Source organism: Podarcis vaucheri (genome assembly GCF_965113315.1).
Source record: "Podarcis vaucheri genome assembly, chromosome: 4".
Taxonomy (NCBI): Eukaryota; Metazoa; Chordata; class Lepidosauria; order Squamata; family Lacertidae; genus Podarcis; species Podarcis vaucheri.
The window spans coordinates 10,790,189-10,857,954 of record NC_138762.1 but is presented as its reverse complement, the minus strand read 5'-3'; the positions used below and the strand labels follow the sequence as shown (position 1 = coordinate 10,857,954).

The window sequence follows — 67,766 nt, the reverse complement described above, 5'->3', positions numbered from 1 at the left end:
GCACGATTTCTGTTCTCATCCTGAAGCAAAGTTCTTAACCTGAAGCACTATTTCTGGGCTAGCGGAGTCTGTAACCCGAAGCGTATGTAACCCGAGGTACCACTGTATTTCAGCCAGGCAAAAGCACCCAAGGGGCAGGGCAGGATTAAGAGTAGAGTGGACGCTCGCGTTGCGAACGTGATCTGTGCGGGATGCATGTCCGCAAACCGCACTGTGTCTGTACACGCGCAGGTTGCGATTCAGTGCGTCTGCGCATGCGCAAAGTGCGATTTAGCACTTCTGCGCATGCGCGACCGCCGAACCCCGGAAGTAACCCGTTCCGGTACTTCCGGGTTTTGGCGGTCCACAACCCGAAAAAATGCAACCTGAAGTGTCTGTAACCCGAGGTATGACTGTACGGCCTGGGGAAAATTCAGGGAACCAGGTACAGAGGACCGGCTCCCCGAAACCCAAGGATCTCCACTCCTGGCGCAACGGGACAGATAAAACAGGCAGAGATCCCAAGGAGCAGAGTCGGAGGTGTGGAAAGGAAAGTTGAGCCGAGGAAGCGAAAACTGGCAAAAGCTCGGGAACCAGGGATTTGCTCAGCAAAATTGGGAGAGAAGGCAGTTTAGGTGAGCCTGCACTGAACCCCTTCAGCCTTCAAGCGAGGAGGTTGCATAGCTGAAATGGTTCTCTGCAGATAAATTAATTCTCCACGCAGAAGCCTGAAGTGGTGCAGAGCAGAAGGTGGTTTGCTACCTCACCTAAATATCATTTACGGAAGGTTTCTGCATTTCATGCGCGTCTGATATGTGCACCACTACCGCCTTGCTGTGAACATCCATGGCACGTTTTGAACCCAAGCTGCCTCCCTCTGCTCCTTCCAACGCCCCACTTTCAGCTTCCGCTACGAAGAGTCACTGGCAAATATTTTACCGCCGTTGCCGTAATAAATTGCAGGCCAAACCGCCCGGTTTGTGAAGACGGGCCAGCTGCATTCCTGGTTCTCCCCCAGGCAGAATGGGAAGACGGTTAGCTAAGGAGCACATACAGTTGTGCAAACTTCTCAGAAGTTAAGGAGGGCTTTTATTTAATACTGTTGGGTATTCAAGTACCAACATTGTCCCAATCTTCAATTGCTAGCTGTACATTCAGCCGCTCATCAGATCAGATGCTTAGATTCAGTATGTGGCGGTATCCCATGTTCCTTCCTCAATCCGTCAGATGATCCACATTGTCATTATGACGGAGAAAAGGCAATTTTTTTATTTTTTTTAAAAAAGAGCAGAATACAATCTGTGTGCCTCACAGGGATGCCGTCAGATATTGTGACACAACGCCTGGTCTTTGGAAACAGGGGGTCACCCAAAAAATATCCCTGCAGCAACATCTACTGTCATTGCCAAATCAAACATTACACCACAAACAAGTCTTGAGATATGGGGAATGTTCCTCTTGATTTCTTTAAAATGACTAGACTGGGCAGCTAATCCAGGTTGGCAAATAAACGGGCAACGTTCACTGTCCCACTTTCCTCCACGCAAACTATTTCAACGGTTTGTGGCACTGAAAGAAGTTCCGCAAGTTCCCGCTGTTGGGTTCACCTGGGGAGAAGATTCAGATCTTTCACAGGTGAGACTGTAACAGCTAGAGAGAGCAGAACTAGATTGTTTCAAGGCAGGCACCCCCAAACTTGGCCCTCTAGCTGTTTTGGAACTACAGTTCCCATCATCCCTGACCAATGGGATGATGGGAGTTGCAGTCCCAAAACTGCTGGAGGGCAGAGTTTGGGGATGGCCGAGTTAGGGGCAAAGACCTTGCTCCTTGTGGATGTGAGTTGTTTCCCCTCGTTATGGGTCCAGCCCCAGCCTTTGGCTCCATATTGGATATAGTCTTAAGATACATTCCAGCTGGGGTGGAGATTGCAGCTCATCACCTCCTGGCTGCAGGTCACAGGGAGTGATTTCTTTTTTAAAAAACGGGCCCTCTGGTTGGGGAGATACAATCATAGTAAATACAACCTTTAAATTCCGGGCTCCACGCTTTAGCTGGCAGCATCTCAGGGGCAAAGTGCACATGGCGTTTATAGGCTTCCTAATGTTGTGCGTCTCTTTCTTGTTGCAGCAAACAGTGTGTGGCAGGGAAGAGCATCAACAAGACTCAGAATAAGGCTTTAACTCCCCACCCCAAAAAAGCAGAGTTTCAACACACAAAGAGCAGGAGGGGCGGATTTTCTAGGGACACCACACATAATTCTGCTTTTATTTTATCCATGCCATTTATCTTCCTTCTGGGGGAAGGCAGCTTGGGTTTCCCCCTGATAAGAGACAAGCTCCCAAGCATTCACACACAACTTTCAGTATTGCACAGGTTCAGTAAAGCCAAGAAGGCACACAGTCTTTAGCAGGGGTAGCCAACGTGGAGCCCGCGTAGACACAGATCCCCGACCGTTGTGGCTGTGTTAGGAGTCAAACGTCCATGCTCCATGTTGGCTACCCCCGGTCTGAAAATATTACATTCTTTTCTTCTGGCGGCTGTTTTTAGAATACATTTGGACCAAGCATTGCTCTTTTCGACTACATAAAGTGAAGAAGATGCCGTAGCCGCGCCAGATTTCGCTACAGGAGATGCAAACAGGTGTGCTAAGACGACTCACTTTAAACAGGCCCCTTTCCTTAGCTAGCAGAGCTCTATTGCGGCCCCTGCAAATTTTACACCCCTAAAAGGCTTACTTTAAGAGGCATTTGCCCCCAGCCAGAAGTTAAAAGTTCTTTGCCAAGTCCGTACTTCTACTGAAGGGAGACGTGCCTCCAGTCTCAATTATGTGTTTGGGACACACGGCGGTACAGAAAAAAAAAACTGCCTTAGAAACTTTAACAGCTTCCAAAGTGCTAAGGTGGTTACCAGTCCAAATTGGAGCCCCGTATAGTAGCTGGGCTAGGGGTTTAACTCGGAAGACTTCTAGGGCTGATGGTATACGTTTGCCACCCTTTGTATGAAAAAATATCAGAATTAAGGCCACTGACGGCTGATTCAGGACTTTAAAATGTGCTTTTATATTAAATTTCTATATCTGTGTATACTGTAATGTTTTGCTGTTGCTATGGCCATTGGCTAATGCGAATTAAGTTTTGTTTTATTTATTTATTTGTCCCCAGCCACTCTGGTGGGTTCTGAGCACATCTCCTGAAAGAGGATTGGCCCCAATAGCGACTCCCATGAAACCAGGAATATTTCTTTGACGGGCTTTTAAAAAAATAAAATAAAATGGGGAGCAGCTGAATCCAGTCGCTCCAATCACATCCAAATGGGGAGATGGGGTAGAGCCCTCCAACGAAGGGTGGCTGGGAGGGAGGCAGGGCCACGCAATAGCTCCGGGTGTTTTTATTTCTTGATGCCAGGAGTTTGCCCACGGCACCTGCCCGCTCCAGGGCATCACCACGGAAACAGCACCTGGAGTGCCTTGCTCTGGTATAAAAAGCGTTAACAGCTACGGCACGTTGTGGTGGGCGGTAGGCAAGTTATGGAATTTCTCTGCAGAGAGCTCTGAATGGCACCTATACAACTCTCCCTCTGTGCTGGGCTTTGCCCTCCCTGCGTGGGCAAAACATTGGCCGCTCTCAAAGCAGCTGAGACAGCCCTGTTTCTCCGCACAGCAAAGAGCGAGAGACACGCTGGGATTTCTTATTGTTTACTGCGTAACCGCTTATCAAGCTGCTACAAAACAGCTCCGAATCAGGAGCCCGCAATTTCGACTCGCTCTCAGAAACATGCCAAATATGAGTAAGGTTGAGGGGGAAACCGCAGGACGAAGAAGTCTGGATGGGCAGCCGCATGGCAGAAAAATGTGACTTGGCAGACTCTTCACTTTCTTCATTCACCCACTATTTGGTGCGGAATTGGTACTCCTAAAGTAAGCTGCAAGCCTTCATGATCTTGGCTTATAATTATTATTACTATCTGTGATTCCAAGATACCTAGAACTGCGGGGAAACAGCATAGGCCAGGCATGGGCAAACTCGGCCCTCCAGATGTTTCGGGACTACAATTCCCATCATCCCTGACCGCTGGTCCTGTTAGCTAGGGATGATGGGAGTTGTAGTCCCGAAACATCTGGAGGGCCGAGTTTGCCCATGCCTGGCATAGGCAGTGTTTGCAACATGTGCTTTTCGGGGTGGGAGTAGCATGGTCAATTTGGTGGATTTGTACAGGACGTATGCAAAAGAGTTCAATCCCTAGCATCTCCAGGTAGGACTGGGAAACAAGATCTTGCCTGAATCCTGGAAAGCAGCTACCGGTCAGTGTAGGCAATACAGAACTAGATAGGGATCCCGCAATCTAGGCTGAGCACAAGGCAGGTGCCTATGCCCCTACAAGCAATGTGCTGGGACAGGGTGGGAGATGGGTTTTTGGGCTGATGGGGTTTGGGCCCGAGAGAGGCAAATGCCATTGGCTACCGACAGCCTGGAGACTTGAGACTCGCGAGGCCACATTGCACATCACTGATCTGTAACCGAATACAAGGATGAGATACCAAACATGATTCGCAGGCTGGCCAATTCACATAAGAGCCAAAAGAAAGCCAGAGGGAAGTCAACCATGAGCATCAGCTGCATAAGCCAGGAGCCAAATGGCTGCTTAAACCAGTCGCTAAAACGGAATGCCTAGCTGCCATTTTTGGGACCAGGAGGCTAAAAAAAATAAATCGTATTTTTCAATGCGGCTTTTTGTTTTCTGAAATTCGTTCTGATTCTGTGGATATAAAATAGCGGGTAGGATTCTACAGGGTGTGTTGCTAGTGTGTGAAACCAGTCCAGCTCCAAGGATCCCCAGGCATGCGCCTCCAGAAGGGGGAGACGTTAGGCGCCATCCTGGCTGTGGGCATCTGAACTTGGTCACTAGAGGCCAATAGGTAAAGGTAAAGGGACCCCTGACCATGAGGTCCAGTCGTGGCCGACTCTGGGGTTGTGGCACTCATCTTGCTTTATTGGCCGAGGGAGCCGGCGTACAGCTTCTGGGTCATGTGGCCAGCAGGACTAAGCCGCTTCTGGTGAACCAGAGCAGTGCATGGAAATGCCGTTTACCCTCCCACCAGAGTGGTACCTATTTATCTACTTGCACTTTGATGTGCTTTCGAACTGCTTGGTTGGCAGGAGCAGGAACCAAGCAACGGGAGCTCGCTCCGTCGCGGGGATTCAAACCGCTGACCTTCTGATCGGCAAGTCCTAGGCTCTGTGGTTTAACCCACAGTGCCACCCGCGTCCCTAGAGGCCGATAGCCAGGTGTAAAATGCACCTGGCAAATTTCAAACACGAATCAATGCCCTCCCTCAGACTTCAGGGAAAATGACCTTGTGAATGCAGTCCTTTGCAGCAGAGCGGGGTGGGCAACCTTTTTGGCCCCTGACCCCCATTTCCCCCACCCCCCACAGGCCAACGCTGTCAGTCAGCAGGGACCATGCACCTGTCAATCATCTGATGTCATAACAGCATCAGGTATCTGACAGGTGGTTGTAGCGTTTGCCTGTCAGCCAGCTTCCAGGGTTGAGGGGGAGATAGCAATGAACGGCTTACGCATGGGGAGTTCAATCTAAGAAGCAGTGACCCCTAATCTCAACCGCGTGGGAACTCTTATTGCATGAGCACAAGGTGTGGGTGGAAAAATGCACTTTTGTGATTCTTCCCCTTTTAAGCGGCTGGAAAACTCAGGAAGGCAGCAAATATTCCAAACGAAGAGAAGCAAAAGCAGAGCAAAAAAATAGCATGAGTGTTTGTTCTGGGCGTCCTGGTTAGGAATAGCTTGTGCCTTTTTTTCTTAAGGGGTGTGGAGGTTTCGGGTACCAGCGCCATTCAGGAGCTTCTTAAACAAACTGAGCTGCCTCATTAGCTCAAGAGAGGCTGCTGACTTTAGCCAAAGCACAAAGGAGCTCAAAGCATGAAGGGAAGAAAAGCAATGCAACAAAACCACATTTCCTTCACCATCTGGCAGAATCCGGCAGAAGCCGAACAGCCCAATTCTTAGCTCCTCACAGTGCAAGAAGCACCCAAGGCAAAAATCCTGCTCAACATTCAGGGATGTCTACCAAATTGGCAAAACACATGCACACCCCCATCAGCTTTCAGGTAGCATAACTGTAGAATTAGGTATACGTCTCTTTTTAACAACCTCTGAAGCAACAGTCAAGAAAAGCGCAGATGGCCAATTGACACTTTTCTTCGTTTTAGGAAGGCACAATCCTAGCTTTTTCACTATGTTTTTATTCTGTCCATCCTCCAAGGAGATCAGGGTGGCATACCGAATATTCTCAAAACAACACTGTGAGGTAGCTTAGGCTGAGAGATAAGAGACTCAAAAGATGTCACGTGTGCATCTGAACAGTTGTGCATGGATTTTGTACTCCGGAAGGCAGGCAGGTATGAATTCAATTTGTTTGGGAACGAGAAGCGGCGATTGGTTACCTCCAGGTAACTATTTAGGACTGCAATGAAAGTCCAGCTTCACAGTTCACATCTCCAATTGGTCGGAGGGCGAGAGCTAAGGCAGGTTTGTTCCTTTGGCCTACAATTATCCCAAGGAGAGGGAGTGGTTTTCGAAGGGGTGGTTCTCCTACTCTGGTTCAAAACATTTTGCAGCTGCACAGTGATCAGAGAAATGTGTCCCAGCATCCTCTACTGTTCCACAAGGGATCCTGGGTCACACCTCTCTAGCTAATACTGTTTCATTGGTTCCACAAGTAACCACTGGGGTGGACAACTGGACTCCTGTTTATGGGCTTCTGTTACTTCTGTTTATCACTGACCTAACAGCAAATTTCACAAACTTTTTGCATGTGGAAAGACACTCCCCCTATCAAATTAAAATCCCACTATCTGTAAAGGCAACAGGACATTTCACTCAGTTAAGAGAATAACACTCCTACCCCAGCTCCCCTTATCGTGTGCAAATTGCTAAAGAAACCAGTTTTTGGAAAACCAGAGTAAAGCCCCGGACTGTTAGGTTGTAGCAGCAGACATACAGAGTGTGCCCGAGAACACAGAGACCCCTATAAAGATCAAATAGATGGTCTGTCCGTTCCTGACTGGCTCAAATGATGCTCAGACATGTTTTCACCCACAAATGAAAATTCTGGCCAGCCAAACAAAAACCTCTGTAACCCACCATCAAGAACAGAAAACACACTTGCTTTCTGTGAGCAGCACAATCTGCCAGCCCAGCAGCTCCAAAAGTATTGTATACAGAAATCCCACGCCCTCGTTTTGATACCTCAAGCACAGAAAAACCTCTAATCGTGGCTTCTGTAGATAGGCTGGCTCTTGTTTCTACAGATTCTCTGCAGCTCCAGAGGGAAGGGAAGGGGGATATTCCTTTGCAAAAACGTTCAACACGCCAGTCCAAGTGGTTTATTGTAGACTCTCCTGATGCATCTGGGGTAAGTTGTCTCTTCAGCGTTGGTCAAATGTCCTCGTCATTGCTTCTTCGCAGATTCTTGCTTATTGGTCGATTCTACTAAGAGAACAGGCCAAATCCCAAAGAGAAACTATTGAAAGGAAGGGAGAAAAGGGGTTCTTAAGACTGCTGGGCCGAAACATAGAAACACAACACACATACCTCCCTGGAGATTGCCAACTGATCAGGCAAAATGTTCTGGTTTTTGCTCCTGTCCATTTAAAAGCAGCTTGATCTGTAGATGCCAGTGGGTTTTCATAGCACACAAGCAAGCAGATAGTCACTTGCTAATGTCGACAGACCAAGCTGCTGTTAAAAGACACAGGAGCCAGGGAATGAACATGATTAGTAAATAGTAATTCCAGTTTGCGCAGTGTTTATACACAAGAGCATCTGGGTGACTCTCTCTTCTGAAAAACTTTTATTGGTTTAATAAGCAAAAAAAGATGGAGAGCTGTCATACTGTACATGTCTGATACTCTGATACCGAGTCGAACCCTTGGTCCATTTAGCTCAGTATAGTCAACACTGACAGCAGCTTTCTAGGGTCCCAGGCAGGAAGTCTCTCCCAAGCCTACCTAGAGATGCCCGCAAGGACTGAACCTGGGACCTTCTGAATGTATACGCACAAGGCAGATACTCCCCCACTGAGCCGTGGCATCTCCTGGACTCAGGGCACAAGCAACCAGGTATTTTAGCCGGCTTGGGAAAGACGTTAACCTTCACGTTAGAAGAGGCAATTCACATGGCCTGGAGATAGGCGCAAGAGCAGCCGTTATGGACAGAGAAGCGTTCTCACTGCTGCAATCCTGGGATCCCAAACCGTAGCACTGGGAGAAAGCCATTTAGGGACCTCTTGTTGTCAGAACAAAGGCACCTTTGTTAAGGCAGGAGGGGAGACGGGCCTGGCCCCAGCCATCAGCCCAAGGAGGAGTGCAGTTGCTGAAGGAAGTTTGCCTCCCTACCAGAAACTGAATGCTCTACTCCAACTGCTTCAGGGACTGCGGAGGGCGGCACCCTGTGGCCCCATTTGCCAGCTGGGGGTGCATGGGCTCCTGGGTTTTTAATATTAGTGCAAGCACCTCCATGGCACTGCTTTTGATGCCTACAAAAAACGGTTGCATTTAGGCAACCCTACCCAGACACATAATTATAACATGTACACCTGTTTTTCACACTGTTGATTTTCTTTGCATTTTGATGATGTTATTATGTTATTCCTGCATTGCAAGAATGACCGTTGGGGTCCCTTCCAACTCTTCTTTGTCTGCTGCTTTTAAAGTCTGTTTTTAATTCCTACGTTTGCTTAGAATTTTATACCGCCTTATGCTTTCTTTAAAAGTACCTGCTATACAAACCTTGTTAAGAAAATTAATATGTACATGAAAAGTAGTGCAGTTGTTCGATCAAAAGGCACCTTCAAAAATGACATTTACTTTATTATATTTTCATTTTTATGCATTTCACAAGGCCAGAGCAGGTTACAACATCAAGGGTAATACAAGGAAACAGCAACAACAGTCATCACCCATCAAAATGCAAACCAGTTAAATCACTAAACAGAAAATTCCTTAACAGCCTAAACAAAACAGCAAAGCGAGAAAGCAAGACAATCCTTTATCTCCACCCAGTGACACGAAGCTTTAAAATGCTGTAGTGCTGCATGCTGGAGACGCTGCCCCCCTCCCCTTGACCCCTCCGTCTGTCCAAGCAAATGACTTGGCAAGGACTTCCAAATCTTAGCTCTTCCTCCCTCTGTTTGCCCTAGAAAGCACTGAGCGTTCTGCGAAAGTGAAGCAAGTTCTTAGCAGCTGGGCTGTCTCTTGGAAGCTTTTCCAACTGTGGCACTGGGCAAACCTATTTTAAAGTACCGTATTTTTCGCTCTATAAGACGCACCAGACCACAAGACGCACCTAGTTTTTGGAGGAGGAAAACAAGAAAAAAAATATTCTGAATCCCAGAAGCCAGAACAGCAAGAGGGATCGCTGCGCAGTGAAAGCAGAAATCCCTCTTGCTGTTCTGGCTTCTGGGATAGCTGCGCAGCCTGCATTCGCTCCATAAGACGCACACACATTTCCCCTTACTTTTTAGGAGGGAAAAAGTGAGTCTTATAGAGCAAAAAGTACGGTATTTGGAAAGGTTCCCGCTTGGATGCCTGCTTTGTGTGTGAGTTCAGTGCTGCATTTTCAAGCGGAAGATTTTCAAGACAATTAGGCATGTCCCACCAATAGGGACGGGAGAAAGCGACAACCACCCCATTGAGACTTAGCAATATTATCGCCCGGAGTGTGTCCTTGTTGCCTCCACACACGAAAGAAAGGGTGCAAGCTGTTTCATTACGGTTGTGGGACACATCGTTCTGGTGGTTCAGAACAATGTTCAAAACAACCATGTTCTGATGGGTTTTTTAAAGAGGCTTGTGCCTTAGGCCCCAAGAGAAACCCTCAAGGCAAGCGAGGCGTCCAATCTTGTATACAAGTTTGGATCCAAAAGCTGACAGAATATGCCGAATTAGACGGTCTATCGGAAAAAATAAAGAATAAATCAAAACAGGAATTTGTCTCAAAATGGGAGGTTTTCAAAGAATATTCGAAACATAAATATAGTAGTTTAAATTCTGTTGCAGCATTCGAGGAACTTCAGGCATAGTTGCAAGGTAGATGTAAGAAATTAGATATATTAAGAAAAAGTTTAATTATGGCAAAAGTGTTTATTGGCAATAAGTAATATGAAATCGAAATATGGAATAGACGGGAGGTTGGGTCTTTAGTGTTAAGACCAATTTATGTTTTATTGTTCGTTAAGAAAATTATGTGTCTATGGTTATTCCTGTGTGTAATTTGGTATTTGTGTTTTTTCTTTCCCCCCCCTTGCTGTATCAATAAAATAAAAAAAAGGCAAGCGAGGCGTCAAGTTAATCATATGAATGCAAGCAACATGCTTGGGTTTTGTTTTTTTATGCTAATAGGAAGAAAGAGCAGTGTAGGGGTTGGTGTTTAACATTCTCTCCCCCCCCCCCCCCATCGAGGTTCCAACAAAGTTAAATCTCTGAAACTGGAACTTTTGTTTCAAGGGAAGCCAATGTGCTGCTGCCCAGTAGAGGCACTGAAATGCAAGCAGCAGCTTCTGAGAGACCTCAGAATCACTTGCACCATGGTAAATTTGAGATGCTTTTGGAGTCCCGTCGCTAATGGCTCCGGCGAACAGAATCAAGGGAGCTGGGAGTCCCACATCTAGAGAGCCTACATCTGGTTTAGAGTTTGGGATAAATGCACACATGCAAAAACAGAGATGCTCTTCAAGGGATTGTGCATTGATTAGTTACGCTTACTAAGCAAACGAATTGTTCTGAAGTCAAAGATTGCCCCTTGTTCTATGCTGACACATGCACTTAACACCTTGGAAGAGGCAGGGCCCCTTGTGAAGGGGGAGCAGGGAGGGTACTCTCTGCAAAATAGCCAGCTGCCACGAAGGATTTGTAAGACGTTAAGGTGAATTTTAAAAGCAGTTCAAATCCACGAGGGATACATGTTTTTCAACTGATCCAAAAGTTTTGAACCTACTGTTCTTATTGATTTGTCAATGAAAACTTTGCTTCGTTTAGTCAGAGGGGAAAAAAATGAGCGCCGTATCAAAAACCCAGGGATGTAATAAATGCTGCGGGAACTAAGGAGGCAGTTGGAAAACAGATCATTTATCCATCCAGCCCAGTACTGTTTACCCTGGTGGTTTTGAAAATCCCCCTCTATGGACCACTGGAAAATTGCTGGTCTTGGCAGATCATTTAATTATTATTTTTTTGCACCTGTTGTCACACGCTGCATTTTTTATTGATTCTTTTATCTCCTATATTGTATTTTACTGTATGGCAATCTGAATTCCACAGAACTCAAACTGTATGCATTCTTCACAGACTTGCTTTGGTCTGCCTGAACGAAGCCTGTGGTTCACAGACCACAGTTTGGGAAGTCCAGTGGCTGGCAAAAGAATTCCAGGGCTATCAAAAAATTTCCAGGTTCAGAGAAAAATAGGGAGGGAGAGAGGACTCCTTGCCTGATCCTGCTAACAAGAGAGGTATGTCAGGGACTGGCAACCTTCTACATGGCAAACATGCGCCCCATCACTGAGCTATGGGTCCTTGTCTACACATGTGAAGATGGGGAAACTTAAGGGCCTTGCTGGAGCAATTCAAAAGAACATTTTTGTCCTGAATGCAGCCTCTAAGCCCGAAGGAGCATCACAATCTTACAGAATCTTACTTCAAAGAAAGCACATCGTCGTAACCTGCCAGGCTGCAAGATCAATTGTGCCTCAACACCTGCACCTGAATTCTATGCAATTTGGTTGCGTCCATTAACCCAAAATTCCTGCAGAACTGCTTCAGCTTAAAACGCCTGGCTGCTTAATGCCTTGAGACCCCGAAGTGGTTTTGCTGGCGCTACCTCTATCGCCTGGTCGATGAATCGCATTGAGAAGATGCAATAAATCTCCTTAAAGCCGCAGGTGGGCACAAGGAGCTAATTGGAAAGCGCTTATGGATCCCTTCGTTTCTCAAGAGGTCCCTTCCGGATGTGGACCATTGCGCTGGTGACAAAATTAACTCACTACAAAAGGACTCAAGCAGGTTTTAAAACTCAATAAAATTTATTGGTGGGGGCGGAATGACAGTGGTTCATTATGTTTTTTGAATAATATAGCTCAGGATGCGTGTGCCCTTTTCTCTTCTTTCTCAATGTTAAATTGACACTGCAGATTTTATATATGCCGTATCTTTTGTTTTTCCCTACAGTGAAAAGCAAATCAAAAAAGGAAAAGAAATAATAATCCATCACTACCAGTCTTATACGCTTCTGTCCTAACAAGCCCCGTCACCTGCGCAAGCCGTAAATTACTGTAGAGTTCCTTACCTTGACCTTTGGCCTGTACTTCAGGTAAAGTGTCCTTGAATATAAGCTAAAGAGGAGAGGAGAGTGGAGAGAAGGAAATGAAGATTAAAACAAGCGATTGGGTACATCCGCTTAGGCGAGACGACAGAACACGGCCCCAACTCAAATGAACACCGGAGCTGCTGGGTAGCTCAGTCGGCAGAGCACAAGACTCTTAAGTCTCAGGGTTGGGAGTTCGAGCCCCACGCTGGGCAAAAGATTCCTGCATTGCGGAGGGTTGGACTAGATGACCCTCGGGGTAACCTTCCAACTCTACAAAGGCAAAAGCAGCCAGCTTCCTGTTTTGAGTACCTGGGACTGTGAGAGAACCTGGCAGGGAACCATGGAGGTCAACTGGGCCAGCATCTGATGGGACAGGGAAGCCCACCGCTGAGCGGAGCTTCTGATTTAAGGTGCTGGTTTTGATCTTTAAAGCCCTTCACGGCCTAGGACCCTCGTACCTACGGGATCGCCTCTCCTGATATGCCCCACGGAGGACCTTAATGTCCATATATAGCAACACCTTAGAGGTCCTGGGCCCTAAGGAAGTCAGATTAGCCTCAACCAGAGCCAGGGCCTTTTCAACACTGGCCCCGGCCTGGTGGAACGCTCTGCCTCATGAGACCAGGGCCCTGCGGGATCTGATTTCTTTCCGCAGGGCCTGTAAGACAGAGTTGTTCCGCCTGGCCTTTGGCTTGGAATCAATTTGATTCCCTCCCCCTCTTTCTTTCTTTTGTCCTTTCTCCTTCTGTGTTGGAACTCCTGTTTGGGGACTTCCCTGGCTTTTTTCTGGCCCACGTAGGACCAGTCTAGATAGTTGGCCTTGGTGAAGGCTTGATGTTTTTATCCCCCAAAAAGTTTTTGATGAGTTTCCACTGAAATGAGAGCATTTTAATGTTTTCATGTTGTATTTTAATCTTAAGCTGTATTTCAATCAGTTGTTTTAATATTTGGTGTTAGCTGCCCTGAGCCTGGTCTTGTCTGGGAAGGGCGGGGTATATATATATATTTAAATTTTTTATTATTATTATTACTGAAGCTGGGACTCTTGTGCAGCGATACTGAGGTGAGGGATCATAAGAGGAGCTTGGCTCTGCTAGATCAGGCCAAAGCCCCCTGTCTAGCACGCTGCTCTTCCAGCTGGCCAACCACATGTCTATGAGAAGCCAATATGCAGGGTGCAAATACCTTCTCCCAGCTCGCGATTCCCAGCAGCTGGTATTCAGAGCTCAGGTGGAAAGGGCAGGTGGGCAAAGCTATAGCCAGAGCCAGTACAGGCATTTTGCCTCCCAAGGCAATTGTCTCCTCTGCCCCCACAAGTCCAGCTGTATAGTCAAATTATTGTGGCACCTGGATGAGTTAACCCCACAAGTAGGGCTGGACGATATATCGTCCAAAACCAGTTTGAAGTCCATAGCGCGTCATCGGTTTCATTTTTTGACCTGGCAACGTATCACAAATCATGATGTGCGTGCATGTGTGCTAAGCAAAAATCACAATGCAGGGAAAACCATGAAGCCAGCGAATGCCTCTACAGTCATACCTCATGTTACGTCCGCTTCATGTTACGTTCTTTCAGGTAACGTCCCGTGGCGACCCGGAAGTAGCAGAAAGGGTTACTTCCGGGTTTCGCCGCTCGCGCATGAGCGCAAAATGACGTGCACAGATGCGCCGCTGCGGGTTGCGCTCTTTTCATGTCGTGAATGGGCCTCCAGAACGGATCCCGTTTGCAACCAGAGGTACCACTATACATAGCTCCACCCTTATTGCGGACATTGTGATATATCATTACATCGCGATGTTTAGCTAATGATTTATCAAGAAGTTGAAAACCAGATATTGCCCAGCCCTGCCCTACCCACAAGTGCCTTCTCTTCCCCTTCCTGGCAGTGAAAAATAAAATAAGAATAAATTGCTATTTATTCTGTTGCGCTTTCAGAAGAGTCCCATGTCAGCTGCCTGAGGCGGCTGCCCCACTCTGCCTAATGACAGGGCCGGCGCTGCACCAGTAGCCGCCATTCCTCCCTGCCAGCCCCCTTGCCACCTGTCACCCACTGCCGCTCCTCTTCAGTGCATACAGCCCCGGACGCAGCTCCGAATCTTATTAACAGAACTTTTTTCCAAGAAAGCATTCATGCTTCTTAATCTTCGGGAAGGAAGGGGAATGGTTTACAGCTATGAAGTTGGCAGCACATGGGGCGGGAGTTTTCCCCCCCCCCCAGAGCCCACGAGAAGGGGAGGCTGTCACACCTGAACAAGATATGAAGGTAGGAGCCGAGGCCTGTAAGAATGTGCCACCAGGCATGAAACTGCGTCATGACGCTCACAAGGGGAGGTAGCCTCTCCCGCAAACCCCTGTGGAGAGAGAAAAAAACAGGACAGAGTCACAACCTGGGACTCTAAGCCGCTCCATTTATATACCTGTCAGACCAGAAATGTCTGGTTTCCTGGGTGTCTGCTTCCTAGGAAGATCTGGCAATACTAACTGAACATTTTCTTTGTCTGGCAGCTTGCTGAAAGAGTGCTTTCTGTTCTCTTGCAGAATATATATTGGAGGCCAAGTTTAAAAGGCGACCTTCGTCAAAGCTGCACACTCGAAGAAAACATGGGCTTGCCTGGCACAGGAACCAGCGTCAAAGGTGTCGGTAGTTTTTTTGGTGCACCCGGTTTACCTTTCTGTGTGCAATGAGGCTTCCTTGCGTCAGCGGAGACAAGCACGGCTTTTTGTAACCGCATGTTCAATTTGACATTTGTGTGGGTTACAGGGCAGTTTATTCCACCCCCGGTGGCTGTGAAAGAGACCGTGGAAAAAGACTTGTCTGACAAAAGCACGTCTCACAGCCCATTTGCAGCCCAATGAGGTGGACATAACGTCACTAAAGCAATCTCTCTGGCTGAAGCTCACTCAGATTAGATCTTCCATGTAGCTCAGGACTGTCTGATAAACAGCTGCTCACGTTCAGTCCAACACAGTCTCTAGAGTGCACGCAATCGCTGGAGCAGCGGGATCAAAGACATGCAGTTGTTGCACCAGTTGTTTAGGTAACTTTCAAGTCTCTGTAATTCTCTACCATGGAAGCTAAATGCCACACACCTTGGCCACACACAGTTGCCCTCCTAAACCCAGCTCCCCCCCCCCAAACTTAGAACTGGGGGTGGGGGGAAAACCATGTTCTCACCACAACCTCCTAACCCAGAATCTTCCAATAGTGTTTGTCAATGCTCACTACGGTCTGACAGATGGCACCCTATCGGTCTCCCAACTGTGTGGTCTACCTTCAAACGCTACGGTTGCAAGAGTACAGTTCTGGACACGATTGGCGCTGTGGTCTAAACCACTGAGCCTCTTGGGCTTGCTGATCAGAAGGTTGGTGGTCCAACGGGGTGAGCTCCCGTTACTCTGTCCCAGCTCCTGCCAACCTAGCAGTTCAAAAGCACACCAGTGCAAGTAGATAAATAGGTACTGCTGTGGCGGGAGGGTAAACGGCATTTCTGTGTGCTCTGGTTTCCATTACGGTGTCCCGTCGTGCCAGAAGCAGTTTAGTCCTGCTGGCCACATGACCCAGAAAGCTGTCTGCGGACAAACGCCAGCTCCCTCGGCCTGAAAGTGAGATGAGAGCCGCAACCCCATAGTCACCTTTGACTGGACTTAACCGTCCTTTGCCTTTTACAGTTCTGGACAGACTGAGACAGTGAAGCTATGATTTAGGAGCTACAATTTAGAACAGAGTGTACAAGGGTAACGCAATGCCAAGGGGCCCATGGGTAGTTTAGTACCGAATGTTGTATAGGCAACTTTCCACTTACGCGGGGGTTACGTTCCCGGGGAATGAGAGGGAAGTCTCATCTGGACAGCCCAGGACCTCCAGACACACTGTCCAGGCTTGCGCTCCAGGGAGGTCACTTTGGTGCTGCTAACACAGCGCTTTGACTTCACCCCCGGAGGCACACTCCATTGTATACCTGAAGGAGCGTCTCCACCCCCATCGTTCTGCCCGGATGCTGAGGTCCAGTGCCGAGGGCTTCTGGCGGTTCCTTCATTGCGAGAAGCAAAGCTACAGGGAACCAGGCAGAGGGCCTTCTCGGTAGTGGCGCCCGCCCTGTAGAACGCCCTCCCATCAGATGTCAAAACGATAAACAACTACCTGACATTCAGAAGACATCTGGCGGCAGCCCTGTTCAGGGAAGTTTTTAATGTGTGACATTTTAGTGGATTTTTGGTCTTTGTTGGAAGCCGCCCGGAGTGGCTGGGGAAACCCAGCCAGATGGGCGGGGTACAAATAATAAAAATTTATTATTATTATTATTATTATTATTATTATTATTATTATTATATCTCGAGACAGACGGTTGCCAACTACAACCATTATTACCGTCGATGATTTGTTACCAGCCCTTCACCCCAAGGTCTCAGGGCAGGTTAAAGGTAAAGGGACCCCTGACCATTAGGTCCAGTCGTGGCCGACTCTGGGGTTGTGGCGCTCATTTCGCTTTACTGGCTGAGGGAGCCGGCGTACATCTGGCCAGCATGACTAAGCCGCTTCTGGCGAACCAGAGCAGTGCACAGAAAAGCTGTTTACCTTCCCACTGGAGTGGTACCTATTTATCTACTTGCACTGGTGTGCTTTCGAACTGTTAGGTTGGCAGGAGCAGGGACTGAATAACGGGAGCTCACCCCGTCACGGGGATTCGAACCGCCGACCTTCTGATCAGCAAGCCCTAGGCTCTGTAGTTTAACCCACTGCGCCAGCCGCATCAGTATTTCAAAAACAGTATTAAAAACGATGGGGTTTTGGAGTTAACCCCCCCCCAACCGCAAACTCAGTGAACGAGAAGAATCGCACGCTGCGGTTCACTTACCTCAGTTTATCGCAGAAAATATTGTCTACGTTCCAAAGGAAAAACCCCAGCAAAAATACTGTCAGGGACGTATAGCCTAGGCCCCTCAGCCACGGGTATACCCTAGAGAGAAGCAAATGAGATTTTTTTCTCAATACGTTAAAGCAGATTTAACAACAGGAGAAGAGCCCTGCTGGATCAAGACCAAAGGCTCATCTAATTCCCATTTTCAATTCCCGGACTCTCCAGGCATGGCAGAAATCTTGGAGAGCCACTGCCAGTCGTGTTGGCAATGCTGAAAAGGAAGACCAGTGGTCTGACTCAGGCGAAGGGAGCTTCCTGTGCTCTCGGAAGACCACGAGCAGGACCTGGGAGCAACAGCCCTCTCCCCAATTGCCGCTCTCACCAACTGGTACAGTGGTGCCTTGCAAGACAAAAATAACCCGTTCCGCGAGTCTCTTCGTCTAGCGGTTTTTTTGTCTTGCGAAGCAACCCTATTAGTGGCTTAGCGCTATTAGCGGTTTAGCAGCTATTAAAGGCTTAGCGGCTATTAAAGGCTTAGTGGCTTAGAAAAAGGGGGAAAGCGGGGGAAAATCGGAACACTCGCAAGACGTTTTCGTCTTGCGAAGCAAGCCCATAGGGAAATTCGTCTTGCGAAGCAGCTCAAAAACGGAAAACCCTTTCGTCTAGCGGGTTTTCCATCTTGCGAGGCATTCGTCTTGCGGGGCACCACTGTATTTAGAAAATGCACCACCTCCAGCAGTGGAGGTGAAGCACAGCTATTGCGGCTAGAAGACACTGATGCTCTGATCCTCCATGGACTGGCCTAATTTTCTTTTAAATCGTTCCAAATTGGTAGCCATCACAGCCTCTTGTGGGATCAAACTCCGCAGCTCAACTATGTGAAGAAGCCCTTCCTTTTCGTCTGTCCTGAAAATACCAACGTTTGGCTTGGTTGGATGTCGCTGGGTTCGAGGTACTAGGACAGAGGGTTTTTTTTTTTTTGGGGGGGGGGGAAATATCTCGCTACCCACCTTCTCCAAACTCTGGGTAATTCTGCACACCTCCATCATGTCCCCTCATCCACTCGCTTTGTCTTGAAACTAAAAACCCGCGAATGATGAACCCTTTCCTCATAGAGCTGCTCCACCCCACCCCCGTTTATTCTGACTGTGCATTTCAGTTTTAGTTAACAATAATAAAAATAATAATAAATTTTATTTATACCCCACCCTCCCCGGCCAGAGCCGGGCTCAGGGCGACTAACAACCAGTAAAATTACAGTAAAAACATAATGGGGGGGGGGGATTTAAAATACAAGTTAAAATGCAATTTAAAATGCAGCCTCATTTTAAAAGTAGTCCATAGATCAAAACCATAAGGGGAGGGAAACATGAGGGTCAGACTGAGTCCAAACCAAAGGCCGGGCGGAACAGCTCCGTCTTGCAGGCCCTGCGGAAAGATGTCAAGTCCCGCAGGGCCCTGGTCTCTTGTGACAGAGTGTTCCACCACATCGGGGCCAGTACTGAAAAGGCCCTGGCCCTAGTTGAGAGCAATCTAACCACCTTGTGACCTGGGACCTCCAAAGTTTTGTCATTTGTGGACCTTAAGGTCCTCCGCGGGGCATACCAGGAGAGGTGGTCCCGTAGGTACGTGGGTACTAGGCCGTTAGAGGTCAATATGTAGCCAGGTGGACGCCAGCCAGAGTGGGGGCCCTCTCTGCATTGCAGAGGGACTAGATGACCCCTGGGATCCCTTTCCAACTTCACAATTCTATGATTCTATGAATTAGCCTGCAGTTCTGGACCCCTCCGCAACTCTCCCATGTCCTCGCTGAACAAGCCTAGCCTGAAGGCTGCATACTATTTTTGACTCAGGCTTGTTTGTTGGCTAAAAATGAAAGAAAATGAGAACACTCAAACATAATAAACAAAAAAGAAAAACTCCCCTCCCACAAATGATCAAGTGCAAGCGTTTTAAAGTTAACCCGTTCCTTACCATAAGACTATATATACAGATCGCAGTACTAGAACAGCCACCAGCGTTCCATACATAACCTGTACGACAAAGCAGAAGGAAAGAAGGTTTAATTTTCTCTGGGTCTCTCCCCTCTGCAGGTAAATTAATAGAATGCTATGCTTCCCTGCATGAAAGGTGTTGCGCTTTGGCAAACATATGGAAGGCTAGCTAAAATTTAGTCTTCCATTGCTTTAAGAAAACGCATGCCCAAGAGGGAGGGACCAGTCAGATTTACAAGGGGGGAAAAGAAAAACTGAAATAAACTGACTTTGATTCCCCCCCCCCGCCTCCCAAGACCATGTTATTCCAGTTCACGCACCTGACAATTTTTGCTTTTAAATGCTCATGTAATATGTTAGTTGGTAGTGCGACCCAACGATTCCTGCGAAATCAATCGCGATTTCCCCCTTAACAACCTATTTGCCGCTAAAGCCGACGCTCGGACTGTCATTCCGCATCTTTGCTTTTGTTAAAATTGGTTTCTGTGCCTCCCACTCTGCGCTGAAAAAAAGGGGAACTGTTCCAGGAGGCCTGCAAGCACCGTCTTGGTAGCCAAGATAACCCCGCAATTAATTGGTAGTTGTTGCAATGATGAGCTTATATATATTTGCACTGACTTGCTCTGATCTATGCTAACTGGCTTGCTTTGATGTTGTGTTTATCTGTGCTGGGCTCTTGGCCCAGAGAGGTGAGCTGTCTAGAAACCTTGGATAGTTGCCACCTACGCCTTCGTGGGTCAGGTGGGCTGATGGGAGGTTCTGGCCAGACTGCCGTACGCTGTCTTGCCTATAAGTATAGTATACAAATTTGCCTGGGGGCGGACAAGCCATCATAACATCCACCGTGTTCTCCCTCCGTTTGCAAAGGCATCAGGGCCTCTTCACCTTTCTTTACTAAAGATCTAGAAGGCAGCCCTGTTTAGGGAAGCTTTCAATATCTGATGAATGATTGTATTTTAATATTTTGCTGGAAGCTGCCCAGAGTGGCTGGGGAAACCCAGCCAGACGGGTGGGGTATAAAATTGTTGTTGTCGTTGTTGTTTAGTCGTTTAGTCGTGTCCGACTCTTCGTGACCCCATGGACCAGAGCATGCCAGGCACTCCTGTCTTCCACTGCCTCCCGCAGTTTGGTCAGACTCATGCTGGTAGCTTCGAGAACACTGTCCAACCATCTCGTCCTCTGTCGTCCCCTTCTCCTTGTGCCCTCCATCTTTCCCAACATCAGGGTCTTTTCCAGGGAGTCTTCTCTTCTCCTGAGGTGGCCAAAGTCTTGGAGCCTCAGCTTCAGGATCTGTCCTTCCAGTGAGCACTCAGGGCTGATTTCCTTCAGAATGGAGAGGTTTGATCTTCTTGCAGTCCATGGGACTCTCAAGAGTCTCCTCCAGCACCAGAATTCAAAAGCATCCATTCTTCGGCGATCAGCCTTCTTTATGGTCCAGCTCTCACTTCCATACATCACTACTGGGAAAACCATAGCTTTAACTATACGGACCTTTGTTGGCAAGGTGATGTCTCTGCTTTTTAAGATGCTGTCTAGGTTTGTCATTGCTTTTCTCCCAAGAAGCAGGCGTCTTTTAATTTCGTGACTGCTGTCACCATAATAAATTACTATTACTATTATTATTGGATATTATTGACATTTATTATTGGATAGCTCAGTCGGTAGAGCATGAGACACTTAATCTCAGGGTTGTGGGTTTGAACCCCATGTTGGGCAAAAGATTCCTGCATAGCAGGGGGTTGGACTAGATGACCGTCAAGCTCCCCTTCTAACTCTACAATTCTGTGATTCTGGCATTTTTGACACCCTTCTTTGGTATTCCTGTATCAAACCACTTGCCCAGGCCCTCCTTTGGACCTGTGGTTCTGAACATCATCACAAATATGCCCAGGATTTCTTCCCCAAGCTTCTATCCTCTCCCTCCACGTCACTTGGTCTCCAGCCGGAAGAAAGTAGGCTTGCAATGGTCATCTGACTTTAAATGCCCTCTCTCCCATGTATTGATCCAAGTAGCATTGTGAGTGGCATGTCAAGAGACCCTGACCCTCAACAATTCACAGGTATACTGCCAATATCTGTAGCTCCCCTCTACAGCTGTCCCTTCAACGTTTGCGGTGTCACCCTCACTCTTTGCTAGATTTCTTTGCTTCCACTGTCTTCCACAGCTGAAAAAACTCTTCCCCTAAAAAATACACTACGTTCCAGAACGTTAAACCAACGTGCAAATTAGCCTGTGCATATCAATTACAAAAAGGGAAGTATCTTGCTGGTTAGTTCTCTAATATAGTCAGAACGTATAATCTGCCAGTGTGCTCGCTGTGACATTTATCACAGAAACAGGGATTGTCAAACTAGGAAGAGGAGGGAGAAGAACCGGCAGGAGCTGGTGAGGCAGCAGCAAGAGAGCAGATTCTTTCAAAAGACAGGTAACAGATTATATTGGATACTGATCCATTTGGAAGACATGCTGTGGCGACGTACGTTCATGCATCTAGTTGCTGCAATTCTAAAATGCAGAAATTATGCATCTAAATACGGGAAATCAAAAATAGCACAGCATAATGAGAGACTCCAGACACACTTGGAATGCAGTCATGTCTGCATGTGTTCTGACAATTAATTGCAGTAAACGAGGAGTGCTTTCTGCTCTCTTGCCAAGGTACGTTATTTATATCATGCTTATAAAGCTTCTGCTATTAAAAACACATCGCCAGAGGGCAGGGTTGAACATTGCTCACAATTAAGCAAATTTCTCAGCCCGACCTGCAATCTCTAATTTGGCACATCTGAATTATCAGCAGCTTGTCTACACAGGTGTGATTTTACCCAACACAAATATATTAACTCCAAAAAGTAGCCCTTAAACCCCCCCAAATAAAAACACCCCATATCCATTCAGAAATGTTAGACATTTTCTGGGGAAGAGGAGAATAGATGGCTGAGTTCTTTGTCTCTTGCAGCAGAGATAGTAAAGTGTCCCACCCAACTGGCTGCCTGGGCATTTAGAAATTTGATGCAGCCACCTAGGAAATCTAAATATTTTTCTCTATGCATGTTTACCCAGAAGTAAACTGCACTGTATTCAGTGCAGCCCTCTCCCTAGTCAGGATTGCACCTTCAATCTGGTACCAAAACCATTCTTCATAGACATCTGATTACAGGCCTTAAAATGTTGGGAGCTATGTATCTTTCTTGGACCATAAAGAAGGCTGATGCCGAAGAATGGATGCTTTTGAATTATGGTGCTGGAGGAGACTCTTGAGAGTCCCATGGACTGCAAGAAGATCAAACCAATCCATTCTGAAGGAAATCAGCCCTGAGTGCTCACTGGAAGGACAGATCATGAAGCTGAGGCTCCAGTACTTTGGCCACCTCATGAGAAGAAAAGCCTCCCTGGAAAAGACCCTGATGTTGGGAAAGATGGAGGGCACAAGGAGAAGGGGACGACAGAGGACGAGGTGGTTGGACAGTGTTCTCGAAGCTAACAGCATGAGTCTGACCAAACTGCGGGAGGCAGTGGAAGACAGGAGTGCCTGGCGTGCTCTGGTCCAGGGGGTCACAAAAAGTCGGACACAACTAAACAACAACAATGTATCTTTCTCCTTCCTCTCTGCAGAACTACCCAAACCAGGCTGCAACACCAGGTGCAACAAAGTTGGCATGAACACATGCCTGTGGTGGTACTACACATCAGTGGAAGCTGGCGGGGAGTGGAAGGGAGAGGCTCCAAGCGGTTTGGAGGATGTAAAAGGAAGAGAAGCAACAGAGTGGGGTATTTTCTTGATGGGGGTGACTTTCTCCCATAGATTTAGCCACATAATAGGTCTGCTTGCTGTATGCCAATCATCAAATGTTAGCCACCCACAGATACGACTAAGTTGGCAGTTGCGCACCACAGAACTTGATTTCTTTGCAAAGGGATGATCAATTAGCGGTCCCTGGGCTGTGAAGGATCTGGGAAATCATGGCAGCCCTCTTACGTTCTACTCAGGATGCGGTAAGATGCCTGACTACAGTATTGAGTGGAAGGAAAAGAAAATGATGCTCCAAGCTTGAGTATTGCGTCTCTAGTTCTGATCTTGCGCCCAACAGGCTTTGGTTTGCAATGCAGGGCCCAAGCATCACTTTAGCATGGCACCTGAGAGAACGGGTTGTGTGGCAAATGATTCGGTGCCAAGAAACACTGATTTCCCACCAGTCGTGCCCGAGAAACGATGACCGATTGCATCCCCCCTGTTTAAACCGACAAATGAGCAACTGTTTACCTGATGAAACACCGGCTGTTTCCAATTTAGGTAGACCTGCAGAAAGGAAACACAAAGAAATATATGCATAAGGCAGCTGTTGCTGGTGTGTACCGCAGGTGACCAATCTGTGGCATGGGAACAGAAGGATGCCCAGGTGTGATGCCCAGGTGTGGTGTGGTGGCACTCCTGGGTCAGACTGTGGCTTTGGCTGGCATTTTAGCCCTATGCTCTCATTCTAAGTGACTACAGTGGTACCTCGGGTTACATACACTTCAGGTTACATACGCTTCAGGTTACAGACTCCGCTAACCCAGAAATAGTGCTTCAGGTTAAGAACTTTGCTTCAGAATGAGAACAGAAATTGTGCTCCAGCGGAACAGCGGCAGCAGCAGGAGGCCCCATTAGCTAAAGTGTTGCTTCAGGTTAAGAACAGTTTCAGGTTAAGTACGGACCTCCAGAAAGAATTAAGTACTTAACCCAAGGTACCACAAGGTAACACAAGGTATTGGGGAAGGGCAAGGAGATCCCAGGCTACAAATGACCGCAGGCCATACCTGAGACAGCTTGCGGCATACAAAGGGAGGGTTGCAGGGCACAGCAAATGCTTTGTATACGGTCCCTGGCACCTCCAGTTAGAAAGCTCTCAGGGACAAGGAAAGGCTTCTGTTTGAGCTGCTGCCCTTCAGCACTGGCCAGATAGGCTAGCAGCCTGACTCAGAATAAAGTAGCTCTGTAGGTTCTACAGCTCTGAATGCATCTATAGCAGCTCTGTGGGAATTCTCTGTTTGCCATGTATACAGTGGTACCTTGGTTCTCAAACGCCTTGGTTCCCAACCCCCGAAAACGGGAAGTAAGTGTTCTGGTTTTCGAATGATTTTCGGAAGCTGAATGGCCCATGCGGCTGTTGGCTATTGTTTCCAGGGCACCTGCACCAATCAGAAGCTGCGCCTTGGTTTTCGAACATTTGGGAAGTCAAATGGACTTCCGGAATGGATTAAGTTCGAGACCACGGTATTTGGCGCTTTTGTTTTTGGTCTTTATTTTGCGTTTTTGTTTTTGAGGCTTTTTGGGTTAATTTATTTTTGTTTGACTATGTGGAACCCAGTTCAGCTACTGACTCATTGATTGTGTGACTGTGGAAATGGATAAAAGCCCCCCCATCCATACAATGACGATCATCAATGCAGATTAATAAAAAACTTTAATTTTTATCATCTACAATATGGTCTTATTTATTTTATAGTACAGTGCATTGATTATTGCTTTCATTTTATGGATCAATAGTCTCGTTAGATAGTAAAAATTCACGTTAAATTGCTGTTTTAGGGGTTTTTAAAAGTCTGGAATGGATTAATCCATTTTGCATTGCTTTCTATGGGAAAGTGTGCCTTGGTTTTGGAACAGACTTCTGGAATGGATTAAGTTTGAGAACCAAGCTACCACTGTATTCACCATTGCCCTGTATACCTGAAGGAGCGTCTCCACTACCATTGTTCAGTCCGGACACTGTGGTCCAGCTCCGAGGGCCTTCTGGCGGTTCCTTCACTGCGAGAATTGAAGGTACAGGTAACCAGGCAGAGGGCCTTCTCGGTAGTGGCACCCATCCTGTGGGACGCCCTTCCACCAGATGTCAATGAGATGAGTAACTATATAACCTTTAGAAACATGTGAATGAGGCCTTTTTAGGGAGGCTTTTTAATGTTTCGTTATGTTTTTATAGGTGTTGAAATGAATGGCTGGGGCAACCAGTCAGATGGGCAGGTTACAAACAATAAAATTATTATTATTAATGCAAGCGCTGACACTGAACTACAAAAGGGTGCAGCAAATCACTCAAAAATCAGATTGGCAGCACCTTGTCCTGCCTTTCCCCCCACTGCTATTTTTCCCAGTGCCAGGAGGAGTGTCCTGTGCTACTCATGGCTGCAGAGTCATCTGCAACTGGGCACAGGAGAGGGTCATTGTAGGATATTCACAGATGCAATTTGCAAAGGGCAGGGGCAGAGGAGCAGGAGGAGAAGTCTTCTAAAAAAGAAACCACCAAACTGTGCTGCTTACTATGCTGACGCCAATGCTGTAGCCTATTAGTATAAACAGGAGGGGATAATTGATTGTTTTCTTGTACTTGAAACATTCATACCTGAAACAGACACAAAGATGAACAGTGATGAGAGGCAGCAGTGACAAAGGCATTTATTACAAGGTCTTTTAAGGCTGGCGAACAGGTCGAGTTTCTTTTGTTGGTGACTGGAAAGGGGGAGAAGCTCACAACACCTGCTTGGTGGGAACCTGCAAGAACTGGCCAACACCCCAATTCGGGAGTATGTCTCTCCCTCCCTCCCTCACCACTAATTTTTAAATACTAACGCAAGGCAGGAGGAAAAATATAGTCCTTTAAAGAAAATGTTTTTCCACGCTGAAGATGATTTGAAAGATTGTGCAATATGCACTCAGTGCATAATCTGTTTTGGGAAGCAGGGATGGTTTTCAAAAACCTCCCAGACCTGTTTCACCGAACAGTGGGACGAAATAAATGCATGGACAACCACAGGAACCAAAGCCTTGTAGGGCAACTGTAAAAAAAGGATTTGTGGCTCTTCCAGACAGCCTGTTTCTTGAGCATTCATTACGATTTCTTTGCACTGAAGTTAGACGTCAGTGCCTTTATTCCACACTTTCCAGGGCATTTCCCTGCCAAATCTGGTCATCACAAAAGTTCTGTTTGTTCGTTCTGTAAGCAGGTTTGTTGCAAAAGAGCGCCAAGTCCACTTTCACGGTGCAACCTTCATCTGCCAGTGCACAACTAAACCCTGCTCGCCAAACAGTGGCAGTCTGGAAGTGGACTGCCCGCCCTCATTCTAAGTTAACTATTTCACGGTGTCATTTTCCTCTCTAAAAAACAATACATCACCATAAACATAATTCATCATGGGGTGAAGGAAAAACGTTATCGTTTGGAGGAAGGCACTGAGGCAGGTACAGGTGTTCTGAACTTACCTGTGAGAGGAGGCGGGGGAAAAGAACAGCGAGTACAAAATGACGTGAAGAAAGACATGGCTATTAAGCTGGGCAGGAGCGTTCAGCTGCCTACTGCCGTGAAAATTACGTAGCACGGCCAGGTTATAATTGCTCTTTGTGCAAGGTGTGCAGCCGAGCAGAAACTTTGCATAGGTTCTGCAGGCAGCAGGTTTTGCTCCAAGATGGAGATTTTGTTATTCTGTTCTAAGTGATGCTCAGACTCTGCAGGTCTACAGGGCTACCATGAAAGCACAAACTATGGTGCTTTGCAAGATTCAGCACCTGAGAGTCCCAAGGAAAGTGACCAAGATGATCAAGAGTCTGTAAGACAAGGAACTGTAACGGAAATTGATGCTATTTTTGTGTTATGTATGGATATTTTTTCTCCTTTTTTTCTTTACTTTTCTTTTTTCTGTAACTGTTGTTTTGTTTTTTCTTTTGGTTATTTAAGTGAAATTTAATAAAAAGAATTTTTTTAAAAAAAGAGTCTGTAAACCACCGAGGTCCAGCTCCGAGGGCCTTCTGGCAGTTCCCTCATTGTGAGAAGCAAAGCTACAGGGAACCAGGCAGAGGGCCTTCTTGGTAGTGGCACCTGCCCTGTGGAACGCCCTCCCATCAGATGTCAAAGAGATAAACAACTACCTGACATTCAGAAGACATCTTAAGGTAGCCCTATTCAGGGAAGTTTTTAATGTGTGTCATTTTAGTGTATTTTTGTTCTCTGTGGAAGCCGCCCACAGAGGTGGGTTGGGTACAAATAATTTTATTTTATTTATTTATTTATTTATTTATTTATTATTAACCAAGCCTTATGAGGAATGGGATGTTTTCCTGGATAAAGAAATGACCGGAGATTTGATAGCCATCCTCAGATACCTAAAGGAACCTGCGATCTTGGCATTCTCAGCACCACGCTCTAAACAGCTGTTCAACCATTATGGCTTCCAGGATTTCATCAGCCGGTGCCTAGTCACTTTCAAGTGAACCGCTGTGAACACAAGGGTTAGAAATTTGTTGCTTTACGAAAAGGGGAAGCAGAGATTTTTGGGGGAAATTGAACTCTGAACCAATGGCGCAGTCTGTAAAACTGCACAACACACACACAGTTCTGACTATAATCAGGCTGCATTTCATCCATAATTGGGCCTCTTGCCAAACTCCTGGAAAATGGCTGCTTTCTTTTCCTTCATACAACTTCCTAGGTCCTGCTGAAAACAAGACTGAAATATCCTAAGTAAAGGTACAGGGAGCGCTGACCATTAGGTCCAGTCATGGCCGACTCTGGAGCTCATCTCGCTTTATTGGCCGTGGGAGCTGGCGTACAGCTTCCGGGTCATGTGGCCAGCATGACTGAGCCGCTTCTGGCAAACCAGAGCAGCACACAGAAACACCGTTTACCTTCCCGCCGGAGTGGTACCTATTTATCTACTTGCACTTTGACGTGCTTTCAAACTGCTAGGTTGGCAGGAGCAGGGACTGAGCAATGGGAGTTCACCCCGTCGTGGGGATTCGAACCACCAACCTTAAATATCCTAGCTGAGATTATATCCAACTGCTGTGCATTTTCAAGCCTGCATTTACCTCCGCAATGCAGACGGCAAGAGTGCAGTGGAATCAGATCAAAGGCCCATCTAGCCAAGCGAGCTGTTTAGCACAGTGGCCTCTTGGAACCACTGCCTCTTGGAAGCCCACAACCAGCTGATGAAAGAAACATCCCTCCCATGTCAATGGTTCCCTGGCAGTAGGGACTCAAGAGACAGACAACCACATAACCAAGAGGTTTTATGTAACCGTTAGGACTAGTAGACACTATCCTGCACGGGAAGGAGAATCAGCAAAGGAGGGATGCTTGGAACTCGTGCATCCCCAAATATTCTCCCCCTTTCACCTCTGCCAGGTGTGCTTCCAGAAAGGTTTTAAAAGGAAGAGGGACACACACACACACACACACACACTGCAGGGGAGAACCAGTGAATAGGAAAAGGGCTGCATGCTCCCTGCCCCGTGGCCATCAGTTTTCCTGCAAATGTTGCGGGGGGGGGGGGATCCTAAAATTTCCCAACAACTGTAAAAATGGGTGGTAAGAGGAAATGGCTTGCAGTCTGGCGTGAGCACTGCAGGTTCAGCGCTCTGTGGCCCAGTGGTCATTTTAACACCCCCCCCCATGTTAGCAAGATAAAGAATACAGTGGTGCCCCGCAAGACGAATGCCTCGCAAGACGGAAAACCCACTAGACGAAAGGGTTTTCCGTTTTTGAGCTGCTTCGCAAGACAAATTTCCCTATGGGCTTGCTTTGCAAGACGAAAACGTCTTGCGAGTGTTCCGATTTTTTTGCGCTCCCCCCCCCTTTTCTAAGCCGCTAAGCCTTTAATAGCCGCTAAGCCGCTAAACTGCTAATAGCGCTAAGCCGCTAATAGGGTTGCTTCGCAAGACGAAAAAACCGCTAGACGAAGAGACTCGCGAAACGGATTATTTTCATCTTGCGAGGCACCACTGTACACCTACAAAGTAGAGGCAATTGGCATTAGGTTTTAGCGAGACAAATACTTACAGGCAGTAGACAAACATGCAACAACTGTAGATCATGGGCAGCTCATCCAACAGCTACAAAAAAAAATGCAGAAAAGCATTTACAATTTAATCCACAGAAGATTCAAAGGAGGAGGAGGTGATCTAGGGTTGCATTTTTTAATGGCAGCGCTGAGTCAAGAGCAACACACAATGTTTTGTGAAGTGATCAAGGAGGTCAGAGACAGTCTGGAACGGGATTCTCTCCCTGCGTGGGATTGTAAAGGCACCACCAGGTCCAGTAAGAGGCCATGCTCCACGATGGCAGACAATAGCGGTCAATTAACCAGCAGTTAAGAGGACAGCAAGCGCCAACAGGAGGAAACTGCTATATTCCAAGAGATAAATTAATGTACATGCTACAGCCAAGCTGGCTGGCTGGATAAACTCTGACCATCACATAATAACAATAAAAAATACAAGAGCCATTATCAGAGGAGATACTAAGCTGTGCAATGATAGAGACTCCCCAGTATAGCAGCTGGGCATCCTGTTATCAACGGCATTTGGACAACGCTTACTGGCTTACCTAAGAGCACCTAGGGATATTTCTCCTAGTCACTATGCTACACAGGACCTGAAACATATTCGCAACCAAGCTAGTCTCAATTTCTACAGACCACTCCTCTTCCCCAAGTGACATGTTCGTTCACAGAATGGCTCTTATTTATTTATTCAAGATCAGTCAGGTTCGGTTTTTAAAAAGGCTTCTGTCTTGTTTCCAAGATTTCTGAATGTACTTTGTAGAAAGTACATTTTAACCATTTGGTACCGTTATTATTTTGCAGACAGGGTATTTGCTTACTTAGATTTGTCTGTAGTAAAAACTTACAACTGCTCCAACCACCCCATAGAGTTCTAGGAAGAAAAAACACACATCCATAAAAGGCGTGTGGACATTTTAAAGCAGTACTAACCTGCATTTCATACTTTAGGGTCATGTGAAAGCACCACGAGCCCAAACCTACGGCTGAAATCCAAGGAAGAAAGTGTTAGGGAAGGCAGGCATGCTGTAGGCAAAATACTTGGCCACTGTAACATTGACCTTCAACAAGAATTGATCACAGTTGGAACCTATGCTAAGAAATCTACCAGAGTTCATTTCAGGGCCTTTCCACGGAAGTCAAATGAATTCCTGAATGGAATACACACAATTCCAAACACTCCCTTTTTCCTGCAACCAAATGTGGACCTACAAGCTCCTGAAGTGAAAGGAGGAAACTGGGCAGCAAGATTGGAGCCAATCAAAATAGAAAATATTGGGCTAGACCAAGGTTTTCCAAACTTTGGTCTCCAGCTGTTTCTGGACTACAAATCCCATCACCCTTAGCTAGAAGGACCAGTGGTCAGGGATGATGGGAACTGTGGTCCAAAAACAGCTGGAGACCCAACTTTGGGAAACACTGGGCTAGATAAACCAAGGTCTTCCTTGTACCCAAACCAACTTTGTATTGATGAGTGAGAAAAGGCAGCAAACCTAAAATGGCTGTTCAGGAGGCGGGGCTGTTTCACCCGACAAGTTAATTGAGACGTCATTATTAAACACTTGCGGAAACTTTTCCCTTGGTTTCTTTGCTCTCCCAGCAGGTCCTATGAAATTATTCGCCCAAGGAGTTTTCAGAAACTAAACGGCCAACCGAAAAATGGGCTGAAGAAGTCCACCAGGTGGGGAGCACACTGGCTCTCTGTGTAGTCTAGGATGTTAGGTTCTTGTCGAGAGCAGGGAGAGTAACAGGAGGAGGATGATACACGCGCAGCTCTGCTACTGAAGCAAAGCCTGCCTGGTCTTGCAAGCTGCCTGGCAAGAAAACCTATTTCTAGCCACGAGATCCCCCAAGCTCTTTGGACGAAGAAGGTATAAAGACACAAAAAGGGTGGGGAATGAAGAAAAAGAGACTCCAACAATTACGCTTGTCAAAGCGGTCGGACCAAGCCTAAAGTTTTCAATACTAACTTAAGCAAGTTGGGACTTGGCGAGCCGAGGGAGCGCCTTCTCCCATATGGACCGACCTAGTCAGCAAGATCAACTAATGAGGCTCTCTGGCTTATTAAGCAAGCTGCAGAGGCCCAGTTCAAGGTGATCCGGGCACGGGCATTTTTTGCTGCGGCACCTACTCTGTGAAACACCCCCCCCCAAAAAAAAAAATTAAGTCTAGGGCCAACGCAGGTGTCCTCCCAGCACTTGGAAAAAAAAGTGTTAATTTCCCCAGGTCTTTGCTGGCAGCTACCGTATTTTCTTGCTCCATAAGACGCACTTTCCCCCTCCTAAAAAGTAAGGGGAAATGTGTGTGCGTCTTATGGCGCGAATGCAGGCGGGAGGCTCTGCTCAGCGCTCCCTTTAAACAGCCGCACACACACTCCGTGCGCTCTTTAAAGGGAGCGTGGTTCTTCGGGGAGCCTTAGCCGTGCGCGCCTCTCCCGGGCAGGGGATGAAGGCTCCCCTTCCCCGGGAGAGGCTGCACACGGCCAAGCAAGAAGCCAGGACAGCCAGCGGGATCACAGCGCAGCGATCCCGCTGGCTGTCCTGGCTTCTGGGATTCAGAATCCCCCCCCCCTTGTTTTCCTCTTCCAAAAACTAGGTGCATCTTATGGTCTGGTGCGTCTTATACAGCAAAAAATACGTTAATAATACCAGTTGGTTTTAAATGGAATTCTCAATTTGCCCTGGCTAGTGTGCTGCTGCTTCCAACTTTATTTGTTGCATGTGAGGTTTTAGGAAAGGCGGTACCAAAAAATATTATAGGTAGGTAACAGCAAATGAAGTGCTGCTGCCCTCTGTTGCGTGACCATCCTTCCTTCCAGCTCTGAAGCTGCAAAGGTGGTCGGGGATCACCCCAGAAATTGCATCGTGGTCCCATCCTCATCTCAAGGCACAAAGCTGGGAGGAAGACCCTAAGGCAGGCATGGGCAAACTCGGCCCGCCAGACGTTCTGGGACTACAATTCCCATCATCCCTGACCACTGGTCCTGTTAGCTAGGGATGATGGGAGTTGTAGTCCCAAAACATCTGGAGGGACAGAGTTTGCCCATGCCTGCCCTAGGGTGTACCCAATGGTGCCGTTCCACTGGTGTAACAGAACTTCCATCTTTTCTCCTACGCAGTCCACACCCCGCCGTGCATCTTCTAAATCTGCGGTGGGGGGGCCCTCTGGAGCCGATTTCGGGGGGCAAGCAGGGACAGGAAAGGGAAATCCCATTGTGCAAGTGGGACAATGCTCGCATAGCATTAGATACAATGCTGTGCAGACAAGGCAGTCCTCACAACATCTCCTGCTCCAGGGCAGGAAAGGTTGGCAACTGTAATTTTTCGCTTGGTTACAAAGTCCAGCCAAAAACTGTTGACTCCTTCGTGTGATGGCTGTACTTTAAGCATACTTCCCCCATGGGCAGGGTATGCTCATTTTAATCCTCCTTTTTGGGAAAATGTTGGCACACACTAGCTACCTTTGCAACTCCCCCACCTCTTGCGCTCTAAAAAATAAAGTCACATTTGTGTGGAAGAATAATTAGACCTGACCTGGAGAATACTTATAGCCATCTCTTATGGATTTTTTTTAAAAAAGCTCTGTTCCTTGAAACAAGTCCTGGCTTGTTTGAAAGCCACTAATCGTAGTTCCGGTTCCTCTAGAATGGGAAGCTACGGTTAATTGCAGTTTTCTAGTTTGTTTCTCTACTCAAGCAAAGAGAGGAGTGAATGTACAACACTTAGGCATCTCCTTACTAGGACTTAATTGTGCGAACGCTCTCAGGGACTCTCCTTCGGGAGCAACAACTATTCAAGGTGTGCTTTTCTTAACAAGTGGTGCAATGCCAAAGACTCTTTTTAAGCTGTTCCCAGCAGAAGAGTACTTAACAATGCCTCACAGTTACAGGGATTCTTGCTTGAGGAAAGTCAGGGACATGGTCACACCAGGCCGTTTTAAAAACAGCCAACAGGCTCCAAGGAAAGCATCTTGGTTTCCCTTTGCCATAGGGAAATAATCTGGGGAAAGCAAGGATAAAACTTGTCACCGCTTGTCACTCGAAAAGTCACCTGACTCCCCACACCATCAGGATATAAAGTACAAGTTGCCCCACTTACCTGCGACACACAAATAAGCTATTATATATCGTGTTTCGAGGCCATCTCTGTAACTCTGAATTGCACCATAGATTGGAGGTAGAATGAAAATCAAATTACTAACGGTGTTCCCTGCATGAGAAAAACAAAAAGCAAAGCGAAAAGGGATTAGCAGTGACTAATGAGCAAACTTTAGATGATTTAAAATCTATTTAGCAAAAAGAAAAGAAGAGAAGACTTCCAACAATACTGGGAATAAAACAACTGAGGTTATCCCAAGCTTCTCTGCTCTTTTTAAGAAGAAAAATGTTTATTTTTCATACAAGCTGGTATTGATGAAACATTCAAAATGGCTATTAAGAGCTTTCTTGAGTTTCTACGGTCTAGCACAGGAGATGATATGCAAGAATAACTCTTCTTTTTAGTGTAACATTTTCCCTTTAAAATAAGCGAAGGGATTGCTGCTCCTCACAATCATGCCAGTGGCATTTGAAAAAAGATAACACAGTTTTATTGATAAAGATCTCTCAGTAGCTTCAAGGAATGATTTCTAAAAACCATGTTCAGTGGCAGCAGACAGGTTACCTGACGTCAGGGTCGGGTAACAGAAGTCCAGCATCGCCACCTTGCTATGCTCGAAATTAACGAGGATCTCTAAAGAGATTTTGCAATCTCTTTCCGCAGGGCCTGAAAGACAGAGCTGTTCCGCCTGGCCTTTGGTTTGGACTCAGTATGATCCTTATATTTCCCTCCCCTTACGGTTTTGATCCACTTTTAAAATGAGGCTGCATTTTAAATTGCATTTTAACCTGTATTTTAAATTGGTCCCCCCCCCCATTATGTTTTTATTGTAATTTTACTGGTGTTAGCCGCCCTGAGCCCAGCTCTGGCCAGGGAGGGTGGGGTATAAATAAAATTTATCATTATTATGCTAGACTGGTGACTGGGGGTGGCCGCCGAGACCACATTGGCTCCCAGTACGTTTCCGAGCACAATTCAAAGTGTTGGTGTTGACCTTTAAAGCCCTAAACAGCCTGGGCCCAGTATACCTGAAGGAGCGTCTCCACCCCCATCGTTCTGCCCGGACGCTGAGGTCCAGCAGCGAGGGCCTTCTGGCGGTTCCCTCATTGCAAGAAGCAAAGCTACAGGGAACCAGGAAGAGGGCCTTCTCGGTAGTGGCCCCCGCCCTGTGGAACGCCCTCCCATCAGATATCAAAGAGATAAACAACTACCTGACATTCAGAAGACATCTTAAGGCAGCCCTGTTCAGGGAAGTTTTTCATGTGTGACATTTTTGGTCTCTGTGGAAGCTGCCCAGAGTGGCTGGGGAAACCCAGCCAGATGGGCGGGGTACAAATAAATTATTATTATTGTTGTTGTTGTTGTTTTATTATTATTATTATTATTATTATTATTATTATTATTAAGCCACATCCAACCAGCAACTCACATCTTTTAAAGTGTTCTTAACCACAGTATCATAGAACTGTAGAGTTGAAAGGGACTTCAAGGGTCCTATAGTCCAACCCCTTGAAATGCAGGAATTGCAGCTAAAGAATCCCTGATAGATGGAGACCCGAGGAGAATTATCACCAAGGCTAAAGTGCCGGAAAAAATGTCCAATTCCAAGGCACACTTTCAGGTGGCTTACTAAGTGTTTGCTTGCCCACTCCCAGTAGTAATAAACATTTTTCATGTATAATCTGGGCAGTAAACATTTCCTCACCAATTCTTTCAAGGTGGAGGGGAGAAAGGCACTATGAAACTGTTTGGAGGTAGTAGAATCAAGGTAAAGGTATTTTAGTAGCTTAGAAGACATTCTTCAAGTAAGCCCCGAAGCGTGAGGGTGGCTGGCTGGGTGAAAGAAACTCTCTCTCTCCATGTGCTACTAAATGCCATCAACACAGGCATGTATCAAAGGAAAATTCCATGGTGGCGTGGCGTGCTTCTTTGGCTTGCCTTGCTCCATCGTCTTGGGTACTTTTGCACCACACAACTAACCGCCCCAAAGAAAAGAAGTTCAAAAGGAAGGTATAGTTCACCTTGCAAGCAGGGTAAATAAGGGGCAGCAGGGTAACTTGCCCATGACAAAGGGCGGGGAGAACACTTGCATTTCAAGCCATATACAATTATTCCCACACCATAGCTTTCGAATTGTTTTGTAGAAATAAGCTCGCTCTCTCCGATGAAAGCTCGGAGGTGTTATTCAGGGAGGGTATCTCAAATAAAAATCTCAGCGCCATCACAAACTACAATTTCCTGGCTCCTTTGGGGGAAGCCAATACACTTATCCCAATAGAAAATACACCTAGGTTTTCTGCAGGTATATGCCCCATGGTGACTGCCATTAAGTTGGGCCTTTGTAATTAATTAATTAATTAAATTATATTTATATGCCACCCATCTGACTGGGCTACCCCAGCCACTCTGGGCAGCTTCCAACAGAATATTAAAACTATGATAAAACATTAAAAACTTTACTATACAGCACTGCTTTCAGATGTCTTCAAAACTTTCTTGGTTTCTTGGAAGTAAGAAAGTCAAAAGCACAAATTTGTAATTCCTTTTTTTAAAGGTGACTTACTTGAGGTACACTGCTATATAACAGACAGTCATACCTCAGGATGAATACGCTTCAGGTTGAGCGTTTTCGGGTTACGCTCTGCGGCGACCCGGGAGTAACGGAACTCATTACTTCCAGGTTTCGCCGCTCGCGCATGCGCAGACGCTCAAAATGATGTCACACGCATGTGCAGAAGTGGCAAAACGCGTAGATGTGTTTTATGTTCATTTCAGGATGCGAACAGGGCTCCGGAACGGATCCTGTTCGCATCCAGAGGTACCACTCTATTTAAAAATGTTCTTAAAGATGCACTACTTTCTTGTGAGGTGGGGAGGCCATTTAACTAGACTATATCCAAGAGCAGGATTTACAGAGAAGTTCCACCCTCCGTGCAAGGGAATCTGCAAAGGGCACCAGTCCTGGGCACCAGTCAGACTTTCCTGCTCAAAAGGAGATGGAGATTGGTTTCAAAGGGTTACCTAAATGTCCAACAGAACTGAACTAGACACTTTCAGAGGCATTCTAAGGCTTTACCTTTTTTTCCCCTTCCTAAGCAGAGAACTATCCCTACATGGTCTGCATCATTTCAAGCGACGCACCCTAAAGCTTTCCACACCTGGGAACCACCTTTACATAATGGAACACCTTTCTCACGTTTTCTCCCCGAGTCCAAATTGCAGTGCTGCGGTTGGTGCAAACCCCCAATCGGTCCTGACACATGAGTTGAAGGCCAATGGTTTAAAGCAGATCAGAAAACGCACAGAAAAACGCAAGAAAACTTGGATTCAATTATCTAAGACGCATGTCGAAAAAGGAAACATAAAAGAATTAAATGATACAGACTTCCAACAGATTTATAGTCCTCAAAAAAAAAACCGAGCTGAAGAAGGCGCTTACTCCGAAACAGGGCCCTGTCTGTGCACTGGTAATTCATGTACCTTTGTACCATATCACTGCATATTTGAAACTACATTATTTCTGTACTTAAACGTTGTATCCAAACTTACTATTGCTTTAAAACCATCGTACTTACATGGTATATTTAAATTTACTACTAGCTTCAACTGTGATTCTTAGCAGAATACACACGTTTTTCATCTCAACTCTTGAGTAGGAATTATTCCTTAACATGCAACCCATGGCTGGTTTAAAGCATGGCTTGAGAACATTTTCTGCCAGAATGGGAAATACCTGTATGTTGGGGTCCCTTCCAACTCTACAATTCTATGACTTTTGGTGAAAAGGACCCTGCCACACACATAGAAATCTGCAAATGACACATTTCCTACGTGGAAACTGACCTCCGTGCAGGAAATCGAATCATCTGAAGTTGCCTTTGACTGCTTTCGTGAGATACATTAACTCCCCACTCCCCCATTTCCTGCACCTGTAAGATGCTGTTACGCAGACACACACTGTATATGGTCAAATGTTAACGCTTTTGAGGGTACCAGTTTTTCACTGCCAGCCTAGCTGCATCCATTAGTCGTTGCATGGCTCACGCTGCCCTAAAAACTCTGAACGCTCAACAGGAACCTTTCAGACCCAAGAACACAACCTGACAATAGCCCACAGGTGGCTTCTCGTCATAAAAATGCCATTCCCCCATAACCCCCGGGGGGAAAGAGTCAAGGCATGGCCACATTGTTCCTGGAAGAAAGCTCATTCTTGAAAACAATGTTATCAGGCGTGTGCTATTAAGGGCAGAGAAGTATAGCAAACCAATTCCTCACAGCTTGATGGAAGCCGGCAGATTAGGCAGGGAGAGTTTCAGCAACTAAACCAGAGACTGAAGAAATCCTGGCCACAAACAAATGAACTTTTACCTTTGCTTGTCTAGCTTCGCTTTAAGGCAGCATACCTCTGCTTCAGCTAATACAGTGGTACCTCAGGTTACATACGCTTCAGGTTACATACGCCGCTAACCCAGAAATAGTACCTCGGGTTAAGAACTTTGCTTCAGGATGAGAACAGAAATTGTGCTCTGGCAGCGCGGCGGCAGCGGGCGGCCCCATTAGCTAAAGTGGTCTTCAGGTTAAGAACAGTTTCAGGTTAAGAACGGACCTCCAGAACGAATTAAGTACTTAACCCGAGGTACCACTGTAATGATAACTGATATTTAAAATATGATGCTGATATTTTTATATTTTTTAATGTGGATAAAAATACTGGTTGAGATCCAACACTTCACAAGCCGCGGTCTAGTCATGCAAAGGGGTCATCTCCTTGCTAAAGTGCCATGGATATCCACAAAAGCTGCACCAGAGGGTTCAGGGAATCGGTTGCATGGGGGTCTAGAAGGAATTCAGAAATACAATCACCAGGTTGCTCACTGGAGCAAGACAGTTTGAGCATACAGTCAAACCTCAGCTGCCGAACGTCTCCGTTTCAGAACATTTCAGCTCCCAAACGCTGAAAATCCCAGAAGGAAATGCTCCGGTTTTCAAACATTTTTCGGAAGCCAAATGTCCGACACGGCTTCCGCTGAGTGCAGGAAGCTCCTGCAACCAATCGGAAGCTGTGATTCGGTTGTCGGACGTTTTGGAAGCCGAACGGGCTTCCGGAACAGATCGCTGTATTTTTCGCTCTATAAGACGCACCAGACCACAAGACGCACCTAGTTTTTAGAGATGGAAAACAAGAAAAAAAATATTCTGAATCTCAGAAGCCGGAACAGCAAGAGGGATCGAGGCGCAGTGAAAGCAGAAATCCCTCTTGCTGTTCTGGCTTCTGGGATAGCTGCGCAGCCTGCATTCACTCCATACGACGCACACACATTTCCCCTCACTTTTTAGGAGTGAAAAAGTGAGTCTTATAGAGCAAAAAATACAGTACGTTCGACAACCAAGGTTTGACTGCATTACACCGAACCTGGCCTGACTGCCCTGACTGTCCGTTTCCAGGCCCAATTCAAAGTACAGTGATACTTCGGGTTAAGAACTTAATTCGTTCTGGAGGTCCGTTCTTAACCTGAAGCACCACTTTAGCTAATGGGGCCTCCCGCTGCCGCCGCCTCGCGATTTCTGTTCTCATCCTGAAGCAAAGTTCTTAACCTGAAGCACTATTTCTGGGTTAGCGGAGTCTGTAACCTGAGGTACCACTGTACTGGTTTTCTCCTATAAAGCCTTAACAGCCCAGAACAGCAAGGACCGCCTCTCTTGGACTCTACGCTAATCATCTCTCTTGGACTCTACGATAATCCCCTCCATGAGAATACAGAGCGTGGAAAAACAAGAACAGGCCTTTCCTGCAGTGGCTCTGAGTCTCCGTAGCCTGTTTGACAAGAGGTGATGACAGCGGCAAGGAGGTCTTGCTGGAGACCTTCCTTCATGGTGCCTGCCGACTGCTCCAACAGCTACATGTGTATCTGAAGAAGTGTGCATGCACACGAAAGCTCACACCAAGAACTAACTTAGTTGGTCTTTAAGGTGCTACTGGAAGGAATTTTTTTATTTTGACTATGGCAGACCAACACGGCTACCTATCTGTAACCAGCTACAACTCAGGAGAGCTTTCTAGGCACCTGGAATCTCTACAAAGGACTCCAGAATAGCAACTTCTGGAGGTGAATTGCTCAGCCACCACTATGGTTCAACGATCCAGGCATCACACCAAACCACCGTTAAGCTTCCTTAACCGTGATTTTTAAATGGTGCATGGGAAGAACAACTGGTTGTGGCGCTGTATCATTTGTCGCGTATTTGCACAAGATGCACCAAGTTCTAAATAAAGCACCCGTCATGCAAACATTCTATTACAAGAAAAATAATAATCAGGATTTCCATAGCCATTTGAATAACTAGCTTTCTTCCTAAGCTGCTCACTTGTCCTGTACATAATAAAAACACATTCTAAAACTGCCTGCCCGAAGTGGATGCTGTTACGCAAGAGGGGATAAGCACCGTCACACGTCACGTGATATGTTGCAGCAACACAACATCTATGCGTCAGGGAAATCGGCAGTCGGGCAAAGAGTCATCCAAATATTTTGGCGGAGCAACCAGAGAAGTTCAGAAGGAAGCTTTCGCTAGGTTCGAAAGCATGCCAGCTTTTATACAGCTTTATGCAATTTCATTTTGCTCACTAAGTGGCAGTTGCTACTTCCAAGTCTCTGAACTTTTCCCATCCAAACAGCTGTGGGCAGGAATCTCACACTGCAGGTGCTGCCAATTCGCCACCCAGGATTTCTAAGGTGGATAGAGAGAGAAGGCAAGCAGTTCTTTACTCCAAGCCACCCACGTGCCACTATTCCTTGGGTTAGCACACGCTTTCGAACATGCGGTCTCCCTTCAGTTCCCTTCACTAGCGCCCAGAAGCCAGCCAAAGTGTACCATATCCATAGCAGCCGTCTTCCCTTCCCTTCTCCTTTTCCTCCACCCCTTTCCTTATTCTAATTTTAAGATTTCCACTCTCTGACCTTAGAGAAATAGTGCAGAGAACCATTTTAAAAACTGGTACATCCACATGAATTTATGCATGGTGATGGTGGTTCCTGGATTCTTTAAATGGCACTGAGAAAAAATGCTCACTGCCTTAGGAAATTGGCGCTACATTTTGTGAATGAGGAATGGGGGTGCACGTACAGTGGTACCTCGGGCTACATACGCTTCAGGTTACATACGCTTCAGGTTACAGACTCCACTAACCCAGAAATATTACCTCAGGTTAAGAACTTTGCTTCAGGATGAGAACAGAAATCGTGCTCTGGTGGCGCAGTGGCAGCAGGAGGCCCCATTAGCTAAAGTGGTGCTTCAGGTTAAGAACAGTTTCAGGTTAAGTACAGACCTCCGGAATGAGGTGCCACTGTATTCCTGTACGGTAACTGGTAGTGGTGACACTGAGAGGAGGAGCTCATTCTGGAATATTAACAATACCACTTTGGTGACTGACATCTCCATCTGGCTGACCCCTCCAGCTTTCTTTAGCAGGTCAGCAGAAGAGCTTATTTTCTCTATTCATATCTTTCTCCAAGGAGTACATGGTTCAACCCCCCCCCCCAGTAAATTCCTACGACGACCCTGTGATGGAGGTTAAGAGGCTGCGACTGACTCCAAGGTGAGCTTCATGACCCAGTGGGGACTTGAACCCAGACCTCCCAGGTCCTAGTCTGACACTCTAACCACTACACCACACGGGCTTCCCAGAGTCCTTCTACCATGAGGCAGCTCTATAAAGTGAGTCGCTAAATAAATATGGGAAAAGCAAAAGGTCACGTAGAGAAGGATCTGAAATATTTTCCTAGAAGCTTGAATTTGTGTTACTCTGAATCACCTGCTTTGCTGTTTTAATGTGCTGTAAACCGCTTTGAGATTTTAAAATATAAAATATAAAGTGGTATAAAGATGAAATTAACAGCAACTCATCCTCACACTGGGGGGAGGGGGGTGGTGCCTAGACATATCATGGCGGTACTGGGTTTAAGGTGCCATTTGGCAATTAGCATACAGTGCTGCCTCGGGTTACAGACGCTTCAGGTTACATACGCTTCAGGTTACGGACTCCGCTAACTCAGAAATAGTACCTCAGGTTAAGAAGTTTGCTTCAGGATGAGAACAGGAATTGTGCTTCAGTGGCGCAACGGCAGCGGGAGGCCCCATTAGCTAAAGTGGTGCTTCAGGTTAAGAACGGACCTCCAGAACAAATTAAGTTCTCAACCTGAGGTACCACTGTATATCTGAGAATGGCTGGCAGAGCTGAGGTGGCCTGATCACAACCAACACAAGCAGCAGGAGAAACAGAAAGTGCTGCTTCATCTTAATTTAAAAAAGACAACATTGCAATAATGCCCCCAGAATAAGCCAACAGCTGATTTCCCTTCTTGTGGTTTGGGTGGGGTGGAGAGGAGCCGGCAATCTCCCTCATATTCTTGCCGTCGTTCTCTTTCCCCTACATGTGCGTTACTGAGAATGCAGAAGAACGCAGCTGTTTCCCAAATCCAAGATCCTTCTGGAGATGCCAGCTATTGAACTCGGGACCTTCAGGATACCACTCCGCTAAAGGCTCCCTGTCTCAGAAGACAAGAGGCAAAAGGATCCCAAGGCACGGACGCTTGCAAGCGTGAGCGGCAGACACTCATACGTTGCCTGTGTGACCTGCAGGGCAACTGCAAAAAGGTTGGCCATAGCTGTGTCATATCGCCTTCAGAATCAGGATATGGCAACCACGCTTTTAGTTGCAGACAGAATATTCAAAAGCAGGTTGGTTGAAACTAACGTCATGCCCTACTGAAGTGTTTAATCTACTAAAATATGAATGGAAATGGCATTGGACACCAAATAAGTCGATATTTTAGCAGGAAATGCTATGGAATGCCTAGATTCCACACATGTGCACATGATATGTACAGTGGTACCTCGGGTTAAGTACTTAATTCGTTCTGGAGGTCCGTTCTTAACCGGAAACTGTTCTTAACCTGAAGCACCACGTTAGCTAATGGGGCCTCCTGCTGCCGCTGGAGCACGGTTCCTGTTCTCATCCTTAAGCAAAGTTTTTAACCCGAGGTACTATTTCTGGGTTAGCGGAGTCTGTAAGCTGAAGTGCCTGTAACCTGAAGCGTATGCAACCCGAGGTACTACTGTATTTAATTTACTGGATTTGCTGCCAGAAGATGATCTCTACTCTGCATCAGATGCTGCTGTGTTATCCATTTCACTGTTGTTTAGTTTAACTTGTTTGTTTTTATCCTGTAAGCCTCCCTCAGAACTGCTGGTTATAAAGATCTGAAATAAATATAAAAGCACACCAAAGTTCAGAGGGTATATACCACCAAATGCCAGCTGCTGGGAGGCAAACAGGAGGAGAGTGTGTTTGCCCTCATGGCATGTCAAAGGTCTTCGAAGCTGACCAGCCGGACCTTTGATATGATACAAGGGCTTTCTTGCCTTTTTAAACAGGGAATGGAAGAAAAATCAAAGCTAAATAGTAATTAATAAAGCAGCAGGTGAATGAGTGTATGAAACAAAAATAATAGATTCAGCAAAATTTAAAACCACCTTGCCGACAAAGGTCTGTATAGTTAAAGTTATGGTTTTCCCAGTAGTGATGTATGGAAGTGAGAGCTGGACCATAAAGAAGGCTGATCACCGAAGAATTGATGCTTTTGAATTCTGGTGCTGGAGGAGACTCTTGAGAGTCCCATGGACTGCAAGAAGATCAAACCTCTCCATTCCTAAGGAAATCAGCCCTGAGTGCTCGCTGGAAGGACAGATCATGAAGCTGAGGCTCCAAGACTTTGGCCACCTCATGAGAAGAGAAGAATCCCTGGAAAAGACCCTGATGTTGGGAAAGATGGAGGGCACAAGGAGAAGGGGACGACGGAGGACGAGATGGTGGGACAGTGTTCTTGAAGCTACCAGCAGGAGTTTGACCAAACTGCGGGAGGCAATGGAAGACAGGAGTGCCTGGTGTGCTCTGGTCCAGGGGGTCACGAAGAGGCGGACACGACTAAATGACTAAACAACAACAATTTAATTTAATGAAGCTGGAAAGGAAAAAAGGAGGGGGAGGAAAGCAAAAAGACAGCTGAAACTTTGAAGTTAGTACTCTGGTGTCAGGGAACTGCCATCGGAGCTAGAGGCGGAGGGAAGGCTCCAGAGGGATGCCGGAGAGGGTCCCAGTAGGGAGAGGGGCAGCCCATTTGCTGGGGAAGGAAATCAGCGTAACACCAGTGGAGAAGGGGGGCAGATGGGGGAATCGGAGAGGAGGCTCCAAGACTCCTCGCCGGAGACCAGCGGAGAGAAAAGTTCAAGCCCACTGACGGATTCTGCCAGCGACTGAGACAGTCACGATGCTGGAGGCTGTTCAGTCAGAAAGGGTTCAACCAGGTAACCTGGCCAGGAGTGGCGGCAACTTACGCACGAGCAACTCCTAAACCCATTACATCTGGAATCTGAAGTAGTGATAGCTAAACACATGATGTTACTTCTCAAGAATTAGGAACATTCTCGCAATGCTAGAGTTTTTAACACTGGACCGTAAACTATGTTTACATGGCGCTGAAGATCCCACAAGCTAGAACTATTTTTAGGAATTATTCTGAATGATATTCATGCACCTCCCCAGATACTAAACAACAACTAACTGGACAGTACGTCTTCCTTCTGACAGTACCCAGAGTTCTAACCTTGGGTTTAGAAAATGCCGCAGGCTGAAAACCACAAGGGCACGATCTTAACCGTGGATGACTCCCGCGTTGTACCTTGGACAGATTCCAGCACGGGTGACGGAGTTTTTGCCCATTCAAGGTTCTCCCACTATATCAGTCGGACACAGAACATAATGCTTCCTGACTAACCCTTCGTAGGGTGGATTGCTGAAAGCACGAGGAATTAAAACAAAGAACTGCAGTCCAGCTGATAATATTGTGGGGGAAGAAATGCCTTCCAGGATGAAGAGGAACCAAAGGAACAGTGGCCAGAGAGAGAGGGGGGACGACTGCTGAATGGCCAAGGGAGAATCTAGTCCAGAATCCTGCTTCCAGCAGTGCCTAGCCAGCTGTTTCCGGGAAGCCCCAACGCAGGGCATGAATGCAAAATTCTCCACCCTCCCACAACAATAGCCAGAGGTTAATTAAATGCCGTGGCGGATGGCAAATGATGGATCAATTCTCTATGAATCCCCTTTTCTAAAGCTGTCGAACGTAACACCAAGCACAACATCCCACAGCATCAATTCCGTAAGTTAATTATGCACTGTGTGAAGAATCTTCTTTTGTTCAACGAGCAATTTCACTGGATGATCCCAAGAGACTTTTTCCTACACCATGCAGTCTGTCACGTCCCCATATCTGTCATTTCCCCCCTCTAAACTAAAAGCCCCAAATGCTAAGTTTAGCCTTTCCTCTTGAAGACACAGTTCAAAATCCTTTGGTTATCCCTTTTCTACATCTTTTCCAGCTCTGATACACCCTAAGTGAGACGAGGCAACCGTAACTACATAAAACATTCCAAATGCAGCTAATTCACAGAGGCAGAATTATACCGGCAGTTCATTTTCAGTCCCTTTCTTGGCAATTCCTTTTGCTGAAGTTGCTGTTGGTGGAGCAGTGAGCTATCAATGAGAAGCCCAAAAAAATATTTCCTGGGTAATCACAACCAGTTCACACCATATATATATATGTGTGTGTGTGTGTGTGTGTAATTAGCTTTTTTTTGCTGCTATGCACATCACTTATGAACTCTCTTACATTGAACCCTGTTTGTTATCATGTTGCCCATTCACCCAGTTTGGAGAGATGCTTTTGGAGATGTCCAGTCAGCTTGAGTTTCCCCATCCTGAAACCAAACCTTGCTACCCTGCCACTCATTCCCAACTTGATACCAAATAAATGGTCTCAATGTAATCCTTGGGAGACCTTGCTCTCTACTTCCTCCCATTGTAAAAACTGCCTGTTTATCCATACCCTCTGCTTCCTGTTGGTTAACCCATTACTTACAAGAAAAGACCCGTCCTTTTATCCCATGATTTACAAGCTTACTCAGAAGGCTTCGGTGACAGACTCTGTCAGAATCCTCTGAAATGCCATGTCTAATGAATTGCTCCAACTACACTCAGGGGTAGGCAACTAAGGCCCAGGGGCAGGATGCGGCCCAATCGCCTTCTCAATCCAGCCCACGGACGGTCCGGGAATCAGCGTGTTTCTAGAATGTGTGCTTTTATTTAAAATGCATCTCTGGGTTATTTGTGGGGCATAGGAATTCATTCTTTTTTTTCTTTTTCCAAAATATAGTCCAGCCCCCCACATAGTCTGAGGGACGGTGGACTGGCCCAAGGCTGAAAAAGGCTGATGACCCCTGACTACACACTTGCTGACATGCAGAATTAATTCTAAAAGCTTGGAAAGGCAAGGCTTCCCTCTGCAGAAGCCATGCTCATCCTTCCTCAGCAACGCTTCTTCTTCTCTACCAGGGGCTGGGAATATTTTCCAGGGTCACGTATACCAGCGGTGCATGGGGCCAGCCAAAGAGGGGGGGGGGGAAATGGGTAGAGAAATGGGCTTTGTACTGTGGGCTACATTCCAGCCACACAAAAGTCAAAAATTTCAACACACACCTCCCTCCACTCAGGAAAGCAAGAGACATTATCACAGGATTTACTGTTGTATTTAAACCCACTTTTCCTCTAAGGAATTCAAAGTAACATACGTGGCTCTCCTCCACCCCATTTTATCTTCTGTGAGGTGGGCTAGGCTGGGAGACTGTGGCTGGTCCAGGGTCACCCACTGGGTTTACCGGTGGATGAGTGGGGGATTTGAACCCTGGTCTCACAGGTCCTAGTCTGACCCTCTAACCACTCCACAAACCGCTTAAGAAAGCGTTTCAGTCAGACAAAACACTTGAGGAAAATGTGAAGCAGGGCGAGTGAAGGATGTGGCTCAGAAACCCTGTTTTATATGTTGAATATCTCAAGTTTAAATAATGCCTTCCCAAGACAGATGTTAACATATGTGTCATTTTCATCAATCCCTCCCCCCCCCCCGAGTATCTTTTTAGGGACTGCTGTTACACTGGCCAATTTCAAGGCCTCTAACAAAGAGGCTGATTTTAACGACAGGTTTGAGTCCTTATAAGAATTATTGGGTGTAATTGTTCTTCTTGCACCTGATAGCATCTCTAACACACCTAACTCTTCGGACTTGGAATGCTTGAATTGCTCAACGTTTATTCTCCATGTACCTGCTCAGATCTCTGTAAATGCCAAGTGACATCAGCCCAGATTACTCTAGGACAGACTTGTGCGGCTGAGTCACAAAGACCCAACGCTGTCATTTTACCAGCAGAATGGCATGTCGGCTTAGAATCACCAGAACAATAACACTCTGTTGAGTGGAGCAGCCTTCAGACAATAGGGCAGGGGTCAAAATTTCCCCAGCCTCAAAGGGTCTGAATTCAGGCACGTGCCAGCATGCAACAGCTGCGGTTACAGCAACCATATTCCTACTCTTTTTACTAGCAAACCATATCAAATGCCGCCTCTGCAGTATGTCGTGTGGGGTTCTAGCTAAAGCTATGATGATGTGGCCTCACTAAAGGTTTCTTGGATTTTCCAAGCATCTGTTCTGCAAATCTCCTCCTCCAGCCTTGCCCGCTCTCTCCCACATACCCAGTGGTTTCATTGCTTCACGGTGTGGGTTCGTAGTTGAAGATGGCACATTCATATGGATTTTTTAAACTGTATTTTACTAATTTTATTACATTGCATTCTAGTGTATTGCAATTTGAATTCGATGAATTCAACAATAAAATACAGTATTTAAGAAACAAAAAAAGCAACAAAAACGATCTAGCACTGCGAATTGCAATTGCCACAAGAGGCAAGTGGTCTGCCAGGACCCTCACCAATTTTCAAGCGGTCCATGGGGAAAAGAAGTCTGGGAACCACTGACCTAGTCTGAGGGAATGCAAGAATCCTTACTGTTTATGAAGAGCGACTGCTTGTTCAGGCTACGCTTTCCCTTGGCTGTTGGCCATAGTTGGGTAAAAAGGGGAATGGTAAAAATAATGATCTGACAATTCGGACCAAAACTTGTGATGTGGTTTCCAGGACTGTGGGAGAAGCCGCTAACCTGCAAGAGTCTAGCAGCACAGATCCTGTACAGCTACTGTACTTTCCACAATGGCAAAACTGCACAAAAGCTTCCCTAGGGATTTGCACCAATATTCAGCTGTTCTAAACTTTAATCAACGCCACCTGGTATTCATTTACATGTCTCAATTCTGTATTAGAACTGCAAGTAAAATCTGGATACAGGAAATCATAAAATAATTCAATCTGGACAGGGTAGCATTCAATCTGAACTTTAAGTCCCTTTTCAGGAACGGGCTTGAAAATTGTGCATGGACACAGCTTGAACTGCTAAACGAATTAAGGTGAGCCCCTAAGAAGTCCAAAATGGCAATTTAGGTCCTCTGGGCATTCCCTGACCCTAATTGTTTTCAAAAGATGGTGCAAATACAACTTATTAAATAGTCCAAGTATTTCTTATATAAAGGATGGCATCTAAAATCATTGCTACATTATACTAATTTACCTATTAGACTACAACCAATCAGAAAAGGCAGGAATTTTTTTTACATAATTTATAGTTATATATTGCACACATTGGATTTCAGTCTTTGTGTCTGGTAACGGAGGTGGCTGTTTTTTATGGGGTAGCTGTGACTTCCACTTTAACAATTAAAGGGTTTGATAGTTTAACGGCATTAACTAGGCTACAGGTCTTGATGAGACTACAGCTAGTAACTTATTATAAGAAGAGTACATAATTCTTATAAATGTTGACTGCTTGTTTGACCAGAACAAAGTGTGCTTTTGTCCATAGACCCCTTTGGGGTCAAAGTGGTGCAGCACAGAGTGCATGGCAGCAATCCTGTACAAATGTAACCGGGAATAAGTCTTATTGAACCCAACGGGGCTTGCTTCCGAGTAGACAAACAGGATTGTACAGTAAGGGTGTGAGGCCTCAGCCATGCCACAAACTCAGATGATGCCACCCTCCACACTATGGGAATTATAATACTGCCCTACATTGGAGGGTTTCTGTAAGGATTACTGAGACTGTGTTATGTGTTTTAAACAATTCCATCTGTGTCGTAAATTGCAATAAGCAAAACACTTATTGCATTATGACTTGTTGGACATGTGTGAAGGTAGGGCCTGTATGGTGAAACGGCTCTAACGTAGGAGAGGCAGTGAATCTCTACTCCCGATGCTCACCAAACCAGTATTATGGTATAGTATGCCACCCTGCAAACTGAAAGGGCAGGTTATATAGTTTAAAATAAACCAGTGATGAAGAGGCAGAGGGCAAACAGTACTTTGCTGGTCACCTACCACCAAGACACACACAGCAGTAAATGGCAACCATGAGAGAAAGGGGGGGAAGGTTTACTGTGTGACCCCAAACTTGTATTGCCCCAGGTAACTATGGGTGAAGGTTGTGCTTATAAGGTAGGGATCGGGAACAGGAACTCGACCCCAATCTGGCCAATGTTCCAGATTCTTATCTCCCCCATGGGGCAAGTTTAATTAAGAGGGCCACCTACTCCTCAATCATCTGATGTCACAGTGTCAGCTAATCCAATTTTACGCTGAGCACAGCAGTTTCGGGCTCCCACAATCAGCTGCCATACATCCGATCCTATCTTCCACAGTAAAGAAATTTCCACATGTGGCCCTGAATACAATTCTTAAAACGCAAGTCGCTAGGAGTTACAGACTGTACAGTACTTAAATATGAAATCAGAGTTGCGTCATATTTTCAACAAAGCCCTTTCTCCTTGAAAAAGCTGTGGTTATCTAAGCAGGGTGTGATTCAGTACGCCAGTGGCTTTCAACCATCGCACCCTGGAGTGCCGTGAATGATGGTCGGGGTGCCGCGGGCAACTCTGGCCTACGTCCCTCTTTCCTTCCCTCCCTCCTCTGATGCCCTCTCGCCTCTCAAAGGCTTGTGCGGTCGTTTCTTGCAGAAGCTGGCCAGGCGGTGCTGGTTGCCAGGAGCTGAAGCGGCTTCAGGGTGAGCAAGCAAGTGGGTGAGGGAGCCGAGCTCTTGCTGTTGGGTATGGATGGGCAAGGGGGACGCCAGGCAGCCGTCACACTGGGCTTTCTTGTGCTTGCTGTGTGCAATGCCTGCCTGGGAGTTGAGTGTCTGGCACCAAAGGGGAGCCTTTCCACCATGCAAGCGCATGGCACCTGTTGCCGCCACTGCTGCCTCATGTTCATCTTTGGCCAGTCTCTGTCGGGTCCCTGAGGCTGGGGGCATCTTCTCAGGCCCCTGTGGGGCGGCGTGAAGAGGCACCTCTCTTTGGGGTTGGGGGCCCCCCTCAGAGACCAGGGGCAGTGGCTGCCCAGAGGACTCCCAAGGAAGGAGATAGAAGAGGCTGAGGGAACACTCCACAGGGGAGGTTGCTTGAAAAGGGGTGAGGGGCTGCCAGCTCTGCAGGCAAGGGGTGGCATAGATGGGTTTTTGAGGCTCGGAGGACATTTCTCCACAGGGGAGCTGCAGAAGGAATGTAGTTGGTCAAGGGAGCCTTGGACTCAAGAAGGTTGAAAACCTCCAATAGTGTTAAGGGAATCTGCGCAGAGGCCCCTGAATGACTCCTAATAGTTGCGACTGTTGGCTGCCCTGGCCTCTGGATGGATCCATTTACTGTATTTTTCGCCCTATAGGACGCACTTTTTCCCCTCCAAAAATGAAGGGGAAATGTGGGTGCGTCCTATGGGGCGAATGCAGGCTTTCACTGAAGCCTGGAGAGCGAGAGGGGTTGGTGCGCACCGACCCCTCTCGCTCTCCAGGCTTCAGGAGAGCCCCAGCGGCAGCCCCACAAGGTCGGGGGACAGAGGGAGGCGGAACGCCGCCATCCCGCTGTCTCCCGAAGTGGTTTGGAGGCTGACGGCGGGGAGAAGAGCGCTTCTCCCTGCTGCCTGCCCCACCACTCCGGGGACAGCAGGGAGATGCAGCGTGTCTCCCTGCTGTCCCCGGACCTGATCTCAAGGCGGGCAGCGGCGAGAAGAGCACTTCTCCCCGCTGCCTGCCTCACAAGCGCCTGGGGGGGGAAATAAATTTTTTTTTCTTTATTTCCCCCCCAAAAAACTTGATGCGTCCTATGGGCCGGTGCGTCCTATGGGGCGAAAAATACGGTAGTTTTTGAAGGGAATTTATGCAAAGAGTGGGATGGGGAAAAGCAAAATTAAGAAGGGAACCATACAGGCAGGACATGTTCATCAGGTTAAGGACTTGCACCCTGGGATTAAGTAGGATTAAGGAAATGCACTAACAAAGGCAGGGCTCTGGTATCGTGTACTTCATTGCTTGCTCAAATTATAAACTGTCCTATCGCCCAAATCAGGTGAACTGCAATCAGCATATTGGGAATTGCCTCTGCGGCAGAAACTGTGTTTCACATCACAGTTTGGATTAAATTCCTGGTTAGTGTGGACCAAAGCTTCCCCAATTGGAGCAGAACAGCAAACTTTGACTAGGACAAACCAGGCATGAGATGAGGGAATCCGTACACATGGGGAGAGGAGGGAGTGTGTGATCCTGAAGGGAATTCCAGACCATTATTTGACAACTAACTGCCATGACATCCTTTCCTTAGGGAATGCGAAGGGATGCATATGAAGTTGACAAACATTTAAAAGGGAGATGCTAATTTCCATCTGCTCCAGCACTCTGTTCGAAAGAGTACAGTGGTGCCCCGCAAGACGAATGCCTCGCTAGACGGAAAACCCGCTAGACGAAAGGGTTTTCCGTTTTTGAGCTGCTTCGCAAGACGATTTTCCCTATGGGCTTGCTTTGCAAGACGAAAACGTCTTGCGAGTGTTCCGATTTTTTCCGCTCCCCCCCTTTTTCTAAGCCGCTAATAGCCTTTTAGCCGCTAATCCGCTAAGCCTTTAATAGCCGCTAAGCCTTTAATAGCTGCTAAACCGCTAATAGCGCTAATCCGCTAATAGGGTTGCTTCGCAAGATGAAAAAACCGCTAGACGAAGAGACTCGCGGAACGGATTAATTTCGTCTTGCGAGGCACCACTGTAAAGTTATAGGCTCTAGAGCATCTCTGTATGTAGGGACTGCAATGCTTTGCCCTTTGGAAAATACCCCCGAGACATCCTTCCGAAAAATGAAACTGAAATGAATTTACCTCCACTGCAGAATATCATCTGGGATTTATGAAAGGCTGACTCATCTATCACACAACAGCACTAGAGAGTATCACAAAGTGTTGTGCCCCATGGAGATCCTTGGGGTCTCTAACAGTTAGATCACAACTAAGTGGCAACAAGTGACCTCGAGCACACAGCCTTATTTAAGAACTAAGGTGCCTGGCAGGAGCAGACCAATGTCCCCAAAATTCAGCATTCTTGCGATTCAAGAATCTCAAATCTCAAGTTATGCAAATGCATAAACTAAGATATGAAACCAGCGTTGAGTCACAAGGAAACTAAGAAAGCTGAACAAGTCCTGTACCAGGGGTCATTAATGTGGTGCCCTCCACATATTGGACTACACCTCCCAACAGCTCCAGCCAGCATGGCCAATGGCCAAGGATGATGGGACTTGTAATCCAACATTATGAGGACACCGTGCTGACGACCCTTGCCATTCACTTTCAAGTTTGTAATAAACCATTATGCATTTGGTGGTCCAGCAGTGGTCCACCTCAGACTGTGCTCCCCTTTCTAACCTATCCTGATCTCTGCTGGAGGCAGCATCCTATTCTCTGGGTGTTGCCAGCGCATCAGATTCTTCTGCGCGTTGTTCAGAATGGTTTTGGGAATCTGTTTTTTGTTGTTGTTCCTGTGGTTCTGGGTGGTTTTAAGCAGGTATTAGTTTTGATTAGGCGTCTAGAAGCTGTCAGCAGGCGAAAGCAGTCACACCCTGGGAATGGCTTCCAATGGCAGGTTAAACCAGGTGATGATATTGGATGGGTCTCAAACCCTCAGTGCATCGAGGGCTTCCTTTGCATGCAAAAACAGGCTCTGGCAGATTGAGCAGACAAGACTAACAGTGGGTCCAACCGTCAAGAGGGCAGTTTCTGCATGTGCTGTAGAGGGAATTGAGGGGCAGATGGGGCTCGTCCACCTGGGAAGTTGGCCACCTAGGAGAAATAAAACTCTGATCCTAAACCTCTGCTGCCTTGCGGGATATCCTAGGGGGGAAGAAAAGGCTAAGGAATAAAAGCCCTACACAAATCCAGAGTCCCTAAGACAGTTGGATGGCGCCTTGTACACCTTCCGGCAACTCATGCAGCCAAGCTGGTGCCAAATCATAGAATTGGAAGAGACCACAAGGGCCATCGAGTCCAACCCCCTTCCAAGCAGGAAACACCATTAGAGCACTCCTGACATATGGTTGTCAAGCCTCTGCTTAAAGACCTCCAAAGTAGGAGACTCCACCACACTCCTTGGCAGCAAATTCCACTGTCGAACAGCTCTTACTATCAGGAAGTTCTTCCTAATGTTTGGGTGGAATCTTCTTTCTTGTAGTTTGGATCCATTGCTCCGTGTCCGCTTCTCTAGAGCAGCAGAAAACAACCTTTCTCCCTCCTTTTATATATATGAACATGGCTATCATATCACCCCCTAACCTCCTCTTTCCAGGCTAAACATGCCCAGCTCCCTTAACCGTTCCTCATAAGGCATCGTTTCCAGGCCTTTGACCTTGCTCTGCTTTCCTTTGGACCACATCAGTGAGGCTGAGGGGGGTGGTCTTGTTGTTTGGGCAGCCCAGGACCTCTAGACACACTGCCCAGACTTGTGCCCCCGGGAGATCATTTTGGTGCTGTTAACACAGCGGTTTGACTTCACCCCTGGATATGCACTCCACTGTCTCTTGAGACAGGGAGATGCCAAAAGCAACAAGTCTGATCGTGTTTTAGCTTATGGTGACTTGTCACCCAGAGTATTATTATTAATTATTATATTATTATTATTATTATTATTATTATTAAAAAAGGCAAGCTACTGATACCTAAAACAGATAAACAAGATGTGCCACCCTTTAAAACATTTCCTTCCTGAAATATTATCTGTGAAGCGGCACTAGACAACAATCAGGGTATTAAAACAAAAGCAACCAGCGGAGAATATACACTGCAAAATGTTTCTCTTACCACTATCTGGCAGGACACCCCAGCCAAATTCTATAGGGTGGGGTGGCTGATTTAGAACGCTTCCAAAACGTCCCCTTGGCCATCTGCATAGGATACCACTAAGTCTGAGGTGGGGAACTTGTGGTGTTCAGGCGCTGCTGGACTCCCCAAACCCCACCAGTCCCAGTGGCCAACCATAGTTCAGCAACTCCTGGAGAGCCACAGGTTCCTCACACCTGCAAAAAGGCATCCCTATTCCACCCCCTACAAGCTAAGTGGTGAGCTAAGTGGAAGGTTAAAACCGCGTTTATGGAAGACAATCTTACTCGGCTACAAGTGATCGCCAAAGAAGACGACCTTCTTATTCCAACAGGCTTTTGGGAACTGACTGCTTTTAATGAAAGTGCTGTGCTGTTTTTATCGTAATGATCTGTTGGTTTTTAATATATTTCCTATCCATCAATGTTTAATTGTTTCTTAAAGTCTCCTCCTATTAGCTGTTCTTATTTTATCTGTAAGCCACCTTGAGCCCTGGGGGAGGCAATTCCTGTGATCCTTCAACCAAGGATCACAGGACAGTTTGCAATTTTTCAATTAGGAATAATTGCGTCTCGGATTAACCTCCCTGGGATAAGTATATAATTATGATACCCACAGTGGGGTAGCCATCAGGCACCAAGGTGTTTGGTGCGGTCTCTCTCCAACCTAATAATGTAACATAACCCTAATCCGAAGGGGAAGAATAATTTGCAAAGGGGCCTTTTTGCTACTTCCCCATGCAAAATGCATGCATGACACAACTATCTGACACAGCGTGACTCTATTAAATCAATCAGATCCAATGGGGTGCGGAAGTCAGAGGGTCAGACTAGGACCTGGGAAAGATGGGGCTTCAAACCAGCCGCCTTCTCTCAGCCTAACCTACCTTGCAGGGATGTTGTGGGGATTCATTTATTTATAATTGCCTTGCCCAAGGCAAATTTGCAATGAAGGGAAGGAAAAACACTTTTGAGATCCCTGGAGGGTGGCAGGAAGGGCAGGCTGCAAATGCAGCAAATACATACAAATTATTATAATAGGCTGGTGCCCGTGCCGGTTTATTGCAATTATTGGTACGGTTTAAACGGATTTTTATATATGCGCATATATAATATACATGCACATGGTTTGAATTCTACTTCCCTCTTTTCCCCCGTTACCTATTGCATGTTTGCATTCTTACATTGCAAACCGCCCTGCGTGACCTTCGGATGAGGGGCGGCGTGCGAATTTAATAAAATAAAACAAAATCCCCGCGTATGGTGGTTTTTGCAGCCATAGTTTTCCCAGTCCCACCCCATCTACGCATTTAGAGGTTCTTTTCTGGAAGCCGCCTCTAATCCCTAAGGACCCGGGGGCCAAAATTACGGTTAAGGGAATGATAATAATCCTAATTCTTTTACACGGGGGCGGAGGCGGTGCTCACGATCTTCCCAAATCACGCCTCCCAACCATCCGACCCCCAACCCTTGAGGGGGATGATGTCGGGGAAGAAGCGGATCCGTCAATCCCCCTTCCCCCCCCCGCCGCCGCCGCGCGTTAAGGAGGCCGCGCTGGCGCGTCTCCGCCGCCGCGCACGTCTGAACGCGCCGACCCGCGTCGACTCACAGAACTCGGCGATGTAGTGGGAGACGACGTAGTTCTCCTCGCACCAGTCCAGGGTGGAGGTGGGCTTCCCCCAGTAGCCCTCGCGGTCGCCGGCGGGAGCCATGGCGCTGCGTGACGCCGGGCGAGGCGGGATGAGGGGGAGAGAGAGAGAGAGAGAGGCGGCCGGCGGGCTCGAGGGAAGGAGGGCGGCGGGGTTAAAAAGGAAAAGGAGGGCGGCCGCCGCTCCCCGGATGGGCCGTCCGCCGAGCTGGCCCCGCCCTCGGCGGCGGCGGCGGCGTGAGAGGCCCGCCTCGCAAGGAGGAGAAGGAGGCCCGCTCCTCCTCCTCCTCCTCCCCTAAAGCGGGGCCCGGCCTCCGCGTCGCCATGGAGACGGGCTGAGGCCTACGCGCTCCGCCGCGCCTTCCGCGCCTACGCGGCCGCCGACCTCACTGCTAATGGCCACGGAGGCCTCACTACGTCGACCTCCTGACTGGGAAGGAGGAGGCACTGAAAGAACTAAAAATGATACTAGTGAGGGTGATAATAATAATAATAATAATAATAATAATAATAATAATAATAATAATAAATAGGCCGAGCAGGGGGAAGGGGGGCTGGGAGAGGGTCTGCTAACTGACAGGGGGCTCTGGAGGCAGAGAAAGAACTAATAATGACAATAATAATAGTGGTGGTGATAATAATATTAATTAATAATAGGCCAAGCAGGGGGAAGGGGGCCTGAGAGAGGGTCTGCTAACTGACAGGGGGCTCTGGAGGCAGAGAAAGAACTAATAATGATAATAATAATAATAGTGGCGGTGATAATAATATTAATTAATAATAGGCCAAGCAGGGGGAAGGGGGCCTGAGAGAGGGTCTGCTAACTGACAGGGGGCTCTGGAGGCAGAGAAAGAACTAATAATGATAATAATAATAATAGTGGCGGTGATAATAATATTAATTAATAATAGGCCAAGCAGGGGGAAGGGGGCCTGAGAGAGGGTCTGCTAACTGACAGGGGGCTCTGGAGGCAGAGAAAGAACTAATAATGATAATAATAATAGTGGTGGTGATAATAATATTAATTAATAATAGGCCAAGCGGGGGGGGGGGGCTGGGCGAGGGCCTGCTAACTGACAGGGGGCTCTGGAGGCAGAGAAAGAACTAATAATGATAATAATAGTGAGGGTGATGATAATAATAATATTAATTAATAATAGGCCAAGCGGGGGGGGGGCTGGGCGAGGGCCTGCTAACTGACAGGGGGCTCTGGAGGCAGAGAAAGAACTAATAATGATAATAATAGTGAGGGTGATGATAATAATAATATTAATTAATAATAAACCGAGCACGGGGAAGTGGGGGCTGGGCTAGGACCTGCTAGCTGACTGGGGGCTCTGGAGGCAGAGAAAGAACTAATAATGATAATAATAATAGTGGCGGTGATAATAATATTAATTAATAATAGGCCGAGCAGGGGGAAGGGGGCCTGGGAGAGGGCCTGCTTATTGACAGGAGGGCTCTGGAGACAGAGAAAGAACTAATAATGATAATAATACTGGTGGTGATAATATTAATTAATAATAGGCCAGGCAGGGGGGGAGGGGGGCTGGTAGAGGGCCTGCTTATTGACAGGGTGCTCTGGAGGCACAGAAAGAAATAATAATAATGATAATAGTGGTGATGATGATGATTAATAATAGGCCAAGCAGGGCCGAACTGCTCTGGAGGCAGAGAAAGAACTAATAATGATGATAATAATAGTGATGATAATAATATTAATAGTTAATAATAGGCCAAGCAGAGGGAGGGGGCGCTGGGCAGGGCCCTAGTCTCTTGTGACAGAGCGTTCCACCAGATCGGAGCCGGAGCCGAGAAAGCCCTGGCTCTAGTTGAGGCCAGCCTAACCTCTCTGAGGCCTGGGACCTTGAGGATGTTTTTATTTGCAGACCGTAGGTTTCTCTGTGGGGCATACCAGGAGAGGCGGTCCCGTAGGTACGAGGGTCCTAGGCTGTATAGGGCTTTAAAGGTTAAAACCAGCACCTTAAACCTGATCCTGTACTCCACCGGAAGCCAGCGCAGCTGGTATAGTACCGGATGAATGTGATCTCGCAGCGAAGACTCCATAAGGAGTCTTGCCGCGGCATTCTGCACCCACTGGAGTTTCTGGGTCAGTCTCAAGGGCAGCCCCACGTACAGCGAGTTACAATAATCCAGTCTGGAGGTGACCGTCGCGTGGATCACAGTGGCTAGGTCAGGGCAGGAGAGATAAGGAGCCAACTGCTTAGCTTGGCGGAGATGAAAAAATGCCGCCTTTGTTTTAGCTGTAATCTGCGCCTCCATGGAGAGGGAGGTATCGAAGATTACACCCAAACTCTTAACGGACGGTGCTGGCACTAATTGCACCCCCGCAAGAGATGGGAGTTGCCCCCTCAATCCCATATCGTCCCGTCCCAGCCAGAGGACCTCTGTCTTCGAAGGATTTACAGTGGTGCCTCGCAAGACAAAAAGAATCCGTTCTGTGATTCTCTTCGTCTAGCGGTTTTTTTGTCTTGCGAAGCAAGCCCATTGGCGGATTACCGCTATTAGTGGCTTTTAGTGCCTTATCGGCTTATCGGATCAGCTGATAAGCGTCTTAGCGGCTTAGGAAAAGGGGGGGAAGGGAAAAAAAACCCGCAGGAACTCGCAAGACATTTTCATCTTGCGAAGCAAGCCCATAGGAGATTCGTTTTGCGAAGCACCTCCAAAACGGAAAACTCTTTCGTCTAGCGAGTTTTCTGTCTTGCGAGGCATTCGTCTTGCGGGGCACCACTGTAACTTCAACAGGCTCCCACATAACCATCCAGCCACTTCCAGACATCTGGTCAGTGTGTCTGGGGCCGAGACAGGATGGCCATCCATCAACAGATAGAGTTGGGTGTCATCGGCATACTGATGGCAACCCAACCCAAAACTCCGGGCAAGCTGGGCGAGGGGGCACATAAAGATGTTAAAAAGCATCGGGGAGAGTATCGCACCCTGAGGCACTCCACACACCAAGGAGTGGCGCGATGACAATTCCCCCCCAAGCGGCACCCTCTGTCCCTGACCAGAGAGAAACGAGCGCAGCCATTGAAGGACTGTGCCCTGGATCCCCACGTCGGCAAGGCGGTGGTCCAGGAGTTCGTGATCGACCATGTCAAAGGCTGCTGACAGGTCTAGAAGAATCAGCAGCCCCGACCCGCCTCGATCCAGCTGCCTGCGGAGATCATCTTAATTAATAATAGGCCGAACAGGGGGAAGGGGGGCTGGGAGAGGGCCTGCTTATTGACAGGGGGCTCTAGAGGCAGAGAAAGAAATAATAACAATAACAATAATAATGCGCTGGACCAGGCTAAAACCATCCATTATTGCAGCCTGTGAACAAACTATAGGATACCAAACCAAGAAACACCAGGACTGGTTTGATGAGAGTGACAGTGAGATTGAACGCATGATTGACAAGAAAAGGAAGGCCTTTCAGATCTGGCAAAGAGATAGAAACTGTGCCACTAAGAAAAAAACCTATTCCAATGCTAAGGCTGCGGTTCAAAGAAGAACCAGAGAACTAAAAAACACCTGGTGGATAAAAAGAAGCTCAAGAGAGCCAGCACTTAGCCGAAACTCGTGATGCACAGAGTTTCTTTAAAGCCACAAAGACCGTCTATGGGCCAATAAATCATGGCGTACGCTCAGCAGATGGTATCACGCTTCTATAAGATAAAGAAGTTATTGCATTGCGCTGGAAAGTACATTACCAACATCTCCTTAATCACAACTACCCCATAGCTGCTTAAGTCCTCTCACAAATCCCGCAAAAACAAATGAGCTTGCAGTATGTCCAAATCTGGGAGAGTTGTTTACAGCTACTAACCAAATGAAAAACATGGCGCTGCGTGACGCCGGGCGAGGCGGGATGAGGGGGAGAGAGAGAGAGAGAGAGGCGGCCGGCGGGCTCGAGGGAAGGAGGGCGGCGGGGTTAAAAAGAAAAAGGAGGGCGGCCGCCGCTCCCCGGATGGGCCGTCCGCCGAGCTGGCCCCGCCCGCGGCGGCGGCGTGAGAGGCCCGCCTCGCAAGGAGGAGAAGGAGGCCCGCTCCTCCTCCTCCTCCTCTAAAGCGGGGCCCGGCCTCCGCGTCGCCATGGAGACGGGCTGAGGCCTACGCGCTCCGCCGCGCCTTCCGCGCCTACGCGGCCGCCGACCTCACTGCTAATGGCCACGGAGGCCTCACTACGTCGACCTCCTGACTGGGAAGGAGGAGGCACTGAAAGAACTAAAAATGATACTAGTGAGGGTGATAATAATAATAATATTAATTAATAATAGGCCAAGCAGGGGGAAGGGGGCCTGAGAGGGGGCCTGCTTACTGACAGGGGGCTCTGGAGGCAGAGAAAGAACTAATAATGATAATAATAATAGTGGTGGTGATAATAATATTAATTAATAATAGGCCAAGCGGGGGGGGGGGTAGGGGGCTGGGAGAGGGCCTGCTTATTGACAGGGTGCTCTGGAGGCACAGAAAGAAATAATAATAATGATAATAGTGGTGGTGGTGATAATAGGCCGAGCAGGGCCGAACTGCTCTGGAGGCAGAGAAAGAACTAATAATGGTGATAATAATAGTGATGATAATAATATTAATAGTTAAGAATAGGCCAAGCAGAGGGAGGGGGCGCTGGGCAGGGCCCTAGTCTCTTGTGACAGAGCGTTCCACCAGATCGGAGCCGGAGCCGAGAAAGCCCTGGCTCTAGTTGAGGCCAGCCTAACCTCTCTGAGGCCTGGGACCTTGAGGATGTTTTTATTTGCAGACCGTAGGTTTCTCTGTGGGGCATACCAGGAGAGGCGGTCCCGTAGGTACGAGGGTCCTAGGCTGTATAGGGCTTTAAAGGTTAAAACCAGCACCTTAAACCTGATCCTGTACTCCACCGGAAGCCAGCGCAGCTGGTATAGTACCGGATGAATGTGATCTCGCAGTGAAGACTCCATAAGGAGTCTCGCCGCGGCATTCTGCACCCACTGGAGTTTCTGGGTCAGTCTCAAGGGCAGCCCCACGTACAGCGAGTTACAATAATCCAGTCTGGAGGTGACCGTCGCGTGGATCACAGTGGCTAGGTCAGGGCAGGAGAGATAAGGAGCCAACTGCTTAGCTTGGCGGAGATGAAAAAATGCCGCCTTTGTTATAGCTGTAATCTGCGCCTCCATGGAGAGGGAGGTATCGAAGATTACACCCAAACTCTTAACGGACGGTGCTCGCACTAATTGCACCCCCGCAAGAGATGGGAGTTGCCCCCTCAATCCCATATCATCCCGTCCCAGCCAGAGGACCTCTGTCTTCGAAGGATTTAACTTCAACCGGCTCCCACGTAACCATCCAGCCACTTCCAGACATCTGGTCAGTGTGTCTGGGGCCGAGACAGGATGGCCATCCATCAACAGATAGAGTTGGGTGTCATCGGCATACTGATGGCAACCCAACCCAAAACTCCGGACAAGCTGGGCGAGGGGGCGCATAAAGATGTTAAAAAGCATCGGGGAGAGTATCGCACCCTGAGGCACTCCACACACCAAGGAGTGGCGCGATGACAATTCGCCCCCAAGCGCCACCCTCTGTCCCCGACCAGAGAGAAATGAGTGCAGCCATTGAAGGACTGTGCCCTGGATCCCCACGTTGGCAAGGCGGTGGTCCAGGGGTTCGTGATCGACCATGTCAAAGGCTGCTGACAGGTCTAGAAGAATCAGCAGCCCCGACCCGCCTCGATCCAGCTGCCTGCGGAGATCATCTTAATTAATAATAGGCCGAGCAGGGGGAAGGGGGGCTGGGAGAGGGCCTGCTTATTGACAGGGGGCTCTGGAGGCAGAGAAAGAAATAATAACAATAATAATGCGCTGGACCAGGCTAAAAACATCCATTATTGCAGCCTGTGAACAAACTATAGGATACCAAACCAAGAAACACCAGGACTGGTTTGATGAGAATGACAGTGAGATTGAACGCATGATTGACAAGAAAAGGATCTGGCAAAGAGATAGAAACTGTGCCACTAAGAAAAAAACCTATTCCAATGCTAAGGCTGCGGTTCAAAGAAGAACCAGAGAACTAAAAAACACCTGGTGGATAAAAAGAAGCTCAAGAGAGCCAGCACTTAGCCGAAACTCGTGATGCACAGAGTTTCTTTAAAGCCACAAAGACCGTCTATGGGCCAATAAATCATGGCGTACACTCAGCAGATGGTATCACACTTCTAAAAGATAAAGAAGTTATTGCATTGCGCTGGAAAGTACATTACCAACATCTCCTTAATCACAACTACCCCATAGTTGCTTAAGTCCTCTCACAAATCCTGCAAAAAGAAATTAGAGATGAGCTTGCAGTATGTCCAAATCTGGGAGAGTTGTTTACAGCTACTAACCAAATGAAAAACAACAAAGCCAGTGGATCCGATGGGATACCTGCCCAATCTTCAAAGCAGGCGGAATTGAAATTACACAACAACTTCACATAGAAACAGAAATCGTGAGGCGGCGGCGCAGCAACAATGGGAGGCCCCATTAGCTAAAGTGGTGCTTCAGGTTAAGTACAGTTTCAGGTTAAGAACGGACCTCCAGAAAGAATTAAGTTCTTAACCCGAGGTGCCACTGTATAAGCACTGACAACTTGGAAACACTGGTCTGCGAGTGCTCCAGTCGGAGAACAGCCTTTACAAAAAGTGTCATGGTCTTTGAAGACACTCGAACTCTGGACACAAGGGAGAAATGTGCTAGGAGAAAGGCACGCTTGGCAAATCCACACCGTGATCAGCTCCTGCCCGGAAACCAATGTCCCCACTGTGGAAGGACATGTGGATCCAGAATTGGCTTCTACAGTCACTTACGGACTCATTGTTAAAACCGTGTTTATGGAAGATAATCTTACTCGGCTACGAGGGATCGCCGAAGAAGAAGAAGAAGGGGGTGGGGCTAGGCCTGCTTATTGACAGGGGGCTTTGGAGGCAGAGAAATAAATAATAATGATGATAGTAATAATAATAAAAGGTTGGGAAGGGGGGCTGGGCGAGGGCCTGTGTGGCCACCTACCGGCTTATGGTGAGGTGGAGACTGCAGCCTTTAGGGGATCATGAGGAGAACTTTTGAAAGCGGTGCTGCTGGAACTTGTAGTGCCTTTTTTTCTATAAGCATACGGTAGTTTTATTGTTTTCCAATACGTAGCAACAATTACAATCTACAGAATAGATTTCTTTTATGGCATGTTAGTACTTGAACTACCCTGAGATCTGTGGGTATAGGGCAAAATACCCATTGTAGTAATAATAATAATAATAAATAATGCAATAACTACACGGAAAAGAAAAACGAAAGGACAACATCCCAATGTTCCCTGCTCCAGGCTAGATCAGTCTATTTAAATGTGCCAAAGCTCAGCCTGTGACTTCAGTAGCAGCTGTCCTTAAGGTTTATCAGTAAAGTCCTTTGTAAAAGGACGCTGTGTTTCAACAAAATTGTCTACATCATTTGCATTATTCAATATATGTAATCTCTTAGTTAATATTTCAGATACAGCGATGGAACATACATTCCATTTCCAAGGAGAAATGCACAGATGTTGCAATCTGTGCCACTAGTAGGCGTCCTGTTACTAAAATAAAAGTAATTAGTTATTTGCAGCAAAGGTCAGATTGCCCTTCTTTGAAAATAGTTACCTATCCCAAACGTGGGGTAGGTTATTTCTTGTCATGCCTTTATCGTCAAATCTGTTTCCATTTTATTTACTTCCTTTCATATCCATTCATTTGTTCCTTCCCTCTGCACCACTTGTTGTAAAACAGCAACAACAAGTGGCCTGCAAAAGAGATGTAGGCATTGGAAAAAGTGGAGCAGGCACCACCTGCTTAATAATAATAATAATAATTTGATTATTTATACCCTGCCCATCTGACTGGATTGCCTCAGTCACTCTGGAGGGCTTCATCTCAATAGGCAGGTAGTTCCCACACTAAATGGTTGAGTTCTTACAAATGCAGAAAAGGTGTATAGAATTGTAGAATAGTAAATTTGGAAGGGACCACAAGGGTCATCTAGCCCAACCTCCAGCAATGTAAGAATCTTTTGTCCAACGTGGGGTTGGTGGGAGCTAAAGTTCAGCGACACCGAGAGAGCCACACGTTCACCTGCTCTAAAACAATATGTAGAACAATCAATAAATATAAAGCAGATTAGCTGAGCAGAACGAGTTTGTGGGTTGAAGTTAAGAAGCCAGTACTACCGTTCCCACAAACAGATGTTAAGTGGCTTCTCAATTCAGCTGAGAATGGCCTCTTCCCACACATGGATTCTGGGCACCAAAGAGCATCTGCCGCTTTTAGAGCAGCACAGTTTTGGATTCCATGCCTCAAACACACATCCAAACAAACTTGAGCATTTCCCAGAAATGTTGAGTGATACTTTTAGGCTGGCTATTTGCACCCTTCACCGAAAGTGAAACTTTCGGAAATGTTTGCGTAGGGTGCTACTTGAGAGAAACATCTGAGGAATTTGAGGGAAAGCCAAGGACAGTTCCGATAAGGCTAACAAATATTTCTATGGGAGTTTCCCACTCCCCTCCCCTCCGGCTTTTGCCTACCCCAGCATTTGAAGTAATGCAGATGGTGACGCTTGAATGTCATTTCTCTGTGGAGTTTTTGCACATTTCTGCTTGTGGGACGCTAGCTTGTATGATTTTGGATGGGTTTTAATGGAAATGTTTACATCTCTTAAGCCCTAGGGATGAAGCTGCTGGTTATAAACTTTAAGATGGTGCCACCTAGAGGAACCAAAAGAGCTTTGCTGGGTATTTACTGTATTGCAAAGATTGAGGGCACAAGGAGAAGGAGACGACAGAGGATGAGATGGTTGGACAGTGTTTTCAAAGCTACCAGCATGAGTTTGACCAAACTGCGGGAGGCAGTGAAAGACAGGAGTGCCTGGCGTGCTCTGGTCCATGGGGTCACGAAGAGTTGGACACGACTAAATGACTAAACAAGAATTCTTCAGGACTTTCCCTCCCAGACAGGAGATGGCAGAAGAAGAGAGAAAGAATCCATACCATAGAAAACTGCCATATTTCTGGTCACACTATGTTTTCTGGTCAAACAGCGATGTTGCTATTCCTGGACCTGTGTTCTTTTTTTAAAAAAAATGATGTTTATTGAGAATTTTAAAATTACAAAAAAAAGAAAAAAGGAGGGAAAAATATTCCAATATTCCCAAATCCTTAACTGTCATTACCTTATTTCATCGACCTCCTCATACCTCCCTTTTTTGTATTCGAGTTATTGATTGTCACAGCAAATCCTTTCCATTTTTCATAATATTCTGTGTTTAAATTGCCTTAATCTATTTTAACCTTATCTTAACATAAAAAACCCTAAAACTAGAAACTTAAATCTTATTTATACCAATTTCTCATAACCATAGCATATTCTTACATAGTTCTTTTAAACATTTCTGCTAAAGCCAAATAATTTCGTTCCAACATTTTTTCTAATAGTCATTAATTTTATAAAACATTCCTAAATAAATTTTTTTTAAAACTTTCTTCCAATCTTCATCCAACGTCTCTTCCTCCTGGTCTTGGGTTTTGTCAGTCCTTTCTATCCCATCCATCTAGTTCATTAACCTGGTAACCTTATGTCCGAGGCCCTTAAGTCTCTTCCATGTCCCTTCCGCAGATCTTCTTCATATTTATACCTGTACTTTACTTTGTCTTCTGGTCCTTTCGCTTGTGGAGACTCCAGCTTAACAATATTTTTGTCCCTTCTCGACAGATCAGCCCCTTTTCCATAGTCCACACTGAACTCCATGTGGTATTTAAAAGCATGTTTCAAGGTCCCTCCAAAGTTCAGGACCCCCACAACTCCAAACTCCTCCCGGCCCGACGCCAGACTTGAAAAGTCAAAACATCCCTGCTTAGGGGGGTCTATCCAGCCCCCCCCATCTCCAAGCCAAACAAGACTCTCTCTCTCCAAATCTGGCTTTTTCCAGGTTCATTCGTCAGATCCAACAACTCATGTTCCTGCTGGACCACAGTTCCCTCCATCTCTGCCTCCCGGGGTCCAGCCACAACCTCCTCCCTCATCTGATCTGTCAGAGCACACTCCTGAATTGATTCCTGAGTGGGTTCTATATAGATTCCCACTACCTGTTCAAAATTTCTAATCGCACGAGTCATCAAATCCGTCTTCTCATGTAACTGTTCCAATAAAGCACTTGTCTTACAGAAAGCACGCACCAGAGCCTCTGAATACATTGTTGTACAAGGTCAAAGTCTGATCCCACGATCTTAATCTGTTGCAGCTGCAGCTGCAAGGCTCCCCAGTTCAGATTTAATAACAGTTTCACAAGCTCCCTCTAGGGGAAGAACTTCTATTTGTATCCATCTCTCTTCTTCTTCTTTTTTTTAAAGCAGATCTAACGACAAAGTTTCCTTTTTCAGATATTTTGTCAATATTTTATTCCTTTAAACTGCGAAGGAGAACAATGGAATCATATGTTTCTCTTCTTTTAACTATCTGTCAAAAACGTTTATCTATAGTCAATGAACTCCGAAAACGTCTGTCCTGACACCCCGCTCCCAGGTTCAAGACGGTGGAAAATTGCTTTTCTTTACACACTCTTCTGCAGGTTTAAACAGTCCAGAAAAGAAATCCCCCCTCTTCTCCTGCTTCCAAAGGGGGTTCAGTAATTTTAGATGATGAAAGTTGATCCTTTACAATGATTTACTAAACTCTAGCTTGCCATGTCTTTGCTTTAATCTTTCTACAAAAAGCGGAAGGCTGACTTCCTGTTTAGACCTTCCCGCTTCAGTGCCAAATTAAAGGAATTTCTTAGTCCAATTTTCCGTTCTACTCACAGGTCATTGTTTAGAGTCCAATTGTCCAATTTTAACCTACTCACGGGTAGTTGTTTTTGTAGCCAGATTGTCACAGGAAAAAGGTAGCGCTCTCCGGCAATGGCTGTGGGGCTTCGCTCCACGAAAGAAGCAGTTGACTCCCAGCACCGCGCCGCTTGCCCCGCTTCGCTCTGGAACCCGTAATTGGGTTCCTTTACAAATTGGGGGGTGCGAAAGGTGCCCGCCGAGTCCCACGGTCACAGGCTTCACCCGCCTGTGATTTTTTAAAGGGTCCCCGCTTCGCCGTAGCGGAACAGACCCGATTTCCGTGGAGCCAGTCCCTCCGGCTCAGAGGGAGTCCACCATTACCGATGGCGCCACCCCGGAAGTCCCCTGGACCTGTGTTCTTGAGGTGGTGCCACTTTCCCCAACAGCTCCAGGACTTCCTGGAACAGATGGCCAAGCATGCAAAAGGAAGGGAGATAGTAGTAATGGGGGACTTCAATTACCCGGATATTTGTTGGATGTCAAACTCAGCCAAGAGCATAAGGTCAAACAGATTCCTCACTGGCCTTGCAGACAACTTCATTGTCCAGAAAGTGGGAGAAGCAACAAGAGGAACAGCCATTTTAGATCTGGTCCTAACCAATGTTGATGATCTGGTTAGTGGGGTAGAAGTGGAAGGATCATTAGGCGCGAGTGATCATGCTCTTCTGAAGTTTACTATACAGCGGAAAGGAGCAGCCAAGCATACTAGGACTCAATTTCTTGACTTTAAGAAAGCCGACTTCATAAAACTTAGGGAAGTGCTGGGTGAGATCCCATGGACAGTAATACTAAAAGGAAAGGGAGTTCATGATGGCTGGGAGTTTGTTAAGAGGGAGATACTAAAAGCACAACGTCAGGCAATACCAATGAGACGGAAACATGGAAGGTGCCTAAAGAAGCCAGGGTGGCTATCTAAAGAACTTTTAACTGAGTTAAGATTAAAAAAGGATGTGTACAAAAAATGGAAAAGGGGGGAAACCACCAAAGCGGAATTCAAACAAATAGCCAGCACGTGTAGACACAAAGTCAGAAAAGCTAAAGCACAGAATGAACTCAGGCTTGCTAGAGAGGTTAAAAGCAACAAAAAAGGCTTTTATGGGTATGTTTGTAGCAAAAGGAAGAACAAAGAAACAGTGGGGTCACTCAGAGGAGAAGATGGTGAAATGCAAACAGGGGACACAGAAAGGGCTGAACTCCTCAATGCCTTCTTTGCCTCAGTCTTCTCCGATAAGGAAAACAATGCCCGACCTGAAGAATTTGGAGCAAATGATTCAGCAAAGGAAACACAGCCCAGAATAACTAAGGAGATAGTACAAGAATACTTGGCCAGTTTAGATGTATTCAAGTCTCCAGGGCCAGATGAACTGCATCCAAGAGTATTAAAAGAACTGGCAGATGTGATCTCAGAACCACTGGCAGTCATCTTTGAGAATTCCTGGAGAACAGGCGAAGTCCCGGCAGACTGGAGGAGGGCAAATGTTGTCCCTATTTTCAAAAAGGGGAAAAGAGAGGACCCAAATAATTACCGCCCAGTCAGTCTGACATCAATACCAGGGAAGATTCTGGAGCAGATCATTAAGCAAACAGTCTGTGCGCACCTAGAAAGGAATGCTGTGATCACCAATAGTCAGCATGGATTTCTGAAAAATAAGTCATGTCAGACTAACCTGATCTCGTTTTTTGACAGAATTACAAGCCTGGTAGATGAAGGGAACGCAGTGGATGTAGCCTACCTTGATTTCAGCAAGGCATTTGACAAGGTGCCCCATGATATTCTTGTAAAGAAACATTTACCAAATGCGGTCTTGACTATGCTACCACTCAGTGGATTTGTAACTGGCTGACTGCCCGAACCCAAAGGGTGCTCATCAATGGTTCCTCTTCATCCTGGAGAAGAGTGACTAGTGGGGTGCCACAGGGTTCTGTCTTGGGCCCGGTCTTATTCAACATCTTT

The 67,766-nt window shown here is 46.8% G+C and overlaps 1 protein-coding gene across 3 annotated transcripts; it reads right to left on the bottom strand.

Moving 5' to 3' along the window:
* Positions 1-7,367: 7,367 nt before the first annotated feature.
* Positions 7,368-58,878, bottom strand: ACER3 (alkaline ceramidase 3). Of its 3 annotated transcripts, XM_082219578.1 has the most exons (12): positions 58,838-58,878; positions 54,906-55,043; positions 33,126-33,236; positions 29,962-30,014; positions 29,028-29,080; positions 25,517-25,598; positions 23,477-23,512; positions 19,192-19,250; positions 17,215-17,316; positions 14,605-14,709; positions 12,337-12,382; positions 7,368-7,519 (listed from the first exon to the last, which is right to left on the bottom strand). In XM_082219578.1, the coding sequence occupies exons 2-12, from the start codon at positions 55,006-55,008 to the stop codon at positions 7,448-7,450; spliced, it is 822 nt and encodes a 273-aa protein (XP_082075704.1). In that variant the 5' UTR covers positions 55,009-55,043; positions 58,838-58,878; the 3' UTR covers positions 7,368-7,447. The 3 variants fall into 3 exon arrangements, with proteins under 3 accessions (XP_082075704.1, XP_082075703.1, XP_082075705.1); XM_082219577.1 differs by lacking the exon at positions 58,838-58,878 and having other exon boundaries at positions 54,906-55,242; XM_082219579.1 differs by lacking the exons at positions 7,368-7,519; positions 58,838-58,878 and adding an exon at positions 12,051-12,212 and having other exon boundaries at positions 54,906-55,240.
* Positions 58,879-67,766: the final 8,888 nt, after the last annotated feature.

Coding starts and splice junctions, on each gene's coding strand:
- ACER3 (XM_082219578.1), bottom strand. CDS start 55,008: ATGGCTCCCGCCGGCGACCGCGAGGGCTACTGGGGGAAGCCCACCTCC. Junction 33,237..54,905: donor CCACTACATCGCCGAGTTCT/GTGAGTCGACGC, acceptor TTTCTCATGCAG/GGAACACCGTTAGTAATTTG. Junction 12,383..14,604: donor TACCTTCATATCTTGTTCAG/GTGTGACAGCCT, acceptor TCTCCTCTTTAG/CTTATATTCAAGGACACTTT.